The sequence below is a fragment of the Rana temporaria genome, chromosome 3 (genome assembly GCF_905171775.1).
Source record: "Rana temporaria chromosome 3, aRanTem1.1, whole genome shotgun sequence".
In the NCBI taxonomy this organism is placed as follows: domain Eukaryota; kingdom Metazoa; phylum Chordata; class Amphibia; order Anura; family Ranidae; genus Rana; species Rana temporaria.
In genome coordinates, this window is record NC_053491.1 from 46,871,883 (window position 1) to 46,943,971 (window position 72,089).

A 72,089-nucleotide genomic window follows, 5' to 3' on the forward strand; every position below is an offset into this window, starting at 1 on the left:
GGGAAAAAAATTGTACCTTTACAACCCCTTTAATGACCAGGCCATTTTTTGTGATACGGCACTGCATTGCTTTAACTGACAATTGCGCGGTCATACAACGCTGTACTCAAACTAAATTTGCGTCTTTTTTTCCCCACAAAATTATTTTGGTGGTATTTGATCACCTCTGCGATTTTTATATTTTTGCGCTATAAATAAAAAAAGGGGTGACAATTTTGAAAAAAATTTATTTTTAACTTTTTGCTATAATAAACCTCCCCAAAAATGTCTTTAAAAAACACATTTCTTCATCAGTTTGGGCTAATATGTATTCTTCTACATATTTTTGGTAAACAAATCACAATAAACGTTTATTGATTGGTTTGTGCAAAAGTTATAGCGTCTACAAACTATGGGAAAGATTTATGACATTTTTATAACTTTTTACTAGTAATGGCGGCGATCTGCGATTTTTAGCGGTACTGCGACATTGTGACAAACACTTTTGACACATTTTTGGGACCACTGACATTTATACAGCAATCAGTGCTATAAAAATGCACTGATAACTGTAAATGTCACTGGCAGGTAGGGATGAGCTTCGAGTTCGAGTCGAACTCATGTTCGACTCGAACATCGCCTGTTCGGTGAACAACGAACAATTAGGGGTGTTCGCGGGATATTCGAAAAGCCACGGAACACCCTGTTAAAGTCTATGGGAGAAATCTAAAGTGTTAATTTTAAAGCCTAATATGCATGTTATTGTCCTAAAAAGTGTTTGGGGACCTGGGTCCTGTCCCAGGAAACATGTATCAATGCAAAAAAAAGTTTTAAAAACAACCGTTTTTTCAGGAGCAGTGAATTTAATAATGCTAAAAGTGAAACGAGGGTGCGTCAGAGGGGGCGGGGTCACGTGACGGGTGGCCGGGTCCCCTATATAAGAAATGTCAAAGCTCCAGCGCGTCATTCCGCTGGGCTGTGTCCAGCGGAGAGTGGAGCTCGCCTGCTGCGCTCTGGACAGATGGATCTTCTCATCGCTGGACCGGACCGGAATGCTGATCACCCGTCGCTGGAGAGATCATCCGTCGCTGGATAGAAGACAACGTTGGAGCAGGGAGCTGCATCGCGAGTGAATTATCACCGCTGGATTTTTACTTTTTTTTTTTTATTAATAAAGGATTTTTTCTACAGTGTGTGTGTGTTTTTTTTTAACTATTTACACTTCCTTCGTGAAATGGTAGAGGTACAGTGTACCCCATTACCAATTCACATAGGGGGGGCCAGGATCTGGGGGACTCTGTCCCCCCCCCTCTTTTCTGCGGCCGGCCAGGTTAACGTGCTCGGATAAGGGTCTGGTGTGGATTTTTGGGGGAACTCCACGTATTTTTTTTTTTTAAATTTGGGGTGGAGTTCCCCTTTTTTTAAATTGACGGCGGGGTTCCCCTTAATATCCATATCAGACCTGAAGGGCCTGTTAATGGAATTTGGGGGGACCCCACGCTTATTTTTTTATTTTTTTTTATGAATGAATCATCTCTGTAATTGCCAGAGCCGACAATTCATTAGAGCCGCAAAGCCGGTTTTAAATGTCTTTTTTTCTTTCAGAAATGACACTTTGTGCAGGGACAGTTCTATGTACGGGAAACATGCGCTTTTTTACATGCTGACTTTACACCCCCCCCCCCCCTAGGTACTAAATTTAAAGTAATATTACACTTTTATTGTTTCACTTTTAGCATTATTAAATTCACTGCTCCTGAAAAAACAGCCGTTTTTAAAACTTTTTTTTGCATTGATACATGTCTCCTGGGACAGGACCCAGGTCCCCAAACACTTTTTAGGACAATAAATTGCATATTAGCCTTTAAAATGAACACTTTAGATTTCAAATGTTCGAGTCCCATAGACTTTAACGGGGTTCTAAAGTTCACACGAACATTTGGTGTGTTCGCAAGTTCTGATGCGAGCCGAACAGGGGGGTGTTCGGCTCATCCTTACTGGCAGGGAAGGGGTTAACACTAGGGGGCGATCAAGGGGTAAATGTGTTCCCTCCTGAGTGTTTCTTACAGTGGGGGATGGGACTGACTGGGGGAGGAGACATATCACTGTTCCTACTTACTAGGAACAAACGATCTGTCTCCTCTGCCCTGACAGACAAATCCCTGTTCTGGCTCTCGTGCCCACCAACCACATGCATCGGGGTCCCCCGTAGTGAAGCGGGCACACTCACGCCTCCGGCGGCTCTTAAAGGGGACGATGTACCCATACGTAGTTTTGTGGGAACGTGCCACTTTGCCAATGTATATCGGTGTGAGATGGTCGGCAAGTAGTTAAAGCAGTATTACGCCAGTGGTGTCACCTGGTGCGCTAAAACATGGTGTCACCCCCCCCCCCCTCTACCACCCCACTCACCTCGTCCTTCTCTCTCGCTCATCTTTTCCAGCCTCCAGCTCATCTCGACCGCACAATTGTCTGTTAAAGCGACACAGTGCCGAATCGCAAAACCTGGCCTGGGCATTTAGCTGCCTAAAGGTCCGGGGCTTAAGTGGTTAAATTGATCGTGTGTGGGCTTCACATCATTTTTCAGGTTCTGAAAAACGACAAAAAAAAATTCGAACATGCTGCATTTTTTCATGTCGTTTTTTAAAATGTCGTTTTTCGTGTTGTAAAAAATGATCGTGTGTGGGCAAAAACAACGTTTTAAACCCGCGCATGCCCAGAAGCAAGTTATGAGACGGGAGCGCTCGTTCTGGTAAAACTACCGTTCATAATGGAGTAAGTACATTCATCGCGCTGTAACAGACAAAAAAGCGTGAATCGTCTTTTACTAACAAGGAATCGGCTAAAAGCAGCCCAAAGGCGAATAGAACTTCCCCTTTAGAGTGCCGTCATACGTGTTGTACATCACCGCGCTTTGCTAGATCATTTTTTTAAAACGATGGTGTGTCGGCAGCATCGTTTAAATGAAGAAGTTGGGAAAACTTCGTTTTTTCGACATGCTGAAAAACAACGTTTTTTTCATGCTGAAAAATGATCGTGTGTATGCGGCATAAGAGACAAGTGAAAAGTCAGTTATTACACCTTCCTGCAGTGCTGCTTCCATATCACAGTAGCACTTCTTTAACCACTTGCAGACCGGAATATTTTCCCCCTTAAAGGGGTTGTAAAGGTACAATATCTTTTTTTCCCTAAATGTCTTCCTTTACCTCAGTGCATTCCTCCTTCACTTACCTCATCCTTCCATTTTGCTTTTAAATGTCCTTATTTCTTCTGAAAAATCCTCACTTCCTGTTCTTCTGTCTGTAACTCCACACAGTAATGCAAGGCTTTCTCCCTGGTGTGGAGTGTCGTGCTCACCCCCTCCCTTGGACTACAGGAGAGTCAGGAGTGGACACTCTCTACGTTGCAGATAGAGAAAGGAGCTGTGTGTTAGTGGGCGTCCTGACTCTCCTGTAGTCCAAGGGAGAGGGCAAGCACGACACTCCACACCAGGGAGAAAGCCTTGCATTACTGTGTGGAGTTACAGACAGAAGAACAGGAAGTGAGGATTTCTCAGAAGAAATAAGGACATTTAAAAGCAAAATGGAAGGATGAGGTAAGTGAAGGAGGACTGCACTAAGGTAAAGGAAGCTTTTTAGGGAAAAAAATTGTACCTTTACAACCCCTTTAATGACCAGGCCATTTTTTGTGATACGGCACTGCATTGCTTTAACTGACAATTGCGCGGTCATACAACGCTGTACTCAAACTAAATTTGCGTCTTTTTTTCCCCACAAAATTATTTTGGTGGTATTTGATCACCTCTGCGATTTTTATATTTTTGCGCTATAAATAAAAAAAGGGGTGACAATTTTGAAAAAAATTTATTTTTAACTTTTTGCTATAATAAACCTCCCCAAAAATGTCTTTAAAAAACACATTTCTTCATCAGTTTGGGCTAATATGTATTCTTCTACATATTTTTGGTAAACAAATCACAATAAACGTTTATTGATTGGTTTGTGCAAAAGTTATAGCGTCTACAAACTATGGGAAAGATTTATGACATTTTTATTACTTTTTACTAGTAATGGCGGCGATCTGCGATTTTTAGCGGTACTGCGACATTGTGACAAACACTTTTGACACATTTTTGGGACCACTGACATTTATACAGCAATCAGTGCTATAAAAATGCACTGATAACTGTAAATGTCACTGGCAGGTAGGGATGAGCTTCGAGTTCGAGTCGAACTCATGTTCGACTCGAACATCGCCTGTTCGGTGAACAACGAACAATTAGGGGTGTTCGCGGGATATTCGAAAAGCCACGGAACACCCTGTTAAAGTCTATGGGAGAAATCTAAAGTGTTAATTTTAAAGCCTAATATGCATGTTATTGTCCTAAAAAGTGTTTGGGGACCTGGGTCCTGTCCCAGGAAACATGTATCAATGCAAAAAAAAGTTTTAAAAACAACCGTTTTTTCAGGAGCAGTGAATTTAATAATGCTAAAAGTGAAACGAGGGTGCGTCAGAGGGGGCGGGGTCACGTGACGGGTGGCCGGGTCCCCTATATAAGAAATGTCAAAGCTCCAGCGCGTCATTCCGCTGGGCTGTGTCCAGCGGAGAGTGGAGCTCGCCTGCTGCGCTCTGGACGGATGGATCTTCTCATCGCTGGACCGGACCGGAATGCTGATCACCCGTCGCTGGAGAGATCATCCGTCGCTGGATAGAAGACAACGTTGGAGCAGGGAGCTGCATCGCGAGTGAATTATCACCGCTGGATTTTTACTTTTTTTTTTTATTAATAAAGGATTTTTTCTACAGTGTGTGTGTGTTTTTTTTTAACTATTTACACTTCCTTCGTGAAATGGTAGAGGTACAGTGTACCCCATTACCAATTCACATAGGGGGGGCCAGGATCTGGGGGACTCTGTCCCCCCCCCTCTTTTCTGCGGCCGGCCAGGTTAACGTGCTCGGATAAGGGTCTGGTGTGGATTTTTGGGGGAACTCCACGTATTTTTTTTTTTTAAATTTGGGGTGGAGTTCCCCTTTTTTTAAATTGACGGCGGGGTTCCCCTTAATATCCATATCAGACCTGAAGGGCCTGTTAATGGAATTTGGGGGGACCCCACGCTTATTTTTTTATTTTTTTTTATGAATGAATCATCTCTGTAATTGCCAGAGCCGACAATTCATTAGAGCCGCAAAGCCGGTTTTAAATGTCTTTTTTTCTTTCAGAAATGACACTTTGTGCAGGGACAGTTCTATGTACGGGAAACATGCGCTTTTTTACATGCTGACTTTACACCCCCCCCCCCCCCTAGGTACTAAATTTAAAGTAATATTACACTTTTATTGTTTCACTTTTAGCATTATTAAATTCACTGCTCCTGAAAAAACAGCCGTTTTTAAAACTTTTTTTTGCATTGATACATGTCTCCTGGGACAGGACCCAGGTCCCCAAACACTTTTTAGGACAATAAATTGCATATTAGCCTTTAAAATGAACACTTTAGATTTCAAATGTTCGAGTCCCATAGACTTTAACGGGGTTCTAAAGTTCACACGAACATTTGGTGTGTTCGCAAGTTCTGATGCGAGCCGAACAGGGGGGTGTTCGGCTCATCCTTACTGGCAGGGAAGGGGTTAACACTAGGGGGCGATCAAGGGGTAAATGTGTTCCCTCCTGAGTGTTTCTTACAGTGGGGGATGGGACTGACTGGGGGAGGAGACATATCACTGTTCCTACTTACTAGGAACAAACGATCTGTCTCCTCTGCCCTGACAGACAAATCCCTGTTCTGGCTCTCGTGCCCACCAACCACATGCATCGGGGTCCCCCGTAGTGAAGCGGGCACACTCACGCCTCCGGCGGCTCTTAAAGGGGACGATGTACCCATACGTAGTTTTGTGGGAACGTGCCACTTTGCCAATGTATATCGGTGTGAGATGGTCGGCAAGTAGTTAAAGCAGTATTACGCCAGTGGTGTCACCTGGTGCGCTAAAACATGGTGTCACCCCCCCCCCCCCTCTACCACCCCACTCACCTCGTCCTTCTCTCTCGCTCATCTTTTCCAGCCTCCAGCTCATCTTGTGCACCCCTTTACCCTGTGTAACTTCCCTTCCCCCCATATCTTTTGCATCCCCCACCACCTTGTGCAGATTCCTCATCTCCCCCCCCCCACACCTTGTCCTCCTCCCTTCCAAACTTGTGTACCCCCCTCTTCCCTCATCTTGTGTAGCTCCCCCCTTACCTTGTACCACCCTTCCCCTTGTGGAACCCCCACATGCCCCCCCCCTAGTTTCGGCCCTGGTGTCCCTTCTCTGGCAGGTGTCTCCAGTTGAGAGAACAACATCCTGGACAACCTTACTGTAACTTTTTACAGTCCACCCATGTCTCTCACTCGTCCCCCATACCTCTTTTCTTTCAAAAGAACAAGGGGCCAGATTCACAGAGAGATACGACGGTGTATCTCCTGATACGCCGTCGTATCTCTGACTTAGGCCCGTCGTATCTATGTGCCTGATTCATAGAATCAGTTTCGCATAGATATGCCTAAGATCCGACAGGTGTAACTGTGTTACACCGTCGGATCTTATCTGCAATTTAAAAATGGCGCGGGGGGCGTTCCCACTGATTTACGCTGATCTATGTGAATCTAGCCCACGCTCTTCAACAGACTATATCAGTTATCTTGTAACTACGTATAAAGTATTAGCTGGATTTTTGGCTTCAATTTGTTAGTGTATTTGAATCTGCTAGTCCATCTAACACTTTTGACACTTTGTGACACTAATACAATGACCAGTGCTAAAAAATATGCATTAAATATAGGGATTAAACATCTAGGGCGATCAAAGGATTAACTGTGTGCCTAACCAGTGTATGTGTTAGCTGAGTGCGGCTTTTACTAAGGGAAGTGCTGGATTTTATTCCCTGCAGGGACACAAAATCCATCACTTCCCTCTGTCAGAACGGAGCTCTGCCCTATTTACATAGCTCTGTTCTGTATCTCTGCCAGACGATCGACGGGTGCCAGCAGACATCCATTGCCCGGCACCCGCAGATTGGTTTCTGCTGTGAATAACCACAGCAGAAGTGGCCCACTGGTTGCTCGCACTCCCTAGAAGTAAGTGCAGAGTTATGTGTATATACAGTGGAATCTCGGTTTAAGAGTAACGCGGTTAACGAGCGTTTTGATTTGTGAGCAACTTTTTTTTTTTTATTCTGACTCGGTTTGCGAGTGTTGACTTGAAAGACGAGCAGAATTCAACCCAATAGGGCCTGCTGTACCACATTTGGCCTGGGGTGCGGGGGTGCCGGAGCAGAGCCGAACAGCGACGATCGCAGCCGTTCGACAATGCTCGAAAAGAAGCGGAAATACATGGAAATACTCAGGGCCAGATTCACAGTGACAGTACGCCGGCGTATCTACTGATACGCCGGCGTACTTTCAAATTTGCCACGTCGTATCTTTATTTTGAATTCTCAAACAATGATACGACGGTATTTGGCTCAGATCGGACAGGCGTACAGCTTCGTACGCCTTCGGATCTTAGGACTCAATACTTTGGCGCCCGCTGGGTGGTGTTTGCGTCGTTTTCCGCGTCGGGTATGCTAATTAGCTGTTTACGGCGATCCACGAAGGTACACGCGGTCGTCGCATTCTCTTACGTCGTCGCTAGTCGGCTTTTCCCGTCGTAAAGTTACCAGTGCTCTTTCAATGGCTTATATTTAGACTAGCCATGTTAAAGTATGGCCGTCGTTCCCGCGTCGAATTTGAATTTTTTATTTTTTTTTACGTAAGTCGTCCGTGAATAGGAAAGGACGTCGGTGCGACGTAATTTCGCGCAAAGCACGGCGTGAAATTTCAAAACGGAGCATGCGCAGTACGTTCGGCGCGGGAACGCGCCTAATTTAAATGATACTCGCCCCATTTGAATTACAGGCAAGTGCTTTGTGAATCAAGCACTTGCGCTGAAAACTTGCGGCGGTGTAACGTAAATGTAATACGTTACGCCGCCGCAGATGTACATGAATCTGGCCCTCAGTTTCCGAGACTTTCCAACGTTTGCTAAGGTCAACCGACGTGTCCTCGGGCCTTTCAGCCCGTTTCCGAGGCCCACCGGCTCCCCCCCACCTCTGGCAGCATGCGGTATTGCATCCCATTGAAGTCAATGCGGAACAAATTATTTTCGTTTCCATTGACTTCAATGTGGAAACTCGCTTTGATATGTGAGTTCCTTGGATTACGAGCATTCTCCTGGAACGGATTATGCTCGTAATCCGAGGTTCAATTGTACATGTGATTCTGCACACAATGGCGGCCCTGTAGGATTATATCTGCTATAGGGCAATCGTGAATTGGTTAAAACATATTTTATGTTTAACCACTTGCCGCCCGCTTTATTCAAAAAGACGTCGGCAAAGTGGTTTCAATAACCTGAGTGGACGTCATATGACGTCTTCAGGATATTGAGCCGATACGTGCCCCCGGGGGCGCGCATCGCAGCGATCGTTATTGCAGGGTGTCAGTCTGACACCCCGCAACACCGATCTAGGTAAAGAGTCTCTGATGAAGACTCTTTACCACGTGATCAGCCGTGTCCAATCACGGCTGATCACGATGTAAACAGGAAAAGCCGGTAATCGGCTTTTCCTCACTCGCGTCTGTCAGAAGCGAGTAGAGGGGAGCCGATCGGCTGCTCCTTTGACAGGGGGGGTTTGTGCTGATCGATTACCAGCACAGCCCCCCCCCCCCGAAGATACCCACACTGGACCACCATGGATGCCACTAGACCACCAGGGATACCCACAACAGGTATGCCACCCTAGACCACCAGGGATGACAATCACAAATGGATGCCAATCAGTGCCCACAATGGATGCCAATCAGTGCCCACAATGGGCATCACTGATTGGCAGGCATTATTGTTTGGCACTGATTGGCATCCATTAGTACAACACATACTATTAGTACGTTTGTGCCACCTATCAGTGCCCATCTATGCCCATCCATGCCGCCTATCAGTGCCCATCCATGCCGCCTATCCGTGCCCATCCGTGTCGCCTACCTGTGCCCATCCGTGCCGCCTATCAGTGCCCATCCGTGCCGCCTATCAGTGCCGCATATTAGTGCCCATCATCAATGTCCATCAATGCCACCACATCAGTGCCACCTCATCTGTGCCCATCAGTGCCGCCTTATCAGTTCCCTGTCAGTGCAGTACCATCAGTGCCCATCAGTGAAGGAGAAAACGTACTTATTTACAATGTTTTATAACTGAAACAAAAAAAACGATTTTTTTTCAAAATTTTCGGTCATTTTTTTATTTTATTTGCAGAAAATAAAAATCGCAGAGGTGATCAAATACCATCAAAAGAAAGCTCTATTTGTGGGAACAAAATGACAAAAATTTAGTTTGGGTACAGTGTTGCATGACCGCGCAATTGTCATTCAAAGTGCAACAGCGCTGAAAGCTAAAAATTGGTCTGGGCGGGAAGGTGTATAAGTGTCCGGTATTGAAGTGGTTAAATAATAAAAATATGTTTTTAAATATAGATTCTTCTGATTTCAGGCTTGTGTAGCTTCAAAGCAGGGCAATCCCCCTTCATATATTTATTCCCCAATTCGTATTGTATTTGATGACTTATTTATCTCAGTTAGCAGCCCCCTAAACCCACCACCACATAAAAATAAAATAAAAAATAAAATGGTCTGTAACAGGTAATATTTACCTCTCTGTGGTTTCTGGTTTCCATCTGTGGTATTGAAAATGAAGCAAGAAATGTTAAAAAATGAACACTTGTATAGGTGTATTTAATACAGTTCTTATATTTGGTCTTTTAGATGGTGGAAAACAAGATTCTGAATGAGTACAAGAAGTTTAAAAAGGTAAGAAACCTCTGGACTGGTTATTCAGTTTTGGATCGAATAACAACCAACCACAATAAACGTATCTGGAACTGCGGCGGCTGGTCAGCATCTAGTTAAGCTGCAAAGGAGGTTTTTCATGGTCAGGGCGATACGGATGTGGAACTCTCTTCCATAATTAGTGGTGTCAGAGGGGAGGATTGATATTTTTAAGAGACTCTTGGACACGCATCTTAAAAAACACAACATTTAGGGATATGGGAAACAATTATAGACACCGACACTCGTACACCTACACAGGTTGAACTGGATGGACTATTGTCTTTATTCAACCTTACCTAATCTGTAACTATGTAAAGGCCGTCTTAGAGGGCGGATTGACACGCCAGCTCAGTCCAATCACCCTCTGGCATAAGAATGGAATGGAGGTTCCAAAAACAGCAACATTCTGTTTTGGAGAATATTCCTACTTATGTGAATATTTTTTTTTTCAGTAGTGCAGAGAGGAGATATATAACTATTAAGATACTTAAAATGGTTGTAAACCTGTACATACAGTAGGCCCACTGAAGTCACTGACTGAAAGAAGAGATTAAACAAATCCTCCTAGATAAGTTTTAGCTATTTACCTGCAGCCCTCTCTTAGAAGGTGGGGAGACAGGGATCTGATGTCACACACTGCACTGCATAGAGCAGGAAGCTGAGTGTAATCTGAGACCTGAGTGGAGGGAATGGACTCCCTTCCCTACACAGTCTCATTGGGAAACCTATTAGGTTTGTCAATCACCTGCTGTGTGCGGGAGGGGGTCTGGCATCTCCCTGGATAGTCTGGTGTCAGTATTACCTGCCAGCTCAGTCCAATCACCCTCTGGCATAAGAATGGCCTGGAGGTTCCAAAAAGTCACTGACTGAAAGAAGAGATTAAACAAATCCTCCTAGATAAGTTTTAGCTGTTTACCTGCGACCCTTTCTAAAAAGGGGGGGGTTCACCTGAATTTTTTTTTTTTTAAAAGCCAGCAGCTACAAATACAGCAGCTGCTGACTCTTAAAAAAATAACACTTACCTGTCCAAGTCGCCCACGACGTTGGCAGTCGAGCGGTAGCTCGGTTCTCGGCTTTCCCCCACCGCCATCCTCGGTAAGGGAATCGGGAAGTAATGCGGTGCGGCTTCACTGTCCGGTTCCCTACTGCGCATGCGCGAGTCGCGCTGTGCAGTTCCCACTGGTCCCCGTTGTGTTCTGGGAGCCGAGTGTTTCCCAGAACACAACGGGGGGGGGGGGGGGTTTAGGGTGACGTGGAGGGTCTATACCCGGAAGTGGTGCAAATACCTGTTTTAGACAGGTATCTGCACCCTCTCCCCCCTGAAAGGTGTCAAATGTGACACCGGAGGGGGGAGGGTTCCGAAAAGCGAAGGTTCACTTTTGGGTGAACCTCCGCTTTGAAGGGCAGGGGGACAGGGATCTGATGTCACACACTGCATACCTCCCAACATTTTGAGATGGGAATGAGGGACACCTACTAGCAAATGTATGTAGGCACAGGACACACCCCCTTAAAGGAGAATTAACCCAAAAAAAAGGGTTCATTAAATCCACAAGGGCATTTTTTTACCACTACTATTCCTTTATACTGGCTTTTAAAATTTACAAATTCAGCAATTTAGACTTTGGATGAAAGGTTTAGCTCTGGGAGATACTTTTTGAAAGATAAAAGTGCATTTTATATACATCGAGATGGATCAGACCAAAATGAGGGACAAATGAGGCGGAATGAGGGACAGAGGGACATTGCTCCAAATCAGGGACAGTCCCTCGAAATCAGGGACAGTTGGGAGCTATGCACACTGCACGGCATAGAGCAGGAAGCTGAGTGTAATCTGAGACCTGAGTGGATGGAATGGACCCTCCTCCCTACACAGTCTCATTGGGAAACATGGACAGATTAGGTTGTCAATCGCCTGCTGTGTGTGTGAGTGGATCGGGCATCTCCCTGGATGTCGGTATAACTTGTCAGAAGTGACTCATGCAGATTACACTAGTAGGTGCTTTGCATTGAAGCGAGTGCACACTATTAGGTAGATTCACAAAGAGTTAGGCCGGCTTATCAGTAGGTAAGCCGACCTAACTCAGAATCTACGCCGACTTATGTTTAAGTGTATGCTCAAACAGAGATACGCCGTCCTATCTTAGATTGCAATATTTCGTATGGCCGTTAGGTGGCGCTTCCATTGCGGTCGGCGTAGAATATGTAAATGAGTAGATACGCCGATTCACGAACGCACGCCCGGCCCGCCATTTACGTTAGAGATAGGCCGCCTAAAGTTAGAGCTTAGCCCTACATGGAATAGTAATGTTAAGTATGGCCGCCGTTCCCGCGTCGAAATTCGAAATTTTTACGTCGTTTGCGTAAGTCGTCCGTGAATCAGGATTTACGTAGTTTACGTCCACGTCGAAATCAATAGGCCCGTGCAGCGTACTTAGCCGTAATGAACACTGGGAAATGTAGGCGCCCGGCGCATGCGCAGTTCGAAAAAAACTTAAAAAACGTAAGGTCAAGCACTATTAACATAAAACACGCCCCCCTTAAACACATTTGAATTAGGCACCCTTACGCCCGCCGCTTTAGGCTACGCCGCCGTAACTTAGCAGGCAAGTACATTGTGAATCATGTACTTGCCTCGCTAACTTGCGGCGTAGCTTAAATTCCTTAAGCTACGCCACCGCAAAGTTGCGGCAATGTTACTGAATCTACCTACAGAGAAGGATATGCTTTGTTAATTTTAATATTATTTTAGTAGCTTACAACCACTTTATTTGCTTGCATATAAAAAAAATACATGTATGAATTACTATTGAATACAAAGCTTCATTAATGCGTGTGTTATATGGAGTTCAGCTTTTAAAAGCATTTTTTCCCCCCCCATGTGCAGACTTATCCTACCTACAGTGAGGAGAAGTCACGCTGTGAATACTTGCATGTTAAATTATCGCACATAAAGCATCAGATTCTGGAATATGAAAAAAATACACCGACCTAGCCAGCGTGCTCGGGGGGAAGAGACAACCCACTCCGCACAGACCTCAGCAACCTGCGAACACTCCACGAGTTGCCACAAGCCTTGAAGGAAAACCAACTGTGAAAAATAAAAAAAGTGCCATCCAAATATTGTGCGATACGTATACAATGTAGAGGAGATGCCTTCATCGGGATTATTCCAAAAGCATCGATTAATGCCTTACACGGGACGTTTACATGGGTTATACTCTGTAAAAAAAAAAAAAAATAATACAAAAAAACTATTAAAATTACAGCTTCAGTGCTGGATACATGATCTGGGCACTCGTGTGCGACAGGCGGCACTCAGAACGCGGGACGCCCTACAGCGCTGTGAACTTTCGGGCAACGGTAGTACAGAATAAACAATTGTGATTGGGTAGCTAAAGAATGGATTTATAATGAAAGCCGGTAAATGCATTGTAAAGAATTCTGGTACATTGGGTACAGACGGGCAGATAGTGCCAGATACCCTTCCCAGATTAGTTAGGCATTTTTGTGTCCCTTGTCTAACCAGCTGTGAACTCATCCAGTACTGGATCTATGGCACTGTTGTGCCGCATACAATCTTCTTACTGGAAATGCCTTTATATTTTCTGTTTTTAGATGGAAACAATCACCTGTTACAGCTGAAATTGCATTTTTTTTTTTTTTTTGCAAAGTCATTGTTATATGAAAAACAGGATCTGTTCAATAAAAATGTTTAACCTTAATTGAGATTCCATGTGACTCTGAGTCCTTAAAGAAGAGCTGTAGTCTGCTCACATAGTAGTGGGGGGGTATAAAAATGCCGCGCGAGAAAATGGGCGTGGTTTATGCAAAATGCTGGGTGTGGCTGGTTAGATTCTGAGATGAACAAGGGATTGAGGGGAGAAACAAAGGGAGAAAGAGAGCAAAAGAAAGAAAGAGGGATGGAGGTCCCCCAGTGGAGCCCCCTCTCATCAAGTGTCCCCCAGTGGAGCCCCCCCTCTCATCAAGTGTCCCCCAGTGGAGCCCCCTCTCATCAAGTGTCCCCCAGTGGAGCCCCACTCTCATCAGGTGTGCCCCCCTCTCATCAAGTGTCCCCCAGTGGAGCCCCCCTCTCATCAGGTGTCCCCCAGTGGAGCCCCCCTCTCATCAGGTGTTCCCCAGTGGAGCCCCCCTCTCATCAGGTGTCCCCCAGTGGAGCCCCCCTCTCATCAGGTGTCCCCCAGTGGAGCCCCCCTCTCATCAGGTGTGCCCCCCTCTCATCAAGTGTCCCCCAGTGGAGCCCCCCTCTCATCAGGTGTCCCCCAGTGGAGCCCCCCTCTCATCAGGTGTTCCCCAGTGGAGCCCCCCTCTCATTAGGTATCCCCCAGTGGAGCCCCCCTCTCAGGTATCCCCCAGTGGAGCCCCCCTCATCAGGTGTCCCCCAGTGGAGCCCTCCCTCATCAGGTGTCCCCCAGTGGAGCCCCCCTCTCATCAGGTGTTCCCCAGTGGAGCCCCCCTATCATCAGGTGTCCCCCAGTGGAGCCCCCCTCTTATCAGGCCTTCCCCAGTGGAGCCCCCCTCTTATCAGGCCTTCCCCAGTGGAGCCCACCTCTGATTAGGTATCCCCCAGTGGCGGAGACTCTCTCCACCGCCATTTCAGAAAACCAGATCGCACAGGCAGAGTCAGTGGGAACAAAATAGGCGGGTGGCTGCCAATAGAAATTGAGCTGTGGCGCCACCCACCCCCACCCCTTCCCACATCAGGTCACAGACAGACCGGCAGCGGGCGGGAGGTGGGCGGTGCTGCAGCTCAATTTCTATCGGTAGTCACCCGGCCTCTTGTTTGTTCTAGTCTTCAGGAAAATGGCGGCTGGTGGAGACATTGTCTCCGCCGGCCGTGGACCTGCCGGCCGTGGACCTGTAGCCGCGAAAACCGGCAAAAGGGTTTAAATCCCGGGAATGTCCCAGGAAATTCTGAGCAGTTGGTAAGAAATCTCCCTCCACTAAGTGGCTGCAGCCATTTTAACTATGGGCAGCTGAAGCTGCTGCTTTTTCACTTCCTGGATTAACACAGACACACAGAGGTATACCTCCAGCTCTGCCACTTTCATTGGCCCTCTTATGACCCATCCCCCCTCCCTTCCTGGAAAACTCTCACAAGAGTGAGAGAGAGAGCTGTGCATGATGTCATAGTCCTAGGCTAATGACCAGACAAGAAACAGGAAGTCATCGTCGCGGCGACGGCGCGGCCACGTCACCGCGCTGTCTGTCCGCGCGGATTTCTGTCTGATGGTGTGTACAACCATCAGACAGAAATCTCCGGGCAGACATGTTCGCTGAAAACGGTCCGGCGGACCGATTTCAGCGGACAGTCCGTCCGTGTGTACGCCGCCTTAGTGAACAAATCATGAAGCATCACGAAGGCCAAGGAACACACCAGAAAGGTCAGGGATAACGCTGTGGAGAAGTTTACAGCAAAGTTAGGTTTTAGAAAAATATCCCAAGCTTTGAACATCTCAGAGGGTTCTGTTCAATCCATCATCCCTAAAATGGAAGAGTATGTCACAACTGCAAACTTTCCAAGACATGACCATCCACCTAAACTGACAGGCCGGCAAGGCGAGTATTAAATCAGAGAAGCAGCCAAGAGGCCCATGGTAACTCTGGAGGAGCTGCAGAGATCCACAGCTCAGGTGGGAGAATCTGTCCACAGGACAACTATTAGTCGTGCTCTCCACAAATCTGCCCTTTATGAAAGAGTAGCAAGAAAAAAGCCATTGTTGAAAGAAAGCCATAAGAAGTTCCGTTTGCAGTTTGTGAGAAGCCATGTGGGGGTCACAGCAAACATGGTATAGGGTACAGTCTAGGGCACACCATTCATACAGGGTCTCAAAAGATGTTAGATAGTCAGGAAATTGGCTATCACATTTTAACAAACTCTAAAATCAGAGGCTGTTCAGAGGCAGTTACAAAAGTTAAAAAAAAAAAACATTTAAAAAAAATTAAAAAGTCAAAAATAAAAAAGTCAAAAAAAAGTTGTTGTTTTATTGAGTTAATATTCTGTTGTTGCTGTCACTGTGTTTTATTGGTTACCATTGTCGTTTTCTTTGCAGGAACGCTATTCAGCTGCAGCACTGATCTGTTTATTCTGACAGCAGCAGGGTGAGCTTTCAGAATACATACATCAGCGTTTGCAGCTCTGCTGGAGGAGATTTTTCACCCGCAGTTTAAAAAAAAAACAGAAAAACATATATGCCTAAACATGAGGGGCCAAAGGCAGCCAGTGCAATTTGTGGGCACTATATAAGTACCTCAAATAAACAAATCTGTACTAAAAGCTTGTCTTTCTTCAACTTGGCTATGGCACCAGCTTGTATAAATGACATCAGTTCAATGGACAACTGACTCATAAACATTCCCATACATTGTCCTCTTACACTAGCCACAACTGAGCATCAGCAAGTAAAAATACCACCAAAAATGTTCCATTGTACATAGCAGTAGATTATTTAGGGAAAAGGGAAATGGAGAGAATGAATAACAAGGAACATATATATTTTTTTCCAAATTGCTTGATTTGCTGTAAATAGCAAATCCTGTGTCACGTAAATACATTAATGTTGTATATTCATTAAAAGTTTGTCTTCCTCCATTCTAATCCAGTGGCAGCCCGTTCATTAGGGGCTCATGGGCGCTGCCCCCCCATTCATTCATCTGACTTCCTATTATACATGCAGGGCACCGGATGCATGGATTCCAATGTGGGGGTGGGGAGGGGGGGTGGTATTTTTTGAAGCACATGATTAGAACCAGAGGTTCTAATAGGCTTCAAAAAAGGGTGGGCTCGGGATACAGAGCATGGCACCCTGAGCCCACCCAGTTGTGCGACAATGGCGAATTTATATTCGCTATTGTCATACTGATCCTCCTCCCAGCCAATCATGAAGCGGGTCGTGAGTGGCCGAAAGGAGAAGCCAACCTATTGGCCTATGAAGAGGAAGGAGAAGATGGCTGAGGAGGCACATGGGAAGCCAGACCAATGGAGCTGGGAAACGGAGGAGACTGAGGGGAAAGCCGCCGCCTGCACCTCTCAGCACAGGGTGAATGAGCTGGGCGACTGGGGGGAATGGGGTATGGTGCGGACTGGAGTGACAGAGGGTCAGGTTCATCTGCCACCCCCCCCCCCCCCCTCCTGACCGATAGAGCACCAGCCGCCACTGATCAAATCTATGTATTCATTTGTATCGACTATATGTTAGCCGCTGATAGTGGCATACAGTAGATCACTGCCTGTATGTTATTCACAAATTAATCACATACTGTATATAGAGCTTGTTCACACTTACAGCTGGCCACTGTCGAGGCTACACTGATGTGCACTGATGAGGCTGTACTGATGGTCACTGATAGGTGGCACTGATGGTCACTGATAGAGGGCACTGATGGGCACTGATAAGCTGCACTGGTGATCAGGGCATTGATCAGTATAAATGTGCCCTGTCAGTCTTACTGGTTATCGGTGGTCCTTTCCTCACACAGTGACAGTGCGTGAGTAAAAGAATGTCGATAACTAGCAAGTTTACATGTGATCAGCTGTTATTGGATACAGCTGATCACATAGTAAAGGGCCGATGTGATTGACCCTTTACCTCAATCTGTGATCAGGTGTGTCCAAAGGACACAGCAATCACATAGGGCACCCAAAGCGCACCCCATGGACACCCTCCCCGAATTAGAGAGCTGCACTGTACCCATCTTACAACCATATTCTGCTCTTGTTTCTCCTCCCTTTAAGCTTTGTTCCTTGTATGCCCCCAAGTTCGCCCCCTGGGGGAGGTCCAAGGTGCGACATCTAGATTGGTGGGACCATCAGTACACAGGTAGCACACATTGGTTACTTATTTGGTCTAGAATTGTATTCCTTTTGTGTTTATCTGCAGAATAATTGGTCTCCCTTCTTCCTCCTGAAGAAAAGGGCTAATCCCACAAAACGCATTAAGATTTCATCTCCCACAAATATCACATCTTACCATATACCATTTGATAGAGATATTCTATATTCAAACAGTGTATTGGTACAATGCCTTGAAAAAGTATTCATACCCCTTGTAATGTTACACATTTTGTCGTGTTACAACCAAAAACATAAATATATTTAGCCGGATTCAGTAAGTCCGAATGCGCGCCGTCGTATCTTTAAGCGTATTCTCAAACTGAGATACGCTTCACTGTTGCCAAGATACGACCGGCGTAAGTCTCTTACGCCGTCGTATCTTATGTGCATATTTACGCTGGCCGCTAGGGGCGTGTACGTGGATTTCCGCGTCGAATATGCAAATGACCTAGATACGCCGATTCACGAACGTACTTGCGCCCGATACGCTGTTTACGTAATGCGTTTGTCCGGCGTAAAGATAAACCACCAAAAAGATGGCGCAGCCCATGCAAGGTATGGACGATGGAACAGCCGTCGTATTTTACGTCGTTTGCGTAAGCGTACGTGAATGGGGTTGGGCGTAGGTTACGTTCACGTCGAAAGCAATCAGTATTTGCGACGTGTTTCTGAGCATGGGCCGTACCAACGGCCCTCATTTACATGGGGTCACGGTTAATTTAAATGAAGCCCGCACACTACATGCCTACTTTGAATTAGGCGGGGTTACGCCGGGCCATTTGCGCTACGCCAACGTAACTTAGGGAGCAAGTGCTTTGTGAATACAGTACTTGCCTCACTATGTTACGTCGGCGTAGTGCAAATGGGATGCGATACCCCGGCATAAAGATACGCCGCCATACGTGAATCTGGCTAATTTTATTGGGACGTTATGTGATAGACCAACACAAAGTGGCACATAATAATAAGTGGAAGGAAAACAATAAGAAGGTTTTACAACTTTTTACAAATAAATATGTGAAAAGTGTTGAGTACATTTGTATTCAGCCCCCCTAAATCAATACTTTGTAGAACCTCCTTTCACCGAAATTACAGCTGCAAGTCTTTTTAGGGATGTCTCTACCAGCTTTGCACATCTAGAGACATCTGTGCCAATTCTTCTTTGGAAAATATCTCAAGCTCTGTCAGATTGGATGGAGAGTGTCTGTGAACAGCAATTTTCAAGTTTTGCAACAGATTCTCAATTGGATTTAGGTCTGGAGTTTGACTGGGCCATTCTAACACATGAATATGCTTTGATCTAAACCATTCCATTGTAGCTCTGGCTGTATGTTTAGGGTCGTTGTCCTGCTGGAAGGTGAATCTCTCCAGAGTCTCAAGTATTTTGCAGACTCTAAAGCCCTGTACACACGGGCCAGAATCTCGTCAGGAAAAAACGTTGTTTTCCCTGGCGAGATTCTTGGCAAGAATCTCTTGCCACCCGAGTGTACAGACACTGCTTTCTTGCGGTTCTTTTGGAAGGCAAGAATACGGTGACGTCATCGTGTACGAAGAGCATGCGCTCGTCACATTCGATGCCATCGCCGCCATCTTGCTGCACCCTACCTATGCCTAGGAAGCTACCGCGCATGCGTCAAAGTCATTTCGAGCATGCGTGGGTTTCCACAGGGACAGGTAAGTATACACACTCTCGGGTTTCTCGGCAGGAAAACATTCTCGAGAATCAAGACGAGAAAATAGAGAGCAGGTCAAGATTTTAGGTTGTTTTCTTGACGAGAAACTTGAAACCCTCGTACACACGCACGGTTTACTCGGCAATAAAAAGCTCTGCCAGCAGTTTTCTTGCTGGTTTTTACCGAGTAAACCGAGCGTGTGTACGGGGCTTAACAGGTTTTCTTCTAAAATTGCCCTGTATTTGGCTCCATCCATCTTCCCATCAACTCTGACCAGCTTCCCTGTCCTTGCTGAAGAAAAGCATCCCCACAACATGATACTGCCACCACCATGTTTCACGGTGGGGGCGGTGTGTTCAGGGTGATGTGCAGTGTTAGTTTTCCGGCACACATAGCATTTTTCTTTTAGGCCAAAAAGTAACATTTTGGTCTCATCTGACCAGAGCACCTTCTTCCACATGTTTGCTGTGTCCCCCACATGGCTTCTCACAAACTGCAAATAGGACTTCTTATAGCTTTCTTTCAACAATGTCTTTCTTCTATTTTATATTGTCATTTATGTGAACATGTTTTAAACACCTGGGGCCAGATTCACAGTCAACTTACGCCAACGTATCTGTTGATACGCCGCGTAAGTTCTGTGATGCGCCGTCGTATCTATGCGCCGTATTCAGGGAACAAGATACGCCTGAATTTTGCCAAGATACGACCGACGTAAGTCTCCTTACGCCGTCGTATCTTGGGTGCATATTTACGCTGGCCGCTAGGGGCGCTTCTGTTGATTTACACGTCGAATATGTAAATGAGCTAGATATGCCGATTTACAAACGTACTTGCGCCCGTCGCAGTAAGCTAAGCCGTTTACGTAAGGCGTACGTCCGGCATAAAGTTACCCCTGCTATATGAGGCGCAGCCAATGCTAAGGTATGGACGACGGAACAGCCGTCGGATTTTACGTCGTACGTGAATGGGGCTGGGCATAGGTTACGTTCACGTCGTTGCCATTGAGCCGTCGTATCTTAGGGCGTAAATTCGACGTGATTCTGAGCATGCACGCGCCGTTCGTACGGCGCTTCATTTACATGGGGTCACGATTCATTTCAATACAACACGCCCACTACCAGCCTACTTTGAATTAGGCAGGCTTACGCCGGCCCATTTACGCTACGCCGCCGTAACTTAGGGAGCAAGTGCTTTGTGAATACTGTACTTGCCTCTCTATGTTACGTTGGCGTATCGCATATGAGATGCGCTACGCACGCACAGAGATACGCCAATCTCTGTGAATCTGGCCCTTCATGACCAGGCCATTTTTTGCTATTCAAGACTGTGCTACTTTAACTGCGCAGTCATGCAGTGCTGTACCCAAATTACATTTCTATGATTTTTTTTTCATGCAAATAGAGCTTTCATTTGGTGGTATTTTATGACCTTTTGGTTTTTTCTTTCTTTGCAGGAATAGAAAACAGAGAGATCGTTCTCTCTATAGAGAGCCCTGTACAGGGCTCTGGGCTGTGATTGGACATAGCCGATCAGCATATCCTGGCCATGAATCATTGGCCAGGACTTACTAACAGACTCCCGCTGTGTACAATCAAAGCAGGTGTCAACTGGGGGGGGGGGGGCGGCGGTGCATGCAGGCACCCTAAACCTGGAAGCAGGCAGCGACTTTGCCTGCACGGGCCGCCCGTCCGCAGTAGTTTTTGCGGACAGGCGGTCGTTAAGTGGTTAAGATATTGTACTAATACATTTGTACAGTTATATGTTGTGTAGATTTTGTTGGAACCTCAAAAGCCCATTTCAAATATATTGTTTACTATGCTAGACTAGAAAAAGATGCTTTGTGCTCTTTATAGAAACAATGTGTCTTTTATATACAGCTCACTGCTGACCCTCTACTAATGACCACCATGTGATAGCAAGAACACAACCCTAAAATGTGCCCTTAGGCATGAGCTTTGGTCTCTGAAGTGCGATCCCTTCGGATTATTGAGCATATGACAGCCGATGAGGTGACGTTGTGTCGCCTCCTCATCTCATGCTTCAGCCCCGCGCTAGAGTGCCGCCGCAATGGCTTACATTGCACAAAGCTGCTGGGCACTTACAGAGCGGCCCCATTTACTTGAATAGGTAACACCCGGGAGAAGCGACAGGGGTAGAATTCCTGCTGTGGCTGCAAAGACCACTGCCTCTGCAGTTGAGGGGGTGGCTATGGGGGCGGTAAAAACATGGCTCAACCGTGGGGTTTACATGCATTTGTAACATGCTTGTGGCACATTTTTAGGTATTATTTATAATAACATATATATATATATAACACACACACACACTATATATACTGTACAGGTATGTTCAATAATATTGTGAATTCCCCCAATCCTGTTACATATTATCCAATCATATAACCGATGCTTTTAGACATTACTTCATTCCCATGTCAAATCATATAGCTAGATTCACGTACGGCGGCGTATCTTGATGCCGGCGTAGCGCATCCCATTTGCACTACGCCAACGTAACATAGTGAGGCAAGTACTGTATTCACAAAGCACTTGCCTCCTAAGTTACGTCGGCGTAGCGCAAATGGCCCAGCGTAACCCCGCCTAATTCAAAATAGGCAGGTAGGGGGCCTGTTGTATGGTAATGACTCGTGACCCCATGTAAATGAGGGCCGTTTGTACGGCGCATGCGCGCGCATCCTCAGAGTCACGTCGGAAATACTCAATGCTTTCGACGTGAACGTCACCTATGCCCAGCCCCATTCATGTACGACTTACGTAAACAACGTAAAATTCTTCCGGCGTCCATACCTTGCATGGGCTGTGCCATCTTTTTGGTGGTTTATGTTTACGCCTGAAAAACGACTTACGTAAACGGCGTAGCTTACTGCGACAGGCGTGCGTACGTTCGTGAATAGGCGTATCTTGCTCATTTACATGTTCTAGGCGTAAATCAACGTACATGCCCCTAGCGGCCAGTGTAAATAGGCAGCTAAGATACAACGGCGTAGGAGACTTACGACGGTCGTATCTTAGCAACTTAGAAGCGTATCTCATTTTGAGAATACACTTAAAGATACGACGGCGCGGATTCGGACTTACGACGGCGTATCTACTGATACGCCGTCGTAAGTCTTACTGAATCCGGCTAATATTCTGTATGTATTGATCATATAGCGGAACCCCGTATAAATACTTCTCATTTACCTACATGAGTGTCTCATCTTGTACTGTATGCACTTTAGCTGTCATAAGTATCATGAATATTAATTTCATATCACACAGATCACATAATAATGAGAACAGTATGTGTGTTGTCCAGCAATTAAGGCTCCCACAATCTAGTGGCGGCTGGTGCTCTTCTTTTGGGGGGGGGGGGGCGCAAACAAACTGAAAATTCTGAAAAATACTGGGGAAAAAAACCTCCATCAAATGCAGCCACTGTGCCATCAATTGCAGCCACTGTGCCCATCAAATGCACCCTCTGTGCCATCAATTGCAGCCACTGTGCCCATCAAATGCACCCACTGTGCCATCAATTGCAGCCACTGTGCCCATCAAATGCACCCTCTGTGCCATCAATTACAGACAGTGTGCCCATCAAATGCACCCTCTGTGCCATCAATTGCAGCCACTGTGCCCATCAAATGCACCCACTGTGCCATCGATTGCAGCCACTGCGCCCTCAAATACACCCACTGTGCCCATCAAAATATCCCACTGTGCCATCAACTGCACCCACTGTGCCATCAAATGCAGCCACTGTGCCCATTAAATGCACCCACTGTGCCCTTTTTATTACCACTACTATCCCTTTATATTGGCTTTTGGAATTTACAAATGCAGCAATTTAGAAATTGGATGAAAGGTTTAGCACTGGAAAACACTTTTGATAAATAAAAAGTGCAGTTTATATAAATCTATAGAGATCAGACCAAAATGAGGGACAAATGAGGAGGAGTGAGGAACGGAGGGACATTGCTCCAAATCAGGGAGATGTGTTAACCACTTGGCGCCCGCGCTATAGCCGAATGACTGCTACAGTGCGGACCCCAAATGTCGGGAGGACGCATGCTGATCACCCGAGTCACTGAGAGCTAACAGTGTGAGGAGGGGAAAAAAACAGATCACTGGCTTATGTGAAAGGGATATCGGTCCCGAAGAGGAACGAGGCACATCTGTCTCCTCTGTGCCATCAGTACATCCTGCCAGGGCCACCTGCAAGTGCCACCTACAATGCCCATGAGTGCCAACTATCAATGCCTACAAGTGCCACCTATTAATGCCCACCAGTGGTGGCAATCAGTGCCACCTAGAAGTGCTGTCTATCAGTGCCCATTACTGCCACCCATCAGTGCCCATTACTACCACTCATCAGTGCCACCTATCAATGCCACCTTTTAGTGCAACTACTCAGTGCCCACCAGTGTCACCTATCAATGCCTCTTCAGTGCCACCTACCAGTGCCCACCAGTGCCGCCTATCAGTGCTGCCTTAACTGTGCCCAAACACAACAAAACCCCCTGCGCTCTGGTGTTTCGCCAAACCGGGTACAGCAGTCTGAAGTCTTGCAGCCCTCCACAGAACAAAGGGTGTTCATAAGGCTAAAACAAAAAGAAAAGAAAGGAGGGCGCACCGACCTTGTGCATTACCACTTAAAATTTTAATTAAAAACAGAATAAAAAGCATTAGTCCTACTCACAAAAGATTTATAAGTAAGCGCTTTTCAGACAGCTGGACTGGACCTCACGGACCTCACTGCCAGTAGAACTTCAGACATCTAAACGGCTGACGCGTTTCTGGGGCATACCCCCTTCTTCAAAGCCTAGATGGTCCGTGATACCATATCACCGGTGCCACCTCATTGGTGCCTATCAGTGTAGCCCATCATTGCTCATCAGTGAAGCCTCATCAGCGTACATCAATGAAGGAGAAAAATTACCTGTTTGCAAAATTGTATAACAAAAATATAAAAAAAAAAAAAAATGATTATTAAATCGATATTTTAATATTTTTTAACAAAAGTATAAAAATCGCAGAGGTGACCAAATACTACCAAAAGAAAGCTATATTTGTGGGGAAAAAATGATAAAAATGTCATTTGGGTACAATGCTGTATGACCGCGCAATTGTCATTCAAAGTGCGTCAGCGCTGAAAGCTGAACATTGATCTGGGCAGGAGGGGGGTTTAAGTCCCCAGTAAGCCAGTGGTTAATAATAATGTATGCACAGCTTTATATTAATACAGAGTGGAGGGGCGGGGTCTTGAGGTTTGTCTCCGCCCCACTTTAGGAGTTAGGTGTATAGAATGGAGGGGCGGGGCTGCCATGCTCGCCAGGTGTATCTTTTCCCTCCACCCCGGGATTAGAGAATGGAATGTTTGTGGAGTATGTCTCCGCCCCCTAGCCCCGGGATATTATTAGTGTGGTGGGGAGGGACACGTTTTGCAAACTTTATCTCCGCCCCGCCCCCAGCATTGAATTAGTCCAGAGTGGGGGGGCGTGGCCTAGATATTTGCCGGGGTCTTCCTCCGCCCCCAGCCCTCGTGATAGGTTGAGTAGTTAGCGGAGGGGCGGGGAGTAAGGAGCGGAGGGGCGTGGTATGTGCAGTCACATGTGGGATGTGTATTGGAGGATCGGAGGGATCCGCTGTGATCGGTGTACCGGGCTGAGCTGAGATCGGTGCGGTGTCCTCCTCCCCGGTGCTCGCTATGGAGTACTTGCTCCAGGTGAAGCTGGGCTGTCTGTTCGGTCTGCTCCTCCTCACCCTGTTCTTCGGGTTGGTACCGTCCAGGATCCGATGTTTCCGCGCCGCCTCTGGGACGGGTGAGTCCTCTCCTCCGGGAACTCTTCAGTCATGTGATCAGAGCTGGTCATGTGACAGCTGGGATTGGGATTGCCTGTAGCATGCTTCCTCTATGGAGGATGTGCCTGGACTGGGGATGGGGTCCTCACATAGATGGGGGTTCCTCTGTATACATCAGGGGGGAGGCAAAGTGATGGAGATCTATCTGAACAACACTGGTGACGTCATAAATCACCAGGCACAGTGCCCCCCCCCCCCCAAAAAAATAAGACAGCATGGATACTTTCACACTGAGGCGCTATAGTGCTAAAAATATTACCTGTAAAGCGCCTCTCCTGTCACTCCAGTGTGAGAGTCCGAGGGCTTTCACACCGCTGCGCTTGCGGGACATTGAAGTCCTTCACGCCGCATCTTCGGGGCGCTGTATACACCACTCCTACAGCGCCTCTGCCCATTGAAATCAATGGGACGCGCCTCAGCAGCGGCGCTTTACGGGTGCCTTTAGCCCTTTGCTAGTGGGGGTTAAATGCGTGGCCCGCTAGTGACCAAAAAGCGCGGCTAAAACCTACCACCGATGCCTCCATGTGAAAGTGCTCTAAGACCACCCACTTCTCATAATTTTTTTTTTTTATATTTTCACTCAGAACAAAAATAAGTATTACAAGAGAATGCAGGGATCGGGAGTGCGTTTCGCTCTGAATGTGGGGACCAGGAGTGTTTTGCCTTCAGAATGCAGGGATTGAGAGTGTGTTGGGTTCAGAATGCAGGGATCAGGAGTGCGTTGGGCTCAGAATGCAGGGATCGGGAGTGCGTTTCGCTCTGAATGTGGGGACCAGGAGTGTTTTGCCTTCAGAATGCAGGGATTGAGAGTGTGTTGGGCTCAGAATGCAGGGATCAGGAGTGCGTTGGGCTCAGAATGCGGGGATCGGGAGTGCGTTGGGCTCAGAATGCAGGGATCGGGAGTGCGTTGGGCTCAGAATGCAGGGATCGGGAGTGCGTTGGGCTCAGAATGCAGGGATCGGGAGTGCGTTGGGCTCAGAATGCAGGGATCGGGAGTGCGTTGGGCTCTGAATGCGGGGACCAGGAGTGTTTTGCCTTCAGAATGCGGGGATCGGGAGTGCGTTGGGCTCAGAATGCGGGGATCGGGAGTGCGTTGGGCTCAGAATGCGGGGATCGGGAGTGCGTTGGGCTCAGAATGCGGGGATCGGGAGTGCGTTGTGCTCAGAATGCAGGGATCGGGAGTGCGTTGTGCTCAGAATGCAGGGATCGGGAGTGCGTTGGGCTCAGAATGCAGGGATCGGGAGTGCGTTGCACTCTGAATGCGGGGGCTCAGAACGCAGGCATTGTGCAGGTGATGTGAAGGGTGGTAGAGGACACTGCTATGGGGGTGACCCTGCCCATAACAGTGTCCTCTGCCCCATTCACATCACCTCCCCCACCCCACACAGTGGTATCTTCTGCCCCCCTATAGCAGTAACCTATTCCCTCCCCCCCTGTCCTACCTGTTCCCAAAGAGGAGACCAGGAGGCAGCACAGTTCTGGACAGGGTGCGAGAGCTGACAGAGTGATTTTTCATCTTAGCAAGCTGATGATTGGTTGCTTAAGAACGCCCTGTGTCCTAGCAACCAATCACCAGCGGTTTAACATATAAAGTTAATTTGGCCAGCTCCTCCTCCCGCCCTCCGTCTTCACTGATCACATCGGCGGAGGAGGCGGGAGGGAGCGAAAGAGGCCGGGACATAAATGGCGCGGAGAAGGCTGGGAGGGGAGACCAGGGTCAGGAAACATAGAAGGTGGAGGTTGGCGGCACAGAAACCTGCTCACGGTCTACCTGTCACCTGCCTGCGGTCAACAGGTGGACTGCCGGTACACATATTACACTGGCCATACACCAACCAATCTGTACCTTACCATCTGAGGACAAATGTAAATATTCAATAGTATCGGACACAAGTCCTGCATTAGATGGTTAAGGGTAGATCCAAAAGAAATTGTACACTCAGAATGTATTGTGGGCTTAAGGCTGACCATACACTGTACAATCTCCTTGAGATTTAACATCAGCTATGGAGTGTAAGGAACTGCTTGGAAACGGTAATTGGTTGGATTGGGTAGATCCTCCATATTACAAAGTGTTGGCAACTCTAAAGTGGATTGCTTGGGCAGATTGTAATGTGTATGGTGACCATCTGGCCCTCCATTACACAGTCACATTGTATAGCGGATGGTCAGCCTTTTAGATCACCATGTAACTTTTCATCAACTTTATGATGAGCATTAAGAAGACTGTATAGTGTATGGCGGGCTTGAAGCTCACCACACACAGTACAATCTGATTGTACAATTTCCTTTTAGATGTACCCAAACTACGTAATATGAGGATAGACCTAAACTAGGGTTGTCCAGATACCAGTATCGGTATCGGGACCGATACCGAGTATTTGCGGGAGTACTCGTACTCGCGCAAATACCCCCGATACCTAAATAGAATACTTTCCCCCCCCCCCCCCGCCGCATCGCGCCGCCGCATCAAGGGACATGGCTAGAGGGACATTGCTGCATATGTGAGGGACATGGCTGCATATGTGAGGGACATGGCTGCATATGTGAGGGACATGGCTGCATATGTGAGGGACATGGCTGCATATGTGAGGGACATGGCTAGAGGGACATGGCTGCATATGTGAGGGACATGGCTAGAGGGACATGGCTGCATATGTGAGGGACATGGCTAGAGGGACATGGCTGCATATGTGAGGGACATGGCTAGAGGGACATGGCTGCATATGTGAGGGACATGGCTAGAGGGACATGGCTGCATATGTGAGGGACATGGCTGCATATGGGGGGGACATGGCTGCATATGGGGGGGACATGGCTGCATATGGGGGGGACATGGCTGCATTTGGGGACACATTTAAAAAAGTATCGGTATTCGGTATCGGCGACTACTTGAAAAAAAGTATCGGTACTTGTACTCGGTCCTAAAAAAGTGGTATCGGGACAACCCTAACCTAAACCATCCATTCCATTAGTATCCGATCAGACCGGCCCACATATTACATAATTGATGGAAGAGCTAAATTGGGGCGCGACAAATTTTCGTCCTGGCGCCTGAGTTGCGCCACAGTAGGGGTCGGAATCCTGCCATGTGCCCACCTGCGAGTGTGTGGACTAGTGTCGGGCTGTCGGGAGCGGGATACTCTCTCCTATGTGCGATTAGGCGCCCTCTGGTGAATGGTGCTGTGATGAGCGCGGCTTGCTCTAGCTGCCCACCCACCTCTGACATCTTCCCAGGTTGACCGATCAGAATAATTTTGATGCATCGATTGATTACACTGTACTGTATGCGTCTTTTTCAAAGATTTGATCGGAAGGATTGCGTAATCAGATCATTACATATACAGTTGTGCTCATAAGTTTACATACCCGGGCAGAATTTATGATTTCTTGGCCATTTTTCTGAGAATATGAATAATAACACAAAAACTTTTCTTTCACTCATGGTTAGTGTTTGGCTGAAGCCAGTTATTATCAATCAACTTTGTTTACTCTTTTTAAATCCTAAAGACAATAGAAACTACCCAAATGACTCTGATCACAAGTTCCTAATACCGTGTATTGCCCCCTTTAACATCAATGACAGTTTGAAGTCTTTTGTGGTATTTGTGGATGAGGCTCTTTATCTTCTCAGATAGTAAAGCTGCCCCATTTCTCTTGGCAAAACGTCTCCTGTACCTGTAAATTCTTGGGCTGTCTCACATGAACGGCACATTTGAGATCTCCCCAGAGGGGCTCAATGATATTGAGGTCAGGAGACTGAGATGGCCACTCCAGAACCTTCACTTTATTCTGATGTAGCCAATGACAGGTCGACTTGGCCTTGTGTTTTGGATCATTGTCATGTTGGGATGTCCAAGTACGTTCCATGTGCAGCTTCCTGGCTGATGAATGCAAATGTTCCTCCAGTATTTTTTGATAACATACTGCATTCATCTTGCCATCAATTTTAGACTAAACTTCCTGTGCCTTTGTAGCTCACACATCCCCAAAATATCAGCGATCCACCTCCATGTTTCACAGTAGGGATGGTGAACCTTTCATCATAGGACTTGTTGACTCCTCTCCAAATGTAGTGTTTATGGTTGTGGCCAAAGAGCTCAATTTTGGTCTCATCACTCCAAATGACTTTGTGCCAGAAGGTTTGAGGCTTGTCTCTGTGCTGTTTGGCGTATCGTAAGCGGGATTCTTTGTGACATTCGCGTAGTAATGTCTTTTTTCTGGCGACTCGACCATGCAGCCCATATGTCTTCATGTGCTCCATTATTGTGCATCTTGAAACGCTCTAACCACATGGTTTCAGAGAGTCCTGTATTTCACCTGAAGTTAATCGTTGGTTTTTCTTTGCATCCCAAACTATTTTCCTGGCAGTTGTGGCTGAAATTTGAGTTGGTCTACCTGACCGTGGTTTGGTTTCAACAGAATCCCTAATTTTCCACTTCTTGATTAGAGTTTGATCACTGCTAATTGGCATTCTCAATTCCTTGGATATCTTTTTATATCCCTTTCCTGTTTTATACAGTTCAACTACCTTTTCCCGCAGATCCTTTGACAATTCTTTTGCTTTCCCCATGACTCAGAATCCAGAAACGTCAGTGTAGCACTGGATGAAAGATGCAAGGGTCTGTCAGGAGTCCAGAAACTCATTGACCTTTTATACACACACACACACACACACACACACACACACACACACACACACACACACACACACACACACACACACACACACACACACACACACACACACTAATTACAAGCAAACAGATCATAGGTGAGGATGGTTACCTTTAATAGTCATTCAAACCCCTTTGTGTTAACTTGTGTGTATGTTATCAGGCCAAAATCACCAGGGTATGTAAACTTTTGATCAGGGTCATTTGGGTAGTTTGTTATGATTTATAAAACAGGGTAAACAAAGTTGATTGATAATAAATGGCTTCAGCCAAACACTAATTATGAGTGAAACAAGTTTTTGTGTTATCATTCATATTCTCTGAAAAATGGCCAAGAAATCATAAATTCTGCCAGGGTATGTAAACTTATGAGCACAACTGTATGTCCATCATGACTGACAGATTCCTGCATCCATGCTAACCGTTCAGATGGATGATTTAGCACCCCCTCCCCCAGCCAAAATTCCCACTGTGCAGATTAGATTAGGAAGGTCAGAGGGATTATAGTTGGGGCTCCATGCACACTGGCATACAAATTGCTGCATTTACAGGAGTTTTGTGTCCTGCCTGTAGATGTGTATGGACACATAGGATAACATTAGGATGATTACAGCAAAAAAAACTTCTGGCTTGTGTTTAAGATTGTAGATTTACAGAAGATAAAACACTAAACTTTGTACCTCCTGCCAGGGGAGCTGTCCTTCTCTCCATATATATATATATATATATATATATATATATATATATATATATATATATATATATATATATATATAATATATATATATATATATATATATATATATATATATATATATATATATATATACATATATATACAGTTTTACCCCCTTAATGACCAGGCCATTTTTTTCGCAATACAGCACTGCGTCACTTTAACTGACAATTGCACGGTCGTGCAACGTTTTTTCAAAACAAAATTGACGTGTTTTTTTTCCCACAAATAGAACTTTGGTTGCATTTTATCACCTTTGCGGTGTCCCTTTTGAGTGACAATTTTGAAAGAAAAAACAATATTTTATACTTTTTTTTTTTTTTTTTTTTTTTCTTCTATAATATAAAAAAAAAAAAAAACAATTTGTTCCCCCCACAAATAGAGCTTTCTTTTGGTGGTATTTGCTCATCTCTCAGCTGCTAGCAATAATCGCTGTCTTCTCCTGGCGTCGATGGCTTTGTCCCGCGCCAGGAGCAGACCATTGCTCAGGAGGAGGTATTCCCCTGTCTGTGTTGAAGGGGGGGGTTGGGGGGTATTGTGCGAATTTCTCTCCTGCAACCTGTGGTTGCAGGAAAGAAATTTGCACCATGTGTGTCCTGCCCAAGTCTTCTGATTGTCTTCAGTTGTTTACAAATCCTGTTACCGTCCATTCTAGTTAATCATTTACTATGACAACATTTTAATTACTTGGAATTTGTACTGTTTTTATATTGACATTAAACTAGCTTTTTTACAAAATCAATAACAGATCCAGATTTTGCTCCGCACCACATCCCAAAAAATGTATAGAAAAACAAAAAGGGGGGGGGGGGACTTTTCTTCTTGGTGGTGAAACCTTTTATCAGAATAAACTTAAACGCACGTATTTATAAAATCAACAATTTTTATTATGAAATTCCAATTTAAAATGTATTGGGGGTGCCAAGCCCCCCCCCCCAAACAAAAACATACATAATGGTTGAGTAAACCATAGTCTGCTTAATAGCCCCCCCCCCCAGAGAAGCACTCCCTCTAATTACAAATTTACTTGATTCCTACGATATACATGTACAGCGTCTAATTATATTGGATAACCCAAAGGAGGTGCAAAATCCCAAACTAGTTTCATTGCAGCCCCGGGGACCACGGGTCAAGTCCCAGACGGGATACTATCTGCATGGAGTTTGCATGCTCTTCCTGTGCTTGGACTCACACTTTGAAGTCACACTGGTAGGATCATTGGATCCAGGCTAAAATAGCCCTAGTGTGATATTCTACTGAGCATGCTCAAAGATGACTGCCTCACCATTGGTCCTGACAGCAGATAAAATCCCTAGGGAGAAAAGCACTGTAAAAATATAAAATATTCTTTTATATACGTAATGTAGACGTAAAATTGTAACATTGGAGCGATCTGTGAGAAAGTCGAATGCAATGGCAGTTTAATTCTATTTCTTAGGTACCCCAATCCCAAAATTGCTTCCTCTGTCACTTTACCGTTTGTCTTGTGTACCATCGTGAACACCAGTGTTAATTTTGGCGGGAAACTTTGATTGTTTTAGTCTTCTGCAATCGTTTTAGTCGTATTTAGTCAACTAAATATCCAGTACATTTTGGTCGACTAAAACTCACTTTGGTCATCAAAAATCTAATGGGTGTAGTTAAATTGTAATGCAGTATTCAAAGGGGTTGTAAAGGTACATTCCCCCCCCCCCCCCCTAAATAGCTTCCTTTACCTTAGTGCAGTCCTCCTCCACTTACCTCATCCTTCCATTTTGCTTTTTAATGTCCTTATTTCTTCTGAGAAATCCTCACTTCCTGTTCTTCTGTCTGTAACTCCACACAGTAATGCGAGGCTTTCTCCCTGGTGTGGAGTGTCGTGCTCGCCCCCTCCCTTGGACTACAGGAGAGTCAGGACGCCCACTAACCACAGCTCCTTTCTCTATCTGCAACGTAGAGCTGCGTCCTGACTCTCGTGTAGTCCAAGGGAGGGGGCGAGCATGACGCTCCACACCAGGGAGAGCCTTGCATTACTGTGTGGAGTTACAGACAGAAGAACAGGAAGTGAGGATTTCTCAGAAGAAATAAGGACATTTAAAAGCAAAATGTAAGGATGAGGTAAGTGAAGGAGGACTGCACTAAGGTCAAGGAAGCTATTTAGGAAAAACATTTTTTTTACCTTTACAACCCCTTTAAAGCGGTCCTCCACCCTAAAGTGGAGTCCCGCTGATCGGAACCCTCCCCCCCTCCGGTGTCACTTTTGACACCTTTCAGGGGGGAGGGGGGTGCAGACACCTGTCTAAAGACAGGTATTTGCACCCACTTCCGGCCACACGATACGGGCGAAAGACGGGCATTCCGTCACATCCCGTCTGTCGCCCGTTGTGTGCTGGGAACACTCGGCTCCCAGCACACAGCGTGTGAGCCAATCGGCGGGCGCAGCGCGACTCGCGCATGCGCCGTAGGGAACCGGGCAGTGAAGCCGCAGCGCTTCACTTCCTGGTTCCCTCAGCGTGGATGGCGGGGGGAGCAGCAGAGTGACGAGCGATCGCTCGTGCTCTGCTGCGATCGGCGCTGGACTCCAGGACAGGTAAGTGTCCTAATATTAAAAGTCAGCAGCTGCAGTATTTGTAGCTGCTGACTTTTAATATTTTGTTCCCGTGGCACATCCGCTTTAAGCAATTCTCTTCAATTTCCAAACTCATTATATACTGCTAGCGTAAAAAATCTCATATGTTATTATTTATGGTATTGGGGTATGAACATGCACTAGACTAGTGTTAATTTTGATGTCAAATTTCAGTTTAGTTTTAGTGTAAAGCCTCATACACATGATTGGATTTTCATCGGACAAAGCGTAGGACTTTTGTCCGAAAGGCGTTGGCCAGGAACTTGTCTTGCATACAAACTGCAAAGAATTGTCGGCCAACAAACCCAAAACTACGTGGCTTTTCAGCTCTTTAGCGCCACCCTTTAAACAACTTCTGCTAATGTTTGTGTTATGGTTAGCATTGCTTCTGAGCATGCGTGTTTGTACTTTGGAGTTTTTTCAGACGGACTTGTGTTAGCAATCGGAAAATCCGACCACACAATTGTTGGCGGAAAATTTTAAAACGTGCTAACCAACATTTGTTGGTGGAAAATCCAAAAACAATTGTCAGATTTTCCGACAACAACCTATCCTCACACAATTCCCGTCGGAAAATCCGATCGTGTGTACGGGCCTTTAGTCTTTTGACTAAAATGGCATTTTAACCACTTCCCGACCGCCTCATGTATATGTACGTCGGCAGAATGGCACGGACAGGCACATCAACGTACCTGTACGTGCCTGCTCCCCCGCTACATGCGGCGGTAGGATCCCCTCGGGGAGCGATCCGGGACGACGGCGCGGCTATTCGTTTAAAGCCGCTCCGTCACGATCGCTCCCCGGAGCTGAAGAACGGGGAGAGCCGTATGTAAACACGGCTTCCCCGTGCTTCACTGTGGCGGCGTATCGATTGAGTGATCCCTTATATAAGGGAGACTCGATCGATGACGTCAGTCCTACAGCCACACCCCCCTACAGTTGTAAACACACACTAGGTGAACCCTAACTCCTACAGCGCCCCCTGTGGTTAACTCCCAAACTGCAACTGTCATTTTCACAATAAACAATGCAATTTAAATGCATTTTTTGCTGTGAAAATGACAATGGTCCCAAAAATGTGTCAAAATTGTCCGAAGTGTCCGCCATAATGTCGCAGTCACGGAAAAAATCGCCATTAGTAGTAAAAAAAAAAAAAAAAAAAATTAATAAAAATGCAATAAAACTATCCCCTATTTTGTAAACGCTATAAATTTTGTGCAAACCAATGGATAAACGCTTATTGCGATTTTTATTTATTTATTTATTTTTTTCTACCAAAAATAGGTAGAAGAATACGTATCGGCCTAAACTGAGGAAAAAAAATGTTTTTAGATATCTTTTTGGGGGATATTTATTATAGCAAAAAGTAAAAAATATTGATTTTTTTTCAAAATTGTCGCTCTATTTTTGTTTATAGCGCAAAAACTAAAAACCGCAGAGGTGATCAAATACCACCAAAAGAAAGTTCTGTTTGGGAGCCACGTCGCACGACCGTGCAATTGTCCGTTAAAGCGATGCAGTGCCGAATCGCAAAAAGTGGCCTGGTCTTTGACCAGCAATATGGTCCGTGGGTTAAGTGGCATTTTAGTTGTATTTTAGTCATCTCAATTTTTAGTCGTATTTTAGTAGACGAAATTAACACTGGTGAACACAGGTCGACCCTTCAGTACAGGCGCCATTCAGAGATCTCTCTGCATTTTCTCAACGAATGCCAGCGTTCTCTGATTGGACGAGGTGGATAGTGTGACATCACCAGAGCGGTATGGTGCGGTCATTCAAGAATTATCATGGTAGGTCTCTGTATCCAATTTCCTTGTATAATAACCAAACCCTCTTTGTTTCTTTTCAGATATCCATCAGATGTGGTTGAGCTTTATTAGCTGCATAGCTGGTGGAGTGTTCCTGGCCGCCTGTCTGCTGGATATCGTTCCTGACTTTCTCAGTGACATGAAGGAGGCCATGGTGAAAGAGGAAATAATAGTAGGTATTATGGAATAAATTGCAGGGTGTGTGTTAGAGGGAGCCGGTCAGAAGACAAGTATAGGAATTGTCATTCCTGATTGCTTTGGAAGGGTTACGCCTCGGAGCGGTTATCCTCATCTTTACTATTTAGTGAGTTTCTGTCCTGGATACAAACCTGTACAATACCGGCTTGTGTCATTTAGACATGCTTGTTCCAGGTCATTGGCTCACCAGGTGGTGAGCGAAGGATCAGGGTAACACCCCCCAGAGTGTGATCCTTCAAAAGCCAGGAGTGGAAGTTCCCAGTTCTGACCTGATGGGTTGCTTAGGACTTGTTCACATGGAAAGTATCAATGCATACACCTATTGATGTTCACTGGGACGCAGCCGCTGATCCCAGTTTGACATGCGTGTGGGTGGGTGTTCAGGGCTGTGCACCTGCACAGATGTCTATTTGGGAGCAGCGGTGTCTTTGTGCAGCCACTCCATCCCAATAGAGATCAATAGGACTGCTTGCATGGGATATGCATGGAACACCTGTGCCCCCCCCCCCCCCCCCCACATGTGGGTAAACATGTCTTGCATGGGCATACGCATTGATACTAGACATGTGCAATTCATTTTGTACTGAATTTTGACAAATTTGGAAATATCCGAATGAATGAAAACCCGTTTTAACGGATCTTTCCGAATATTCGTAAATTTGAAACCCTGAAAATCGGAAATAACTACCGTATTTGCCGGCGTATAAGACGACCCCCTATTTTTCCAGGAAAAATTTTGGTTTTGGGATATACTCGCAGTATAAGACTACCCCCTTCCTACTAGTCTGTCTGGAAGCTGAGGGGTAGCCGGAACAACCGCTGACAGGAACAACCACTGACAGAAACAGCCATTTTTCAAATCTCACTGTGCCGTGCCGTTACATGCCTCCACTGTGCCGTGCCGTTACATGCCTCCACTGTGCCGTGCCGTTACATGCCTCCACTGTGCCGTGCCGTTACATGCCTCCACTGTGCCGTGCCGTTACATGCCTCCACTGTGCCGTGCCGTTACATGCCTCCACTGTGCCGTGCCGTTACATGCCTCCACTGTGCCGTGCCGTTACATGCCTCCACTGTGCCGTTACATGCCTCCCTACCTTATTTTTTTTTTTTTTTTTTTTGCTGCGAACATCCATGTTTCAGGCTGCGGGCAGCCATAATTCAAAAGCCGCGCCTCCTCCTCAGACTGTTCCGTGATAGGCGGAACACTCATTTTCCCAGCGGGGCCTCTGTTCGGTGTTCCGCCTATCACGGACGTCCTCTCATCCGAGGATGAGAAGGCATCCGTGATAGGCGGAACACTAAACAGAGGCCCTGCTGGGAAAATGAGTGTTCCGCCTATCACGGAACAGTCTGAGGAGAATGCGCGGCTTTTAAATCATGGATGCTCGCAGCCTGAAACATGGATGTCCGCAGCCTGACGGAGACAGATCCGGCGTATAAGACGACCCCCGACTTTGGATGCATTTTTTTGCATCCAAAAGGTCGTCTTATACGCCAGCAAATACGGTAATATGATCAAAACCTTTTTATTTTTTGATAATAAAAGTGAATAGGGGGTGTACCATCGTCCTAGTTCTATGGAAAAATAGAGGGGTCTCAAGGATTCCCCAATTAACCCCGAGACTCCAATGAAGTAATGTGGGCAGGGAGGACTATACCGGTACTTGATAATTAGGTTCAAAAACCTGAGTAATTCATGTTTGTGAAAGCATTTATTAACAAATAGACATTGAAGACAAGAATAAAAATACAAAACATAAAAACATTACAAAAAATACAAACTTGACCACAATCAGGTCACCGGTTGTGCAATCCCCATTTAGCAGACGGGGTAACTATCGGTGAAGCAATTGAAATCATGAGACCATTAGTCTCGAGTCTCGACTAGTTTTGCTTTCGCTTCGTCAGGAGACGGTCTAAAAACACAACATAAAACAAACATCAGGTATTTAAAAACAACACAATTTGTTATTAATAACGGGGGTCTTTTGTGTAAAAAGACTGCCCGGTACATACTATAATACCCAGGGGGATTTTTTGTCCAATCAAGTCTCATACCTAGAGGCACAAAGTCTCTTGTTCCCAGAGAGCGGGTCCCAGTTGAACGATAAGTGCGTATGAACAATGACCAGGTCTAGTTAAAGCGGTGGTTCCCCCTAAAACACATTTCTAACAATAGATTCGTAAGACCCGTTACACTGCGGGTAGGCTGGCTTTTTTTTTTTTTTTTTTCGTACATACCGAGGTCTCGGCGTCTCGTCCCTTGGCGGTGGGCGTTCCTATTTGATTGACGTTCCTCGGACGGGCGCATACGTGCTGTCACGACTTTCCGACAGAAGCCGAACGTCATTGCGCAGGCGCCGTATAGAGTCGGCTCTATACGGCGCATGCGCAGCGACGTTCGGCTTCTTTCGGAAAGTCGTGACGTCACGTATGCGCCCGTCCGAGGAACGTCAATCAACTAGGAACGCCCACCGACAAGGGACGAGGAGGGGAGATCTCGGTATGTACTTAAAAAAAAAAAAAAAAAGCCAGCCTACCCGCAGTGTAACGGGTCTTACGAATCTATTGTTAGCAATGTGTTTTAGGGGGAACCACCCCTTTAAACAGACCTGGATAATACAACAATATATGGTATGGTAAGTTGAATGTATGTATAAAATTATCAGTTGTGAAAGAGCTTCTGCAGGTGCAGAATGCATGCAGTGATGTGAATCGAAAAAGTGCACAAGTAGGTGAGAGAAGGGAAAAGAGGAAAGGCACAGGTGGGGAAAAAGAAGGCAAGAATGGCAAAAAAAGGAAGACTCAACGTGTATTTAGGACTGTGACCTAAAGAAGAAAGTTAGGTCCAGATAAAGTCCAAGAATATTACTTATAGAAAAAAGTTAGTGCATGTTATGAAATATGCTATAAAAAGCATAGTGAATACCACCCAGACTAAAAGTGAGTGGGAAGTGAAAGAAAGAAGAAAGAAAAAAGAAGGGAAGAGATGGGGAGTGGGGGGGGGGGGGTGGAGTGGGGGGGAAAGGGGGAATGAAAGGCCAGGGGAAGGTAAAGAGGGAAAAAGACATATTTAGATAGGAGGTGGGGAGGGGGGGGGAGAGGAGGGAAAGGGAAGGGGAAAAAGGGGGATACGGTGGGATTAAATGGGGGGGGGGGGAAAGGAAAAAAAGGGAAGCGGAGAGAGAAAAGGGGGGGGAAAGGGAGGGGGGAAAAAAGAAAAGAGGAAGAGAAATATATGGGAAGGAAAGGGGGGGAAAAACAGAAAAAAGGGGGGGGGGAAGAAATGGGGAGGGGTTGGGAAAGGGGGGGGAAGAGAGAAAGGAAAGAAAACGGATGGGGGAAAAACAGTAGAAGAAAAAGGAGAAACCAGGGGATGGAGGGGAGGGAGGGGGGTGGGGAAAGAAAGCAAAACACCATCAGGATCCATGCTAGGAAACCTAGGCTGAAAAGTGCCAATACAGATATAATAAAAATATAATGAAAAAAATCAGTCCAGCTCAGAATGACCGAAAATTCCACCCAGTGTATAGTTGAAAAGTGCAGTAGTGCCAAGAAGGAAACCTAAAATCCGTGAAAAGGCAGTGGAGGATATAACAAAATCTCCATACCTGTATGCCCGATAGGGCCTTTAAAAGTTAAAGGGGTAATGGTGGGTCCCAGGACATAGAGGTCCTGTAAACCAGGGAATGCTCACAGTAATGGCCAGGTAAAGAAGGCCAATGCAGGAGGCTGGTAATATTTCAGTTACCAGTCAGTGGGGATAACCTTCAAGTGAGCCTGGAAAAGTGATGGCAAACAAACATCAAAGAGTTAGTGTCTATGTTCAGTCATCCAGTATTAGATGGGGGTATAATACCCCCTCTATGAAAGTAGCCTTGTACTTACTTTTGGTAGTTTGGAATATGTGTATGTCCTGGGACCTGGCTCCGGTGCACTGTCTCCAGCTGGGAGCTGCAGCTAAATACCTCCCCATGTGCGTCTCAATCAGGCGCGTCCTGAACGCAGGAACGCGCTGACGTATGTGGGGGCGGGCTTACAGAGAGACTAGCTATCTCTCTGGGCGGCGAAAGACTTGGATCATGTGTTCCGGTCTTCCAATGACCGCAACACATGGAGCTGGAGGAGGAGCCGATCACAGCACGTCTCCGCCCGCTCCGTGTCTCGCTGTGCTGACACAGCGTGCAGGGAGGGAGGGCAGGGGGAACCGGGCAGGTTCACAGAGGGATAGCGGTGACTCACTCTACGTGGGCGGATCTAAGCCTACAAGGCTCAACCGTCCCATTGTGTATCCGAGTCGCAGACGGCCAGGGGAGGAACCAGCCGCAGCAGTCTCCACCCATTTCACGCATCGCCCTATAGACGCAATGAGCAGGGGAGGAGGGGGGCAGACAGTATGTATACTGCAACCATGGTGACCGCCGGTGGGCGTCACCTGGTGAGGCATAAAAAGTAGTGCCTCAAATCGCCAATAGGTGTAAAAAAGGGGATGTCATAACATGATTGCAGTGCATTACTGGAGATGCGTCCCGGAGTGTGGGAACCCAGGGCATGGACATTGGATATAATTTACACAGTCCAAGTGTACTGATAGCTACATATAATAGTGACTGAACTTGGATATAAAGGGAAGAAAGAAGAAAGCAACAAAACGAGGAGAAGCAAGAGGTGAAAGGGAAAGGGTGGGGTAAAAACCAAAAGAAAAAGGGAAAAGTGACAAAAGTCGAAAAGGTCCTGGGTATCCCAGCTCTATGGGTCAAGAGTACATTTAAGGCATGGAGACATGATGGACGGGATAATAAAGATAACAAAAACATTAATAATAATAACAGTTTACAATTAATTATACATTACATTTGAAGGGTTTATATAGCAATACAGCCACAATTTATATTTAAGTATATAAAACAACCTTCTGTATAACTGAAGGTTGATTGCAAGTCATTTCAACCAAACAATGTATTAACTCACAGATAGGTCACTTAGGGTGACAAAAAGGACAATTATACGGAATGGACAGCGTGTGGGGAAGCAAAATATTTTGTGTCTTCCCGACCCAGATAGGGGGATTCAATTAAATGAATCTCACACTGCCACCTAGAGTACCGTCCATGTCAAAGCAGGTCGGGTACATGGATGGGTTCTAATTGGCTCCCTGTCCCAGTGAGAGGGGGGCAGGGACCCAATCAAAACCGTCTTTTATCACAGAAATGGTTTGAATGAGTTCATTTCGTTCAAGCCGGGGAACACCGTAGCCCCCAGTCGTTCTATCCAGAGACATTCACGCTGAAGTAGTGTTTTGTCTCTGTTCCCTCCTCGTGCATCTACGGGTATCACCTCTAAAACAAAAAACTTTATGACATTGGGTTGAATCTATGATAGAGCCCTATATGTCGGCCAATAGTTGTTAATTTGCCATTGGTTGAATGGTACAGGTGATCCCCTATGCGTTGGCACAATTCCCTTATAGTTTTTCCTACATAGAATGCATGGCATTCACAGATCATGAGATAAATCACTCCAGTGGTGCCACAATCTACTGAAAAGTGTGGAGCAAATAGTTCCCCGTTGGGTAAAGTATGTTTATGACCCGAGAGTATCCACGGGCAGCGAGAGCAAGATCCACATCTCGATGTGCCCCTAGGGCCTCCTGTTCTGACTTTCGGTGACCTGTAATGACTACTTGTCAGGCGGCTTTTAAGAGCATTAGCTCTACGGAAAACTAGTTCAGGGGTAGCACGTACATGTTTGTGAAGAATAGGATGATCGCTCAGTAAGTGCCAATGTTTACTCAGGATTGACCGTAATTGGTCATGATGTGCGGAAAATATTGTGATCACCTTCGCCGTGTGGGGTCTATTAACTCGGGGAGTTTGAAATAATAAGGAAGATCTCGTTCGGGTCTTAGCCCTATTGAATGCTCTTCTGAGGGTTGATCGAGTATACCCTCTCAATAGAAGGCGTTCCCGTAATGCATTGGCCTGGGTACAGAAATCTGCATTTATAGTGCAGTTTCTCTGCAGGCGTAAGTATTGTGCGTAGGGTATACTTTGTATAAGGGAGTGTGGGTGAGCACTGGAGGCGTGTAAAAGGGTGTTCCCCGCCGTAGGTTTACGAAAGAGGTCAGTGATAATCGTACCATCTACATTCTTGATGACTGTCAGATCCAAATAGGGGATCCGAGAGTCATCAGAAGTGTATGTAAAAAATAAGTTGTCGGTGTTTTGGTTAAGCAAATCAATAAATTCCCGCAGTAATTGGTTAGTGCCTGTCCAAATCATAAATACGTCTATGAAACGATACCAACATATAACATGTTGGAGATAAGTCTCATGTTCCTCGCTAGAGAAGATCTTGCGTTCCCAGGCGCCTAGAAATAAATTAGAGTACGAGGGTGCACAGGAGGTGCCCATAGCCACTCCCTGGCTTTGCAAAAAATGTTGGTTGTCAAACAAAAAGAAATTTCTAGTGAGGATGAAGGTGAGAAGTTTGATAATAAATTCGTTGCGAGGCCACAGTGTATGTTCCTCCTCCATCAGAAAGGATCTGGCCGTCCGTACTCCCTGCTCGTGAGGGAAGCTGGAGTACAAAGCCTCTACATCAATAGCCACGAGCAGGGAGTCCGGAGGGACCTGGATCCCCTCCAGATGGCATAGGAGGTCTGAGGTATCACGAATATATGATGGAAGGCTTTGCACATGGGAAATTAGAAGTAATCCACAAATTTGCTGGCATGGTCTGTCAGTGACCCAATTCCAGAAACGATTGGGCGACCAGGAGGTCGCACCAAGCGTTTGTGTGTTTTGGGCAGTGTGTAAAAAGTAGGGGTTCGAGGGTATTTAGGGATCAGATAGTTCAACGTCTCCTTATCTATGAGGCCATCCCAGAAGGCTCCAGTACAGATGTCAATGAATTCATTAACATATAACTGGATATTGCCCGCTGGGATGGGTTCATACCACGTGGCGTTGTCCAGTACATCATGACACATGGATAGATATTGGTCATGTGTCATGATGACAATATTGCCGCCTTTATCAGCCGGTTTAACGACTACATCACTACATTTTTGTAATGAAGATAGAGCTTGTTGTTGACATGAGGTCAAGTTGGGGTGAAAGGGTTGCCATCGACTCCGTTTCAGATCCTTGACGGTCTGCTGTAGGAACGACCAGATGGCTGGGCAGGTCATTAGATCTGGGAATTTACTGGAACTGGGCTTAAATTTTTTTAGGTGATTAGGACCCGGGATAATTGTTTCAATCGGTGTAGCCGGAAGTGCACCAATTCCCTCAGCGACACCGCCAGCCGGGGGCGTCGGAGGGCCATCGGTGCTACCTTCATCGTACAGTAGCATCAAGTCTCTTAATGCCCTAAATTCCCTCATTGTGAAGTCCTTGGTACGTTCAGTGAGTTCACGTTCTAATGCAAGATTCTGACGATCTTTATCAAAAATAAATTTGAAAGTTAAATTACGAGAAAAAAGGTATAAATCTTTAATTGTTTCCGTCACATTTATGGAGTCAGTGGGACAGAAGCCTAACCCCAGTTGTAACACCGATATCTCGTCAACAGATAAAACTATGGGTGTCAGATTGATGATGTTTAGATTGGTTGGGATGGATGTGGATTGGGAAGGGGCGTGTCCGGTATAGGAGTGGTCAGAGATCCCTTGCGTACAAAGGTATCGATCTTTAACTGTTTGTTCAGGTCTAAAAAATCTAAATCCAATATGGCCTTTTTGGAGTTGGCTGCGGTAGAATTTAGTACCTTTGGAATCACATGGTGTAACGTCGTCATTGGGGTACTCATCCCAGCAGTCGCATTGGTCTCAGGTGAAGTTTCACCTGGTGTATGGGCAGAGTGGTGCGATGTGGATGTCCTTTTTACCTTTCTTGGAAGAAGTTGGTGGAGTACCGCCTGTTTTTCTTGGGCGTTTACGGATGGTATTGGTCGTTGCTAAACCCTGCAGTCGTGTACCTGGATTAGAGGATCGGGACAAAGAAAGAGGAGTCAGATTCGAAATTGGCAGCCATATGTCTAGGTGGAGGTGGCCCTCGCGGGGGTCCTCTACGACCTGATGGACGCTCTGTCCATTTGTAGGCATAGCCTTCAGAGAAGGCCAGCTTGTCTTTGACAAATTTAGTTTGTTTTTTTAAATATAATCTCCTTATTCAACTGTTCTAATCGTACCCTCACCTCTTTCCATTTGTCGGGGAACGATGTGATCTCCATTATATGCTGGTATTGGGCACTGAGACGCTCGATCTCACCGTCCAATAACACCATATCTAAGACATATTGGTTTATCAATGTTTGCATGAGATCCATGCTACATTGAGTTAGGATCTTTTCCCATGTTTTTTTGAAAGTTGGGGATGGATTTTTAGTAGTTGGAAATAGTTGGGAGTCCCATTGGACACACCTCTTCCTGAATATACTGTCTAAAATAGTCCGTATGCCAGTGTAGATGTGATTTACGTTTGAGGAGGCCGAACATCCTATCTAGGAAAATCCCAATCTCCTCATCAATTTTTACATTATTAGTCAAGCAAGTATTGTGAATAGAGCTCATAAAGCCCGTCCATGCTGTTCCCAAAGGGTCCATCCTCTGAGAATCTACACTATTTGGTTAGACCAGGGATCCTCAAACTACGGCCCTCCAGCTGTTGTAGAACTACACATCCCATGAGTCATTGTAAACACACTGACATTCACAGACATGACTAGGCATGATGGGAATTGTAGTTCCTGAACAACTGGAGGGCTGTAGTTTGAAGACCCCTGGGTTAGACTATACAATACAAGAAAAGAAAAATATAAGGTGTAAACTAGAAAATAAAGAAAAAAGGTAGTGCGTCCAGAGAGAAGAACTCAAGGTTGCACAAAGTGGTGTGTGGGGGGGTTTTTCTATATCAGGGTTTATGCGGCTGCGGCTAGTGCCAAACGCCACTGCAATAGTCCCCGTAGATAAATCCCGTCCAGACACCGTGCCCAGGTGTGTTATCCACCTAATGAATCAGAATATGATCAAAACCTTTTTTTTTTTTTGATAATAAAAGTGAATAGGGGGTGTACCATCGTCCTAGTTCTATAGAAAAATAGAGGGGTCTTAAGGATTCCCCAATTAACCCCGAGACTCCAATGAAGTAATGTGGGCAGGGAGGACTATACCGGTACTTGATGATAATTAGGTTCAAAAACCTGAGTAATTCATGTTTGTGAAAGCATTTATTAACAAATAGACATTGAAGACAAGAATAAAAATACAAAACATAAAAACATTACAAAAAATACAAACTTGACCACAATCAGGTCACCGGTTGTGCAGTCCCCATTTAGCAGACAGGGTAACTATCGGTGAAGCAATTGAAATCATGAGACCATTAGTCTCGAGTCTCGACTAGTTTCGCTTTCGCTTCGTCAGGAGACGGTCTAAAAACACAACATAAAACAAACATCAGGTATTTAAAAACAACACAATTTGTTATTAATAACGGGTCTTTTGTGTAAAAAGACTGCCCGGTACATACTATAATACCCAGGGGGATTTTTTGTCCAATCAAGTCTCATACCTAAGGGGGAATGAAAGGCCAGGGGAAGGTAAAGAAGAAGAAAGACATATTTAGATAGGAGGTGGGCAAGGGGAGGGGGGGGGAGAGGAGGGAAAGGGAAGGGGAAAAAGGGGGATACGGTGGGATTAAATGGGGGGGGGAAAGAAAAAAAGGGAAGCGGAGAGAGAAAAGGGGGGGGAAGGGAGGGGGAAAAAAAGAAGAGGAGAAATATATGGGAAGGAAAGGGGGGGGGGGGAAACAGAAAAAAAGGGGGGGGGGAAGAAATGGGGAGGGGTTGGGAAAGGGGGGGGGGAAGAGAGAAAGGAAAGAAAACGGATGGGGGAAAAACAGTAGAAGAAAAAGGAGAAACCAGGGGATGGAGGGGAGGGAGGGGGGTGGGGAAAGAAAGCAAAACACCATCAGGATCCATGCTAGGAAGCCTAGGCTGAAAAGTGCCAATACAGATATAATAATAAAAATATAATGAAAAAAAATCAGTCAAGCTCAGAATGACCGAAAATTCCACCCAGTGTATAGTTGAAAACTGCAGTAGTGCCAAGAAGGAAACCTAAAATCTGTGAAAAGGCAGTGGAGGATATAACAAAATCTCCATACCTGTATGCCCGATAGGGCCTTTAAAAGTTAAAGGGGTAATGGTGGGTCCCAGGACATAGAGGTCCTGTAAACCAGGGAATGCTCACAGTAATGGCCAGGTAAAGAAGGCCAATGCAGGAGGCTGGTAATATTTCAGTTACCAGTCAGTGGGGATAACCTTCAAGTGAGCCTGGAAAAGTGATGGCAAACAAACATCAAAGAGTTAGTGTCTATGTTCAGTCATCCAGTATTAGATGGGGGTATAATACCCCCTCTATGAAAGTAGCCTTGTACTTACTTTTGGTAGAGGAGGAACATACACTGTGGCCTCGCAACGAATTTATTATCAAACTTCTCACCTTCATCCTCACTAGAAATTTATTTTTGTTTGACAACCAACATTCTTTGCAAAGCCAGGGAGTGGCTATGGGCACCTCCTGTGCACCCTCGTACGCTAATTTATTTCTAGGCACCTGGGAACGTAAGATCTTCTCTAGCGAGGAACATGAGACTTATCTCCAACATGTTATATGTTGGTATCGTTTCATAGACAACGTATTTATGATTTGGACAGGCACTAACCAATTACTGCGGGAATTTATTGATTTGCTTAACCAAAACACCGACAACTTATTTTTTACATACACTTCTGATGACTCTCGGATCCCCTATTTGGATCTGACAGTCATCAAGAATGTAGATGGTACGATTATCACTGACCTCTTTCGTAAACCTACGGCGGGGAACACCCTTTTACACGCCTCCAGTGCTCACCCACACTCCCTTATACAAAGTATACCCTACGCACAATACTTACGCCTGCGGAGAAACTGCACTATAGATGCAGATTTCTGTACCCAGGCCAATGCATTACGGGAACGCCTTCTATTGAGAGGGTATACTCGATCAACCCTCAGAAGAGCATTCAATAGGGCTAAGACCCGAACGAGATCTTCCTTATTATTTCAAACTCCCCGAGTTAATAGACCCCACACGGCGAAGGTGATCACAAAATTTTCCGCACATCATGACCAATTACGGTCAATCCTGAGTAAACATTGGCACTTACTGAGCGATCATCCTATTCTTCACAAACATGTACATGCTACCCCTGAACTAGTTTTCCGTAGAGCTAATGCTCTTAAAAGCCGCCTGACAAGTAGTCATTACAGGTCACCGAAAGTCAGAACAGGAGGCCCTAGGGGCACATCGAGATGTGGATCTTGCTCTCGCTGCCCGTGGATACTCTCGGGTCATAAACATACTTTACCCAACGGGGAACTATTTGCTCCACACTTTTCAGTAGATTGTGGCACCACTGGAGTGATTTATCTCATGATCTGTGAATGCCATGCATTCTATGTAGGAAAAACTATAAGGGAATTGTGCCAACGCATAGGGGATCACCTGTACCATTCAACCAATGGCAAATTAACAACTATTGGCCGACATATAGGGCTCTATCATAGATTCAACCCCAATGTCATAAAGTTTTTTGTTTTAGAGGTGATACCCGTAGATGCACGAGGAGGGAACAGAGACAAAACACTACTTCAGCGTGAATGTCTCTGGATAGAACGACTGGGGGCTACGGTGTTCCCCGGCTTGAACGAAATGAACTCATTCAAACCATTTCTGTGATAAAGACGGTTTTGATTGGGTCCCTGCCCCCCTCTCACTGGGACAGGGAGCCAATTAGAACCCATCCATGTACCCGACCTGCTTTGACATGGACGGTACTCTAGGTGGCAGTGTGAGATTCATTTAATTGAATCCCCCTATCTGGGTCGGGAAGACACAAAATATTTTGCTTCCCCACACGCTGTCCATTCCGTGTAATTGTCCTTTTTGTCACCCTAAGTGACCTATCTGTGAGTTAATACATTGTTTGGTTGAAATGACTTGCAATCAACCTTCAGTTATACAGAAGGTTGTTTTATATACTTAAATATAAATTGTGGCTGTATTGCTATATAAACCCTTCAAATGTAATGTATAACTAATTGTAAACTATGTTATTATTATTAATGTTTTTGTTATCTTTATTATCCCGTCCATCATGTCTCCATGCCTTAAATGTACTCTTGACCCATAGAGCTGGGATACCCAGGACCTTTTCGACTTTTGTCACTTTTCCCTTTTTCTTTTGGTTTTTACCCCACCCTTTCCCTTTCACCTCTTCCTTTTCCTCGTTAATTCTCCAGTAATGCACTGCAATCATGTTATGACATCCCCCTTTTTACACCTATTGGCGATTTAAGGCACTACTTTTTATGCCTCACCAGGTGACGCCCACCGGCGGTCACCATGGTTGCAGTATACATACTGTCTGCCCCCCTCCTCCCCTCTTTCCCTGCTTATTGCGTCTATAGGGCGATGCGTGAAATGGGTGGAGACTGCTGCGGCTGGTTCCTCCCCTGGCCGTCTGCGACTCGGATACACAATTAGACGGTTGAGCCTTGTAGGCTTAGATCCGCCCACGTAGAGTAAGTCACCGCTATCCCTCTGTGAACCTGCCCGGTTCCCCCCGCCCTCCCTCCCTGCACGCTGTGTCAGCACAGCGAGACACGGAGCGGGCGGAGACGTGCTGTGATCGGCTCCTCCTCCAGCTCCATGTGTTGCGGTCATTGGAAGACCGGAACACATGATCCAAGTCTTTCGCCGCCCAGAGAGATAGCTAGTCTCTCTGTAAGCCCGCCCCCACATACGTCAGCGCGTTCCTGCGTTCAGGACACGCCTGATTGAGACGCACATGGGGAGGTATTTAGCTGCAGCTCCCAGCTGGAGACAGTGCACCGGAGCCAGGTCCCAGGACATACACATATTCCAAACTACCAAAAGTAAGTACAAGGCTACTTTCATAGAGGGGGTATTATACCCCCATCTAATACTGGATGACTGAACATAGACACTAACTGATGTTTGTTTGCCATCACTTTTCCAGGCTCACTTGAAGGTTATCCCCACTGACTGGTAACTGAAATATTACCAGCCTCCTGCATTGGCCTTCTTTACCTGGCCATTACTGTGAGCATTCCCTGGTTTACAGGACCTCTATGTCCTGGGACCCACCATTACGCCTTTAACTTTTAAAGTCCCTATCGGGCATACAGGTATGGAGATTTTGTTATATCCTCCACTGCCTTTTCACGGATTTTAGGTTTCCTTCTTGGCACTACTGCACTTTTCAACTATACACTGGGTGGAATTTTCGGTCATTCTGAGCTTGACTGATTTTTTTCATTATATTTTTATTATATCTGTATTGGCACTTTTCAGCCTAGGCTTCCTAGCATGGATCCTGATGGTGTTTTGCTTTCTTTCCCCACCCCCCTCCCTCCCCTCCATCCCCTGGTTTCTCCTTTTTCTTCTACTGTTTTTCCCCCCATCCGTTTTCTTTCCTCTCTCTCTCTTCCCCCCCCTTTCCCAACCCCCCCCCCTTTTTCTGTTTTTTTCCCCCCCCTTTTCTTCCCATATATTTCTCTTCCTCCTTTTTTTTTTTTTCTTTTTTTCCCCTCCCTTTCCCCCCCCCTTTTTCTCTCTCCGCTTCCTTTTTTTTCTTTTCCCCCCCCATTTAATCCCACCGTATCCCCCTTTTTCCCCTTGCCCACCTCCTATCTAAATATGTCTTTCTTCTTCTTTACCTTCCCCTGGCCTTTCATTCCCCCTTTCCCCCCCACTCCACCCCCCCCCCTCCCCATCTCTTCCCTTCTTTTTTTCTTTCTTCTTTCTTTCACTTCCCACTCACTTTTAGTCTGGGTGGTATTCACTATGCTTTTTATAGCATATTTCATAACATTGTATATATAAATTAATTTGCGCTGAATATTAACTTAGAAAATGCAAATCGTGCTAATAAGTGATTTAAAAAGAAACTATCAAGTGTCAAATTAATAGGCAAAAAGATACAAATAAAGTCCAATTGCATAAATATACACCAGTGGTTTTCAATGAAACAACACCCAGATCAGTGTGATGATTAAAGGAAGGTGTGATGTGATCTCAAACAACGTGCTCCTGCTTCACAAGTAGAAACGCCTCTTCCACATTAACCACAGCTCATGGAAAACAAAAGAGAGAAACTCTCATAGCGCAGCTGAGTGTTAAACAATACAAAGAGGATAGATGGTCTCTAGCAATGGCACACTCACGAATCCACCGATTAAAAGCCGCATATAGCAACAATACACCGATCCTTCATTAAGCCGCTCAGCTCATATGATGTTTCCTCTCCTCATTCGAATCCTAGATCGAATCCTAGATCCGTCCCGCTCGTAACTCCTCCCCCACGCGTTACGTCAATAGTCACTTGACTTAGTCTATTGTCTATAGTCTATTGACTAAGTCATGACTAAGTCAAGTGACTATTGACGTAACGCGTGGGGGAGGAGTTACGAGCGGGACGGATCTAGGATTCGATCTAGGATTCGAATGAGGAGAGGAAACATCATATGAGCTGAGCGGCTTAATGAAGGATCGGTGTATTGTTGCTATATGCGGCTTTTAATCGGTGGATTCGTGAGTGTGCCATTGCTAGAGACCATCTATCCTCTTTGTATTGTTTAACACTCAGCTGCGCTATGAGAGTTTCTCTCTTTTGTTTTCCATGAGCTGTGGTTAATGTGGAAGAGGCGTTTCTACTTGTGAAGCAGGAGCACGTTGTTTGAGATCACATCACACCTTCCTTTAATCATCACACTGATCTGGGTGTTGTTTCATTGAAAACCACTGGTGTATATTTATGCAATTGGACTTTATTTGTATCTTTTTGCCTATTAATTTGACACTTGATAGTTTCTTTTTAAATCACTTATTAGCACGATTTGCATTTTCTAAGTTAATATTCAGCGCAAATTAATTTATATATACATTGCACTATTTTGTTTGACCTACATCCCTTTTTTGCTGCGTTTATTATTTGGTAATTTTGTTAATGCTCTATAATTTGATATTTAATTAGCGCTGTAGTACTAATATTTTTACATATTTCATAACATTCACTAACTTTTTTCTATAAGTAATATTCTTGGACTTTATCTGGCCCTAACTTTCTTCTTTAGGTCACAGTCCTAAATACACGTTGAGTCTTCATTTTTTTGCCATTCTTGCCTTCTTTTTCCCCACCTGTGCCTTTCCTCTTTTCCCTTCTCTCACCTACTTGTGCACTTTTTCGATTCGCATCACTGCATGCATTCTGCACCTGCAGAAGCTCTTTCACAACTGATAATTTTATACATACATTCAACTTACCATACCATATATTGTTGTATTATCCAGGTCTGTTTAACTAGACCTGGTCATTGTTCATACGCACTTATCGTTCAACTGGGACCCGCTCTCTGGGAACAAGAGACTTTGTGCCTCTAGGTATGAGACTTGATTGGACAAAAAATCCCCCTGGGTATTATAGTATGTACCGGGCAGTCTTTTTACACAAAAGACCCCCGTTATTAATAACAAATTGTGTTGTTTTTAAATACCTGATGTTTGTTTTATGTTGTGTTTTTAGACCGTCTCCTGACGAAGCGAAAGCGAAATTAGTCGAGACTCGAGACTAATGGTCTCATGATTTCAATTGCTTCACCGATAGTTACCCCGTCTGCTAAATGGGGATTGCACAACCGGTGACCCGATTGTGGTCAAGTTTGTATTTTTTGTAATGTTTTGTATTTTTATTCTTGTCTTCAATGTCTATTTGTTAATAAATGCTTTCACAAACATGAATTACTCAGGTTTTTGAACCTAATTATCAAGTACCGGTATAGTCCTCCCTGTCCACATTACTTCATTGGAGTCTCGGGGTTAATTGGGGAATCCTTAAGACCCCTCTATTTTTCCAGCAAATACGGTAACTAATAACTTAACTATTTCTAACAAATAAATTCTAGGTATTGGAATTTCCTTTCAAATTTGGCTGTTCGGATAAATTTGAATACGTTCTTCGGGTCATTCGTTATGATCGCAATTTGTAAATTCGAAAATAAGAACGAAAATTCTAGGTATTGGAAGTTCCTTTCAAGTTTGGCTGTTGGTGAATGTAACGAATACGAATTTATCTGATGTTACGAGTTATCCAAAATAACGAATGCCACATCTAAATGAAGGAGACATAACGAATTATATAATAATTATAATAAATAACCATGATAATAATGAAAACTTTTTATTATGATTTTGTTTTGTTCCATTTGTTTAGATACAACATTTGTTATTTCGGATAATTCGGATAAATTTGCGTTCACGAACGGCAAATTTAGAAAGGAACTTCCAATACCTATAATTTATTAGTTATTTAATATTGGTTGGTTATTTAGAATTTTTCGATTATCGTTCTTATTTTCAAATTTATCAAATTGCGATCGTAACGAATAAGCCAAAGAATGGGAGAAAAAAAAAAACAGAATAAAACATAAAACAAATTTTTTTTATTTTTTTTTTTTAAGTTGATACACCCTGTGTGAATGGTGCCTTAAAGGATAACTTCACCTTTTAAAGTGGTTTGTAAATCTTTACAAATCCACTTTTCACTACAGGTAAGCCTATAATGAGGCTTACCTGTAGCTACCCCGGATATTTCCGAAACCAGCACGGTTTAGGCCAGGGGTGCCCAACCAGTGGCCCGCGGAGCCCTCTGATGTGGCCCGCGACCTTCTGCTCTGGGATGGCTGGTTGGCAAGCCCAGATCGCGGATTGCTGATCCGTCATCCCAGAGCATCACTGTTGTGAATGAAGCCGGCGGTAGAGAAAGCAAGCGGTATAGCACCGCCTCCTGTCACAGGCGGAGTAAGGTTACTCGCCTGCTTTCATACTGATCAGCAGGTGCCACCGCCTACCTCCAATCCGATCCGCTAAAAAAACAAACAGAAGAGGATCCATCCCCTTCCGCCTTGGTGGATCGGATCGAAAGGGCCCATAGAATAGAGTGGGCTGTGTCTGCTCTCCATATGCAGAGTGGACACAGACCTGTCATCCGCCCGCTCCACTCATTGTGGCCCATGACCGGTTACCAAGTCACTGAAGTGGCCCTCGCTCTTCAAAAGGTTGGGCATCCCTGGTTTAGGCGATATCCCCTGTATTAGCATGTGCCAACTTCATTGGCACATGCGCACTGAAGCAACGGCTCGTTCGTGCCATTGCTTCAGCTGATGTGCCGTTACCGGCTCCAGCCAATCACGGCGCCGGAGCCCGGAAATAACTCCGGAAGCGATGTCCCTGGAGCGGTGTGCGAGGGCTTCGATCTGAGGTATGTATTTCATAATGAGTCTGTATGCTATGCATATACTAGCCCATTATGCCTTTTGTCTTGAAGGTTTTTATTTTTTTGGGTTTACAATCACTAACCAAAAATGAGAAGATCACTGATGCCATGCAGTTCTCCTGTAGACTGTCGGTGTAAGCTTTCTGCCTGTACATCGTATGGCCAGGCAGTTTTAACTGACCGGAAGAATCAATGAACTACCTAGAGAGCTCAACAGTGCAAAGGCTGTCGGTACTTGTAGTTCATTGATTCACAGGGATCAATGTTTTGGCCATGTGCAGCTGCGCTCTCTTTGAATTGTGGGAGCGAGTGTGGGGAGAAAATCCCTGTCTCGCTGCCACAAGGAGGTGGTGAAGGGGGGGGGGGGGCGGTTAATGCTGGACATGTATTGCATGTTCAGCAAGGTGAACTTCTTATTTTAAAAGGAATATAATAAGTGGAGGAAAAGCATGTATGCTTAATCTGCAAATTTGTGTGTGTATATGCTATTTCAGCAATGTAGATCATGTATGGTATGGTATGGTATGGTATGTATGTATGTATGGAAAACATGCACGCTTCAATATCTCATACAGCAGTCCCTCTTATTTCTGTAGAACTTCAGATTCCAGTGTGTCCCTCTGATGTCTTTGTAGAAGTTCAGGTTCCAGAACTGCAGCCCTTTCTGCTTTTGTAGAACCACTTTGACCCATTATTTCTTCTGTCTTCTTAGAACTGTAAGTCCCACCATTGCCCACTTCCTTCCTCCCTGGGTCTCAGTGGTAATAAAGAGGAACTGAACTCTCCGTCAACATTACTGTATTTGCCGGCGTATAAGACGACCCCCCAATTTTCCAGCTAAAATGTTGGTTTTGGGATATACTCGCCGTATATACCCCCTTCCTACTAGTCATGCCTCGCCTCACTGTGCCACCATTACATGCCTCACTGTGCCATGACATTCCAGACTCGCTGTGCCCCATTACATGCCTCACTGTGTCACTGCATGTCTTGATGATCCCTTACCTTATCCTAAGACATGCATTATCTGTCAGACCGCGGCCGTCCATTTTATTCAAGAGCTGCGCCTCCTCCTCCTTCTGCTGTTCCGTGATAGGCGGAACACTCAGCTTCCCAGAAGACACTGTGTTCAGTGTTCGCCTATCACGGAGGCCCTTTCGTCCTCGTCGTGCTATAGCCGAATGACGGCTACAGGGGGGTCGTCTAGTTCTGTCATATTATGTCCTCCCATGATTGCGCCCATGATTGCTGGGCTGCGGGCGGCGCACTCTGTGTTCACAGTGCACTGCCGAACACAGATTAAGGTGAAGAGCCAATCAGCGGCTCTTTACCACATGATCGGCTGTGTCCAATCACAGCTGATCACAATGTCAACAGAAGGCAGTTACCGGCTCTCTTTACTGCTCCTTCTCACAGTGTAAGCGGGTGGAGGAGAGGAGAAAAGAGCCAATAATTCTACAAAACTGCATCCACCACTGCTGCCATTCAGTGCCCACAAGTGTCTCCCCATCAATGTCGCCTACCAGTTCCCATCGGTGCCAAGGACTCCCCATTCATCAGGGCTGCTGTTGAGAGTTATTAAAAAATTGTCCTGTTGGAGCAATGCTGCCTTTGAACCTACAGTCGGCGTTTGGATGTCTATTGGTCTGATCCATGTTCCAAAGGCAGCCCCCCCAACAGGACCATTTTTTAATAACTCTCAACAGCAGCCCTGATGAAGGGGGAGTCCTTGGTCCCCCGAAACACTTTGGCCTCATTTTATTGCAGTGACTTAAAATAAAATGTCTTTAAAATCTGCATCTACTGGATACTGGGCGCTCCTTTTACTTTCACTTCTTCTCAAGCATACGCAGAGTCAACCACAAGACTGTACCCTGAGGTAGCAGCCCAGGCCCTAATGGGGCCCACCACCACCTTTTCCCCAAACCGGGCATGAACCCCTGGGAACAAACCCTTCCTATCTGCCCACACCTTTTCATACCCTACAGCAGTGACTGATCTAGTCAGTCCAGCGCGATCTACACCCCAGCCCCCCCATAAGCCACATAATGGTGCCACCTATCAGTGCCTCTTTATCAGCGTCATCTCATCACTGCCCATGAGTGCAGCCCATCAATGCCGGCTCATTGGTGCCCATCAGCGCACATTAGTGAAGTAGAAAAACTACCTGTTAAAAAATGTTGCTAACAAACTATGTTGGTCTTTATTTTTTATTTATTTTTTATGGACACCGCGCCGGTCCTGAGGAGCTACAGGCGGGAGTTTTTAGGCGAGGCCTAGTTTGCGGAGTCTGGCCTCGCCTAAAAACTCCTGGCCGCAGCTCATCAGGACCGGCACGGTGTCAGCCCTAGCAGTGGGTGAAAGTGGGCAAGTAGTTAAAGCGTTAGTAAAGTCCGCTTTATGACATGTACCTACAAGTAAGTCTTTAGTAATGCTTACCACCTGTAGGTACAGTGAATAGCTCCTACACATGTACCATTTAGGAGATAGTCACTCACACTTCGCGTGACTGGTGCTTGCACTCTGAATGTACAGCGTACTGGCGTATACTGTCCACTGAGAGCGCTGTGCCGCGATCGTGACTCCCGTGCGCAGGAGTGACGTCATCTCGGCTATTAAAGCTATGCAGCGAAATTGCCAGTTAGAGGGTTGAGACAAACTATAAGACCACTATCGAACCCTGATGTCTATTCCGGGTCCCAGGCTTGCAGGTGGAATAGGAAAGACCAGAAAAATGGGTGGGGGGTGTAAAATTCCAGGGGTGCATAGAAGCGACTATGCTGTAAAGCTAGATTGCATCCATCTGATTGACAGTTGTCAGATTTTACTTGCGCGTGTGTGTGGGAAAAAAAAAAAACCCTGACTGAAATATGATGTACATGAGTGGCAGTAAAAGTGTTGAACCATCTAATAGACCTTTGCTAGTTGGGCAGAATGTTATTGCTGTGCTTCTGGTGAGGGTAGGATGAAAAAACAATTGGTATCAGAATCATGGGTATGGGGCAGGGTTGCTCCCAACGGATAGACCTGAGCTTGCTGCTGAATCATTAGTCTTTTGTTCCCTTTAAAGTCGACCATGCTATTCCTCTTGCTGTCCCATCTCGCAAACCTGTACTTGGTGACTCTTGTGAGCTTTATCACTCTCATGTAATCCCCTAGATAGCAGCTGTGATAACTGTAAAAAAATCCCCCTCCTTGTTAAAGCGGGAGTTCACCCGAAAAACAATTTTTAACATTAGATTGAGGCTCAATTTGTCTAGGGGAATCGGGTGTTTTTTTTTTAAAAACAAAGCCGTACTTACCGTTTTTTAGAGAGATCTTCTCCGCCGCTTCCGGGTATGGGATGCGGGACTGGGCGTTCCTATTTGATTGACAGGCTTCCGATGGTCGCATACATCGCCTCACGAGTAGCCGAAAGAAGCCGAACGTCGGTGCGGCTCTATACGGCACCTGCGCACCGACGTTCGGCTACTTTCGGAAAATCGTGACGCGATGTATGCGACCGTCGGAAGCCTGTCAATCAAATAGGAACGCCCAGTCCCGCAGCCCATACCCGGAAGCGGCGGAGAAGATCGCTCTCTAAAACGGTAAGTACGGCTTTGTTTTAAAAAAAAAACACCCGATTCCCCTAGACAAAATGAGCATCAATCTAATGTTAAAAATTAAGTTTTTGGGTGAACCTCCACTTTAAGTCTCATCCTAAGTCTGAGATCTCACAAAAGGGATTGCTAGAGAGCTATCACATGAAAGTGGGAGCAATAAAAAACCTCCAGGGGGCGGCCTCCATTCACAACTTCTGTTGGGATTTCTAAAGGAATATCATGGTATGCTTTTAGACCCCTTTCACACTTAAGCACATTGCAGGCGCTATAGCGTTAAAAATGCCGCCTGCAATACGCCCTTTAAAAATCTGTCCCCATTCACTCCAGTGTGAAAGCCTGAGGGGCTTTCACACTGGAGCGGTGCGCTAGCAGGACGGTAAAAAAAAGTCCTGCTAGCCGCATCTTTGGAGCGGAGAAAGAGCGGTGTGTTTACCGCTCCTCCTCCGCTGCTGCCCATTGAAATCAATGGGACAGCGCGGCTATACCGCCCGCAACCCTTTCTCGGCCGCTAGCGGGGGGTAAATGCGCCCCGCTAGTGGCCGAAATGCGCTGCAAATCCGCCCATAGCGTCGGCGGTAAAAATAGCGGTGTTTTACCGCCGATGCTATGGGCGGCACAGTGTGAAAGGGGTCTAATGTTTTTTTTTTTTTTTCCACGGCTTATTTTGACAAAAAGTACTAATTTAAAAGGTTGTACAATTTGAGATGAAGAAGAATTTGCAAAAGAAAATAAATCTATGCCCTATCATAGAACCCTGTTGCAAAAAAGGAAACTTTGCAGGGCTGTCCTTGTCCTATAAAATCTTTAAACCATCCAATTTTTCTAACCAAAGGACCGTTTTACTTCCCTTCAAACCGTGGCAAGAGGGAGTAGAAAATGGTGTCCATTGAAGGAATAGTACCCCCGTCAGTGGGAAGGATGGTGCCTCGTCAGTGGAAGGTTAAGTGGCCCATCATTGGTTTCAGTAGGAAGAATACTGCCCCATGGTTGGGGTCAGTGTGAGGAATAGTGCCCTAAGGCCCCTTTCACACTGGGGCGGGAGGCGCGGTATAGCGGCGCTATACCGTCGGATTTGGCCGCTAGCGGTGCGGTATTAACCCTTTATCGGCCGCTAGCGGGGGTTAATACTGCCTGCAATGCGCTTCAGCAGAGGCGCATTGCGGGCGGTAGTCCTGCGGTTTCCCATTGTTTTAAATGGGAAGGGGCGGTATACACGCCACTCCTCTCACCGCTCCAAAGATGCTGCTGGCAGGAGATTTTTTTTTTCTCTCCCGCCAGCACATCGCCCCGCCCCTCGGGCTTTCACATTAAGTATGCAGTGCAGGAGTTTTTCAGGCGGTATAGCAGCGCTATTTTTAGCGCTGTACCGCCTGAAAAACTCCTCAGTGTGAAAGGGGTCTAATAGTTTGTGTCAGTGGGGGGGGGGGATTGGTGCCCGTGGGGGGTGGAGAGGTGTCCCATGGTTGGTGCCCCATCTTTGGTGTCAGTTTAAGGGATATTGCTTCGTCAGTGGGAGGTATAGTACCCTGTCATTGGAAGGAATGGTGCCCCATCATTGGTGTCAGAGAGAAGAGCTTGATAAAGGCAAACAAAGGAGTAAAGTTTGAAAACCACTAGTTTAGACCAAAAGAAAAGAAAAAGCTTTTGCTTTAGATTTAGAGGGCAAGCTATAAAAATCTGATTTCTGTTGCGTTTCTCTTTTAGACGGATTATCCTCTCCCAGAATTCATCTTGGCGTCCGGAGTCCTGCTTGTCTTGATCATAGAACGCATTGTCCTGGAATGTAGTCATAGTATGACCGAAGAGACCGCGCCGCTGTTATCCAGCCCTTCTTACTCTCCTGTTGTAGAAGGAAACTCGCATCGCCATTCCCATGGGGGTCAGAATCACGACGTAGAGCAGCACAGAGTACGCCATTTCCACGTGGATTTCAACGCTCACTCCTCCTTCCGCTGTTTTATCCTCATCTTGTCCTTGTCTCTGCATTCTATATTTGAAGGGATTGCCATCGGACTACAAAACGCCCAGTCCGAGCTTCTTCAGATCGCCATTGCCATCCTCATTCATAAGAGTATCATTGCAGTCAGCCTATCCCTGCTTTTGATGCAGAGCAATGTGAAGACCCGTTGGTTTGTGCTGTCCATTGTCATGTTCGCACTTATGTCACCAATTGGTATTGCTATAGGGATCGGGGTGATTCAGAACCGAGCGGCTGGAAGTGGTCTAGTTCCGAGTATTCTGGAAGGCTTGGCTGCCGGGACATTTGTCTATATAACCTTTTTAGAGATCTTGCCGCATGAACTAAACTCTAGCAGATGGCGCCTACCTAAAGTCATTTTCATAGTGCTGGGGTTCTCGGCTATGGCAGCGCTCAGGTTTTTAGGCTGATACTGAAACCTTTACAGTATTTTTTAAAATGTTCCTTAAATGTCTACCTCTTTTTTGTTTACACCATCAATCAGAAAATGCTAATGCATATGTATCTATTTTTTTTTTTTTTTTAAATACTTGACTAAAGTGTGCTTTCCCCAAAATAGTTGCATTATTTTTTCTGTTTTGCAAAGAGCCAAAGAAGAGGACGACCTCTGCACTAAAGGACCTGCAAGGAAATAAAATATATTTTGCTATGTTGTTGAGCTTTAACAAATCAAGATTTATTTTTAAATGACTTTTAATCTGGCAGTTATTACAGTTTTATGTGTTTTGTGGCCGCCAAGAACCATTAAACCTCAATCTTGATTATGCTTAAAAAGCCCAGTGCCTTACTTTGCACTTGATTCTAGGTTAATTGCACATCATGTAAATTGCACACTGTAGTAAGACGTTCATAGTACATGTAAAGTGGCATCATGTATCATGGGATCGTATTGGAGACACCTGACCATCACACTTGCATAGGAATTAGTATGGCGTTGCCGTCAACCCCCTTTGTCGGTGTAAAGCCTCATACACACGATCGGATTTCCATCGGCCCAATCTGTGGAATTTTAGTCTGAAGGGTATTGGCCGTGAACTTCTTCTGCATACAGACGGCAAAACTTTCTCAGCCAACTAATACCAAACAACGTGTTTTTTCAGCTCTTTAGCGCCACCCTTTGGGCAACTTCTGATAATGTTGTGCTATGGTAAGCATTGCTTCTGAGCTTGCGTGTAGAGCTGCAACTAACGATTATTTTCATAATCGATTAGTTGACCGATTTATTGTTTCGATTAATTTGATAATAGCCTTAAAAGAAAAAAAAATGGACCAATGTGTTGTTGGGCAGATTACGAAACCTAAATTGCCGCAAAAACACATTTACATGCTTTTCTGAAGCTTCTCCATTGAAGTATATTGAACCAAAAAAAACAAAATGGCACCTTTTGCGTTAAAACGTCCTTGCCCTTTCCAAATACGCAGCAGGTGGAAAAAAAAATCATGGATGTGAACGTGTCCCATAGGAAAACATGGAAATGAACTGTAGTGTGTTTCTGCAAAAAGCACCAAATAAGAGAGGTGTGACCCCAGGCCTGAGATGTTTAGTAACATAATGGGGTTAAAAAAACAGAAATAAGTACAAAAAATGGCAAATAATCGCTACTGTAAGGGGTTAATTTTTTTACTGTGCGACAGTGACAGTAATATTTACAGTAGCGATTTGCTTTTTTGTACTATAAAGGGCTAATTTTAGTTTTCTAACCCCATTATGTTACTGGCCGATTAATCGATTAGTTGACGATTAATCGATTAGTTGTTTCGGCCCTACATGCGTGTTTGTACTTTCGATTTTATTCCGTTGGTCTTGTGTACACACGATCAGATAATCACTCATTTGTTAACGAACAATTTTAACCACTTTGAGCCCACGCGATAGACGTCTACAGCGCGGCGCTCAATTGCTGGGAGGGTGTCCCTGGACGTTGTCCTGTTTACTTGTTCCCTTGCGCGCCGCCGATAAAAACGGTCCGTCGGACCATTCTCATCGGTTTTGTCCGACCGTGTGTACGGGGCCTAAGAGAAATTTTATTTATTTTTTTTCATTTTATAGCGCAAAAAAAAAAAAAAAAAGAGATGATCAAATAGCACCAAAAGAAATTAGTAATCGTCATTCAAAGTGTGAGAGCACTGAAAGCTGAAAATTGATCTGGGCAGGAGGGGGGTTTAAGTGGCCAGTAGGCAAGTGGTTAAAGCATGCTATAAAACGTTTGTTGTGGGAAAATCCGACAACAATTTTCCAATGGCGCATACAAACAGTCAGATTTTCCAACAAAACCCTGCCATCACACAATTGTTGTCGGAAAATCCGATCGTGTGTACAAGGCTTTACAGCCTTTGCTCTTCTGGGAGAGCTTTCCGCATATATTTTTTTTAAGTGTCTGTGGGTATGTGTTTGCGCATTAAGGGCATTTGTGAGGTCGGGTGTTGACGTTGGGTAAAAAGACCTGACTTGCAGGAATTAATCTCAAAGGTGTTCAGTAGGGCTGAGGTCAGGACTTTGAGCAGGCTATTCAAGTTCTTCCACACTAAGGTCATCAAATTGTGCCTTGGTTTGCCCACCGGGCAAAGTCCTGCCAAAACAGAAAACAGGCTTTCCTAATCCTGGATAAGTCTACATGGAGACTACCTTCAACCCCTTACAAGCCCTTTGGAGACTGGTGCAGAGAAGTGTCTCTACAGGCTACTCCCACCACCATGCTTCATGGTGGGTATGATGTCTTTAAGCCAAACATTGCCTTTTAGTCTGATTGCCAAAAAGGGAAATTTTGGGCTCATTGGACATAGAAACTTTTTAAAAATTACTTTTTCATGTATCGTTTGCCAACTGTAGGTGAGTTGCCATGTGAATTTTAGTTAAGTGTCTTTCTTTTTGTCATACTCCCATAAGGCTCTGAATGTTTTTTTCTTCTTGGGTCACAGAGTTAGGCATAGTCTTTGCCACATAGGGTTGTAACTCCAGGGTGGATGTGGATCAACAGAAATCTTCTCTTTAAAGCGGAGTTCCACCCAAAAGTGGAACTTCCACTTTAAGCACTCCTCACCCCCTTACATGCCACATTTAGGGGGGGGGAGTGGGGGCTTCGTTTGGAGTGGGACTCCCTGACCTACTTCCACCTAGGGGCCGCCTAGGCAACTTCTCCTCTGCCCCTAGGCGGCCGCTCCTTCTAGGCGATCTCCTGGGACATGTGACAGGTCCCAGGAGATCGCCTGTCCACTCCAGGAGTGCAGCGCGACTCGCGCAGTGCCTGCCCGGCCGTGAAGCCAAAAGCTGTCACGGCCGGGTGCCCAGTGTGTGAACTAAAAAGTGTCAAAAGTGACCGATCTGTCTGTCGCAATCCCCAAAAAATAAAAATAAAAAATTGCAGTCATGGGACAAGAAGTGGAGAGAAATCTCCAAAATGGGACATAGACAGCGAAAAAATAAAATAAAAAATCAGACAGGGATGATAACCCTCCACTACTTTATCCAAAATGAAAAAGTAAATAAAGTTTTGCCTATAGTTCTACTTTAAGCTAGACATACATTGATCAGTCCCTGCCCCCATCCCCCCACCTCCTCTAGCCAGTGGGCTGTCTGAAAAAAAAAAGCCAAACCTTTTCCTCCATTCACACATTCGAAGTGGATGGGGGAATCCTCCCCGCCGCGCTATTGTATTAGGACAGTGGGGGCTCCTGCTGAACCGGCCAAATTTCGATCCATCCCTGGCCAGTTTTAGAGAACTGTTACAACCATTATTAAGACATGAACAAAGTATTGAACAGCTGTAAATGAGCCAAGTCCAGGCTATCCACAAAAAATAAAATCACCATGAAAAAAATAGTGAGGGAGGCCACCCAATTGACTTGATGGAGGTGTATTCATATGCAATCAATTATTTTTTGTTTATTAATTGTAATTAAAGTCACTTTGCAAATAATTGTTTTCACTTTAAAGGGGAATTTCAGCCTTATAACTGTTCCACTGTCCTCGGCGCCTCCAGGACCAGTGACATTTATACATCGATCAGAGCTAAAAAATAGCTACTGATTACTGTGTAAATGTCACTGGCAGTGAAGGGGTTAACACTAGGGGGTGATCAGGGGGTTAAATGTGTTCCCTAGGTAGGGGTTTCTAACTGGGGGGGGGTGGGCTTACTGGAACATGACGGATCACTGTTCCCGATCAATGGGAACAGTAGATCTGTCATGTCGCTTGTCAGAACGGGGATCCGCCTTGTTTACAAAGGCAGTTGCCCGTTCTGCCTCTAATACGCAATTGCAGGTCACTGGCAAGCATAGAGTCCAGCCGACCCGTGGGCACGTGGCTGCGAGTGCTCTCCATCGCACCTGCGTACAGCTACGCTGATTCATGCAGGAGTGCTGACCTCTTTACCAAAAGAAAGCTCTTAGGCCCCATACTCACGACCAAACATGTCTGCTGAAACTGGCCCGCAGGCCAGTTTCAGCAGACATGTTTGGTCGTGTGTGGGCGCGAGCGGGCCGAATTCCAGCAAACATTTGCCCGCCGGGCCTTTTCCCAGCAGACAAATATTCCTGGACTTGTTTTAAAACAGTCCGCTGGAATTCTGCCCGCTCGGACATGTACGGTCGTCAGTACAGACCTACCGTACATGTCCAGGCGCCCGCCGTCCCTCGCATGCGTCGAATGACTTCGACGCATGCGTGGAAGCATTTTAAAGGCGGCACCGCGGACACGCCCCGCGTATTGTTTACGCGCGGACTTCTGTACGATGGTGTGTACAACCATCGTACAGAAGCCCTCTGGCAGACATGTATGGTGAAAACGGTCCGACGGACCGCTTTCACCATACATGTTTGTCCGTGTGTACCCAGCCTTACTGTCTCAAAAAAATTAAAATGATAAACATTTCAGCAGTGGGCTGGGTAGTGTGCCTGAGTCTTCTACTCAGATCAAACTTCCAGGGTCTCATGCACTGGAGCTAAACACCCATTGTGCATAAGGCCTATTTCATCTATACTGGGGGTTTAGCAACCCATCAATTTGCAGGCAGGTGACTGGTAGATCATGTTCACTCCCCTGCCTTGCTGACCCTCAACCTAGATTGCTCCTCCCCCCATCTACAGAGGGGCCCAGGGAAGTGATGAGATCCGGCATGGGAAGCTATCAAAGCCAGCAGCCAATGCTAAGCGGCAGAGGCATTTTTCTCACTGCAGCACGCCCCTTGCATACATGCGGCTGCGGGGCAGGAAATGCCGGTGCTGCCTATGATTTGATGTTGGCTTGGCCAGTTGTCAGGTGGGATAGCTCGGCTGAGTTCAGAACATCCCTTATAGTGCGCTGGCCCTCCTCTCCAGTCCATCGCAGGCATTTGTTGGTCACTTCATGTGGGATGGAAGACAGGGTAGGCCCAGTGGGGGAACAGCATGTCCGAATAAGTAGATCTGCCACAGCATTGCCCTCCTGACCGCCAGTACCAGGCCTTGCTGAGCCCCTGGCACTGCAACTTTAAGGCAAGCTAATATTATATTGGCGACATTTGTTTTATTAGATTTTTCTAAGAATTCTTCATGCAGTCCTTGCTTTTTATTGCATTCTTGCTAATTAATTTCATTAAAAAAAAAGGGGACCCTGGTGATCTTTGGTCTCTTCCATGTTGTCTAGGTGCGTTTGTAGATCTCCACCTCTCAAATATTGCCTAATCCTGGTCTATATTATAACTATTATTTTTTTATATGACTGGCCAGTAACATTTCTGGATAATACCAGTAATTTATTGATCCAGGGAACATCCAATTGCTGTAGGGCAGGGATCCCAAACTTTTCATTCTAGGGACCACACCAAATATTTTACAAACATCTGTGGTTCCCCCCCCCCCCTTGCCTCAGGGTCCCCACCAGTGTCCCCTCTTGCCTCAGAAATGGAGACTATAGGCAGTCTCTGCTGACCTTAAAGCAGAGGTCCACCTAAAAAAAAAAAAAAAATATTAAAAGCCAGCAGCTACAAATACTGCAGCTGCTGATTCTTAATAAATGGACACTTACCTGTCCAGGGTGCCTGGGATGTCGGCAGCCGAAGCGGTCAATCGCTCTGCTCTTCGCTGCCCCCGCCGCCATCCTCGTTGAGGGAATCGTGAAATATTTGACGTTTTCAACCTTCTAAATGACACGGGAATGCCATGTCCCTTCAATAACGATCTTAGCAGCTAGGATACACCAGCCACCTTAATGGACGAGTCTACTCTGGTGGAAAATCGTTAAGTAACGCTAAACTAGGCTGCTGTTCAATAGACAAGCCAGTCTGCTTTCGGCATGGAAAACCCCCAATTCCTGGAATCCCTACGTTTAGGGCATTCCCACCATATATGCATTATAGAGCCTCTCAGGTTGCAATTTCAAAAACACTGCAGGAATCGCAGCATACATCCTGGCCAGGCGAGTAGGGACCAAGTACCTGGTCATGACTTTAGCATCTATCAATGAAATATTTAGGACACCCTTAAAGGAAATTTGGAGTCTAGATGGCTAGGATTCCAGATCAACCTCATCATTAATGTCCCTCCCCCAAGCCAGCATGTATGGTTGTTTCTGAACCGGGGTGAGCAGCGACCCATACACCATAGAAATGCCACCTCTCGTACCCTAGTCTTTAGTACACCATTGTTCATAAACTGTCACTGAAGTGGTTTCCCCAGAAGGCCAGATAGAGCATAAAAAGTGAGGCAGGCATCTCTAAGACTGAACGACAATGAGATAGGGTAAAAGGCCCGTGGTGCCTAAAATAAGTGGACAATACAATACAGACCTTTGCCCACAATTTAAATGCCCTAATGTCCATAGGGGAAAATCAGGATTATACATCAGACAGGAGGCTCATATCTTATGCATGATCTTTCTTTTATTCATGCCCACAGCAGAAAACACTTTAGTGAAAAGTTATAGAAAAAAATGTTTCTTTAAACTGACAACAGAAGTAACACCCCCGGCAGCCCTCTAGGTGGGTCTGCCAATCACGAGATAGTCCAGTCAGTATATAAAGGCCTGTCTCTTTAGGAACCTCCTCTTTCTTTCTGCTCACAGATCAGAACTCAGATAAGTAAAATTCATTGAACTATATAGATTACTTTATACATATATAGATATACTCTTATTTCAATTGTAATATCTGTAACCTGTCACATTTCTGACATTGGTTTCCTTCTTTTCCCCTTGGGGGAATTTATCTATTACCTCAATGCCTCTGTGCATTTCCTTTTGATTCGCCCCCCCTTCGGGACGCTATCTATTCCACCTTTTTCCATTATTGTAGATTTTATTTTATTTTATTTTTCCTCAACCTGTACCGCTCTGTTCCGCTTCTTATCAGCTCATAGTGCCTGCGTTTTTCTATGGGATCCGGTCAGCGCGCACCCTCCGCTCTGACCAGTCCCAATTCACTCACATTCTCCTGCGCGGTCTCGCCTATCATCGCGAGACGTCGGCGCCATCACCATCGGATCCTTCGCGCCTTCTTCTCTCCATCAGCGCGCTCTTTCAGCCAGGGGGGCGTGTCGCGACCTCTCGTCCTATCAGATCAGGACGGGAGTTCTCGCGAGACTTCGCCCTCCTCCCCCGTGCTCCGCTCCTCCGTCACGCTCAGCAGTGTGTGAGCGAACGGAGAGGTGGACGGAGCACGGACCTTGCGGTACCATCCTGGGAATTTATTCCCCTATTGCCCTAAACTATACTAGATATCTTCCCTATTGCCCTAAATAATATTAGATATCTATTAGCTATACCATATATCTTATATATAAATATATATTAATTAGACATCGCTACAGCAGATACTGTTCTCTATTTAGCCTATCTTACTTTCAGCATCCCTAGCCTACCTTTAGTCTAGAACTGCCTTTCTCATTTCTATCAGCACTATTGCCTATAGCTGCAGCATGGCAGAAGGCAGGGACCCCACCAATATGGACATTCCCTTAGAATTGCTAGATCCTTCACAGGACACACCTGTAGTCATGACTACAGCACAGATCCAACAACTGATAACTCAATCTGTGCAGGCTGCCATGGCCTCGGTGGTACCTTTCCCACCTATACCCCATAGATCCGGTTCTCCTGACACCGGCATACCTATGATAAAAAAGGGAAAGGCGTCTCAGAAACGCCGCCACATTGAAGTGGCCCACGACTCCCCGGCAGGGGAAGTACTAAATATGCTCCAGACAGTACCATCCCAGGACTGTCGACCCACTGTTCTCCCAGACTCGGTACGACCCCCGGGCCTCGGGGAGATAAATTTACAGAGGCAACGATCCGCCAGGCGGACAAAACCGGACTCCTTCGTGGACTCCTCTACTGAGTCGTCCGCGGAGTCCGAGGCGTCTGACGCCTATGAGTCTGGAGAAGACTATGAGGACAGTGGGCACCTGTCGGGTAAGAACGACAACAACCCTGTACCCCAGGGTGAGGTTTTATTAGACTCCCACGGGGAGCCATTCTTTGACCCCGAAGCCATTAGTCACCCTAGATCCGGTGATTGGACACCTCTACCCGAGGTGGCTCAATACGTTGAATACTGGGCTCGGAGGTCGGTCGACAAGACCAACAGGAACAAACTACGCGCGGAATGTCCCCGCCCGTGTATTACTAAGAAGGTAGTGAGCACTCCTGAGGTGGACCCCATCCTCTTGAGATACCTCACTAAAAGTGGGAAATATTCTAAAAAGGGGATAGAGAGGTCCTTCAAAATGATCCAAGACCGGGTATTAGACCTGTTTGGCCCCGTCACGAAGATCCTAAATCTCAGTGAGCAGGCTTCCGCCTCTGGTCAACCCGTCGATTTATCCCAACTTAGGGGTTGGGCCCAGAGGGCTGTGTGTCTCCTGGGTTCAGCAAATACTGCATGCTCCATGGAGCGTCGTCGCTCAATCCTCATGAGACTCGACCCCCAACTCTCCCATCTGGCCGACTCTGAACCGGGGCCGTCGGCTGACGGCATGCTATTCGGAGATTCCTTAATTAAGGACATAAACAAAATGGTAGGGCTCTACTCTAGCCTGGACAAGGCCCAGACGTCTCTGAAGAAGACTAACACTAGAGTTTTTCACAAGGCCGGTAGATATAGAGGCCGCTCTACCGGCCGTTTCTCCTCCTCCAGGCCCTTTCAAAGAGCTCCCGTACACTACCAGACTCCACCGCCCTACTCCGTTCCGGTTGCCCAACCCGCACCCTTTTTCCCCCCCCGGGGACGTCCATGGAGAGGCCGAGGTGCTAGAGGCTACCCCCGTTCCAGACCATCTCCCGGTGAGTACGATACCTCTGCATTTGTCCCACATACCTGTAGGGGGAAGGTTGAAACATTTTATCCACGCCTGGTCTGCGATTACGGCAGACTCGTGGATACTCAGTACAGTGACGGGCTACCAAATAGAGTTATATGCCCTTCCAGTGATGGACCATACTCCTCACCCCATCCAATTTTCTATCCCAAACGCCAGTCTTATGGACAGCGAATTGCAGGATCTCCAGACCAAACTAGCTGTTACAGAGGTGGTCTCAGACTCTCCCGGTTTCCTCAGCAACCTTTTTCTTGTCAGGAAAAAGGGCGGAGGTTTCCGACCGGTCATAAACTTAAGGAACCTCAACCAACATGTCGTATACCGACATTTCAAAATGGAAGGCATTCACTGCCTAAGAGACCTCTTACGCCCAGGGGATTGGTTAGTCAAGGTAGACTTGAAGGACGCCTACCTTACGGTTCCCATCCATCCATCCTCTCAACATTTACTCCGTTTCCTGTGGAGGGACAGAATGTGGCAATTCACTTGTCTTCCCTTCGGTCTCTCCTCAGCCCCTTGGTGTTTTACCAAGTTACTAAAACCGGTAATAGCATCCCTACGGAGCAGAGGGGTGAGGTTGATCGTCTACTTAGACGACATACTCATAATGGCTCGCTCACCCCACCTAGCAAACGCCCATGCATCATGGACAGTTACCCTACTTCAAGACCTGGGTTTTCTAGTAAATCACGAAAAGTCGGTCCTTATCCCATCTCAGGAGATGGAGTTTTTAGGATTTCTGGTAGACACCAACCTAGCGGTCCTGCGCCTACCCAAGGCCAAACTTTTGACCATACGCAAGGAGATCAGTCTCGTGCTCAACAAGCAGAGGGTATCCCTACGCGGACTGGCACGTCTCGTCGGCCTATTAGCAGCGTCGATCCAAGCCATCTTTCCTGCTCCCCTCCATTACCGAGCCCTTCAGAGGCTAAAAGCCCTTCACCTCCGCCAGGGGCTCCGCTACGCGGACGAAGTCCACCTGGACGCAGAAGCCATGGAGGAACTTCGATGGTGGCTACGCCACGCCGTAGAGTGGAACGGCAAGACCATATTCAGCTCCAACCCGGTCTTCATTCTGGAGTCGGATGCCAGCCGCCATGGCTGGGGCGCTCGGTGCGGCTCATCCTCCACGGGGGGGACGTGGTCCGCGGAGGAATCACTACTTCACATCAATGCGTTAGAACTCTTAGCAGCCTTCTTCGCCGTCAAGAGTCTATTGCCTCACGTTTTCAACTGCTGTATATTACTTCGCATGGACAACATCTCTGCTGTCCAATATGTCAATCGACTGGGGGGCTCCAGGTCCAAGATCCTAGCGGATCTCGCGAGGGAGTTCTGGCATTTTTGCCTGGAACGCAACATCATCCCAATCGCGGAATATATTCCCGGCATCTCCAACGTTGTAGCGGACTGGAACTCCCGTCACCTATCCGACTCCAGCGATTGGCGACTAGATCAGACAGTGTTCCTTGCCCTCAATCTCCTGTGGGGTCCATTTACCCTAGACCTCTTCGCATCCCGCCTCAACCGCCAACTCCCACAGTTTTACAGCTGGAGACCGGATCCGGAGGCCCAGGCGGTAGACGCCCTTCGCCAGACCTGGCCCCGAGGGACACACTATGCGTTTCCCCCCTTCTCTCTGATCCTCAGGTTGCTCCTTCACATTACACACCTGAGAGCGACGGCCGTGCTAATCACACCATGGTGGCCGACGCAACCTTGGTTCCCTCTCCTCCTGGGGATGACGGTGGACCTCCCCAGACTCCTCCCCCACTCCCCTCACCTTCTCACCGGCCCCAACGGGGACCTTCATCCGTTACTCGTGGACGGCTCACTCCCCCTCCTCGCTTGGTTGGTCTCGGGGTGCCCGATTCAGGCTGCTTCCTTTCAGGAGCAGCTAGGAATCTCCTCACCATGGCCTGGGCCCCCGGAACTAGGTCGGCATACCAATCAGCCTGGAAACTCTGGGTTCGTTGGTGTGATCAACGACAGGTTGATCCCATTCAAGCACCTGTGACCCTTGTGGTTAATTACCTGGCGGAATCCTATGGATCAGGGAGGTCTTACAATTCCCTCAATGTACATCGATCAGCGATCTCAGCCTATCACTCTCCCGTTGACTCGCTACCAGTGGGTAGGCACCCGTTAGTGTGCCGCCTGCTACGGGGCGTTAGGTTTCAACGACCCCCTCGTCCCAGGTACCAACAGACTTGGGACGTAACCAAAGTTCTCTCCATGTTCTCAGATTGGGACGACAATGATTCGCTGCCTTTAAAGTTACTCTCCTTTAAATTGACTGTCCTCTTGTGTCTAATCTCCATTAAACGGGTGTCGGACGTCAGGGCTCTGGACATTTCCAGACGCCAATTCTCACCTCAGGGGGTGAGGTTTACGGTCGTACGTCGTACTAAGACCGGACTTCAGTCGGTTTTTTACCCTTTCTTCCCTTCTCACCCACGCCTTTGTGTGGTTCGCTGCCTACAGACTTATGAGTCTAGGACGTCCCCATTACGGTCTCTGCGCTCTTCGCAGCTTCTTATTTCTTACGTCAGACCTCACCTTCCAGTTTCTTCGGCCACTTTGGCCAGGTGGGTACGCTCTGTCATGGACATGGCAGGGATCGACACGTCCCTATTTGGCGCTCACTCTACCAGAGGGGCTATGGCTACTAAGGTCATCACTACGGGAGGCTCCCTATCGGATCTATTACTAGCAGCAGACTGGTCTTCAGCGACCACATTCCGTCAATTTTATTTCAGACCGGAGGAACACGTATCTATGACTGTGTTATAATTATGTGTGTTTTTACTGTATGCTTGTTATAGCTTTAAACTTGCATAAGATATGAGCCTCCTGTCTGATGTATAATTCGAGATTTTCCTAGCTTGTGACGGAAAATATTGATTATATGAAGACAGGAGGCGAGTATCTTCCCTCCCGACCCGTCCCTTTCACTGTTTTATATCTCATCTATTCCAGGTTATTGAGCCACGCAGATTCCAGCTCTATGGCTGAATGTTCCAGCGCGTCCTGTTTGATCCCCTGTTGGGATCCCTTTTCATCATGTTCTGTTCAACATTTGGACCAGTTGTCCTCACAGATCGGAGACGGGGGCTCCCTCTCCATCCAGATGTCCGGCTGTCGATTATCTACGGCTCCAGAGGTCCAGTTCCTAGGATAGAGGTCGGCCTGTTATCAATATCCGGATTTACTGGCAGTTCGCCTCAAGAAAGAGGAGGTTCCTAAAGAGACAGGCCTTTATATACTGACTGGACTATCTCGTGATTGGCAGACCCACCTAGAGGGCTGCCGGGGGTGTTACTTCTGTTGTCAGTTTAAAGAAACATTTTTTTCTATAACTTTTCACTAAAGTGTTTTCTGCTGTGGGCATGAATAAAAGAAAGATCATGCATAAGATACTCGCCTCCTGTCTTCATATAATCAATATTTTCCGTCACAAGCTAGGAAAATCTCGAATTATGAAATATATGTGCTAACAGGGTATATGCAGATGTCAGGAAAAGATTGAACCTCAATCGATCCCGGAGAGCCAAAGAGTGATAACGTAAGTAACTGTATTAAGGGTCTATCCTTAAAGGGATGCCATAGCAAGTAATCAATTGCATAGGATGAGCCTGCCTGCCACTCCAACTGTACCCAATCCTGCCTCTTGTGGTGAGAGTAGACAATTGCATCAATTGTGCTACCTTGTAATACGCATAGAGATCAGGGACACCCAAACCTCCTTTAGATCTAGGCATGTACAAGGTGACACGAGTTGTTTAGGACCCTTGGAATCCCAGATAAATTGTAATACTTTCGTTTGAAATCGCAGAAGATCAGTCCTCAAGACCGAAAATGGTAATGATCAGAAAACAAATAGAGAAGTTTAGGTAGAAGAGTCTTTTTGACCGCAAGAATCCCACCCGGAAAGCAACCGCTCCAAACGCTTATAATATAACAGTTAATTAGCTGTGTAAGGATGAATAAGAAGGTGAAAGATTAACTCCTAGGTATGGGAGAGCGTCTTTGTGCCATTGGAAAGGAAAAGAGTCTCGTAGGCACGCACACAAGGATGGGGAAACATTAATATTCATAGCAAAGGACTTTGGGCCAGATTCACGTAGAATCGCGGCGGCGGCGTAACGTATCGTAGATACGTTACACCGCCGCAAGTTTTCATCGCAAGTGCCTGATTCACCAAGCACTTGCGTGAAAACTTACGCCGGCAGCCTCCGGCATAAGCCCGCGTAATTCAATGGGGCGTGTGCCATTTAAATTAGGCGAGCTCCTGCGCCGGACCTACTGCGCATGCTCCGTTTTGAAATTCTCGCCGTGCTTTGCGCGAAGTGACGTCATTTTTTCGAACGGCGACGTGCGTAGCGTACTTTCGTATTCCCGGACGTCTTACGCAAGAAAAAAAAACGTTGAAATTCGACGCGGGAACGACGGCCATACTTTAACATGGGCTGTGTAAAGTTAGGGCAGGTAAAACGACGACTAAAGTTGCGAC

At 46.1% G+C, this 72,089-nt stretch overlaps 2 protein-coding genes across 2 annotated transcripts in view; both read left to right on the forward strand.

The window, feature by feature from the left end:
* The window catches only part of ELL3 (elongation factor for RNA polymerase II 3), a 198,607-nt gene extending 185,472 nt beyond the window's left edge, over positions 1-13,135 (forward strand). The window contains exons 11-12 of the mRNA XM_040342500.1: positions 9,813-9,857; positions 12,766-13,135. Of these exons, the coding sequence (XP_040198434.1) occupies positions 9,813-9,857; positions 12,766-12,873 (153 nt within the window). The 3' untranslated portion in view covers positions 12,874-13,135. The remainder of the gene's footprint in view (positions 1-9,812; positions 9,858-12,765) is intronic.
* Positions 13,136-24,976: 11,841 nt separating this feature from the next.
* Positions 24,977-59,059, forward strand: LOC120931254 (zinc transporter ZIP1-like). Its single transcript, XM_040342505.1, has 3 exons — positions 24,977-25,230; positions 35,140-35,270; positions 58,012-59,059. Exons 1-3 carry the CDS (start codon positions 25,116-25,118, stop codon positions 58,693-58,695), a joined length of 930 nt encoding a protein of 309 aa, XP_040198439.1. The 5' UTR covers positions 24,977-25,115; the 3' UTR covers positions 58,696-59,059.
* The last annotated feature ends 13,030 nt before the right edge of the window (positions 59,060-72,089 follow it).

Coding starts and splice junctions, on each gene's coding strand:
- LOC120931254 (XM_040342505.1), top strand. CDS start 25,116: ATGGAGTACTTGCTCCAGGTGAAGCTGGGCTGTCTGTTCGGTCTGCTC. Junction 25,231..35,139: donor CCGCGCCGCCTCTGGGACGG/GTGAGTCCTCTC, acceptor GTTTCTTTTCAG/ATATCCATCAGATGTGGTTG. Junction 35,271..58,011: donor TGGTGAAAGAGGAAATAATA/GTAGGTATTATG, acceptor TTTCTCTTTTAG/ACGGATTATCCTCTCCCAGA.